The 72,089-nt window shown below is 30.9% G+C and overlaps 3 protein-coding genes across 7 annotated transcripts; 1 reads left to right on the top strand and 2 right to left on the bottom strand.

Moving 5' to 3' along the window:
• Positions 1–16,568: 16,568 nt before the first annotated feature.
• On the bottom strand, positions 16,569–52,020 carry LOC117206303 (zinc finger protein 260-like). 4 transcript variants are annotated; one of them, XM_033445521.1, is made up of 8 exons: positions 51,524–52,019; positions 50,801–51,320; positions 41,797–42,058; positions 41,515–41,712; positions 40,361–40,528; positions 40,097–40,289; positions 39,759–40,022; positions 16,569–17,112 (listed from the first exon to the last, which is right to left on the bottom strand). In XM_033445521.1, the coding sequence occupies exons 1-8, from the start codon at positions 51,644–51,646 to the stop codon at positions 16,882–16,884; spliced, it is 1,959 nt and encodes a 652-aa protein (XP_033301412.1). In that variant the 5' UTR covers positions 51,647–52,019; the 3' UTR covers positions 16,569–16,881. The 4 variants fall into 4 exon arrangements, with proteins under 4 accessions (XP_033301412.1, XP_033301413.1, XP_033301415.1 ...); XM_033445522.1 differs by lacking the exon at positions 16,569–17,112 and adding an exon at positions 30,116–30,220 and having other exon boundaries at positions 51,524–52,020; XM_033445524.1 differs by lacking the exon at positions 16,569–17,112 and adding an exon at positions 38,597–39,443.
• Positions 52,021–58,192: 6,172 nt separating this feature from the next.
• On the top strand, positions 58,193–64,191 carry LOC117206304. The gene is made up of 5 exons (XM_033445526.1): positions 58,193–58,338; positions 59,619–59,732; positions 62,258–62,437; positions 62,515–62,680; positions 63,930–64,191. The coding sequence occupies exons 1-5, from the start codon at positions 58,194–58,196 to the stop codon at positions 64,132–64,134; spliced, it is 810 nt and encodes a 269-aa protein (XP_033301417.1). The 5' UTR covers position 58,193; the 3' UTR covers positions 64,135–64,191.
• A 1,240-nt stretch (positions 64,192–65,431) lies between these two features.
• LOC117206305 (peptidyl-prolyl cis-trans isomerase NIMA-interacting 4) lies at positions 65,432–69,232 on the bottom strand. Of its 2 annotated transcripts, XM_033445527.1 has the most exons (4): positions 69,084–69,232; positions 68,592–68,748; positions 68,359–68,478; positions 65,432–65,722 (listed from the first exon to the last, which is right to left on the bottom strand). In XM_033445527.1, exons 2-4 carry the CDS (start codon positions 68,691–68,693, stop codon positions 65,564–65,566), a joined length of 381 nt encoding a protein of 126 aa, XP_033301418.1. In that variant the 5' UTR covers positions 68,694–68,748; positions 69,084–69,232; the 3' UTR covers positions 65,432–65,563. The 2 variants fall into 2 exon arrangements, with proteins under 2 accessions (XP_033301418.1, XP_033301419.1); XM_033445528.1 differs by lacking the exon at positions 69,084–69,232 and having other exon boundaries at positions 68,592–68,792.
• Positions 69,233–72,089: the final 2,857 nt, after the last annotated feature.

Here is a 72,089-nt window from a genome sequence, read left to right as displayed (position 1 = left end):
GAGACGCGCACAAGCCATTTTTCGTCCTTAGAGTTGGGCCCCTCTGGGGCGCTGGATGGTCGAAGCACACAAGGCAAAGCCTCCGGGTGAATATCAATAAGGAGAGACAGCGCTAGGGGCAATGCCCTCCCCCCTAACGCCAATTCAATAGTCAGGAAGTATTAGGACTGGCTAAAACAAAAGAACGCGGTAAGGGGGTGCAACTGAAGTTAATTCATAAGAGGTTCCTGGAGCACCCCCGTCATACGCGTAGGATGGTCATCGTGGAGTTTTAGTCGGTAAGAGCCCGACACTACTCTGCCGTTACGCAATTATTGCAACAGCGGGGTGTCCATGAGGATTTCTCCACGTACAAAAAAAAAGTTACAGTTGTACGATTTATGGAACATATATGTTCGAGATTTGGAGTGGACGTCAAGTTATGGCTCGGACAGTACATTTCGCTGTTTTGGGAATGAAAGCTGCCTCCCCAAACTGTAAACCCGATGACGTAGGGTTTAGGGAAAACCCTGACAATACCGGAGGATATGCTCCCTCGAGAGTACAAGTAAACCAGGGAAAACCCAGGAACGGATGTAAGGACGAGACTCAGCGGCCGGGGGTAGTATCCACATACTAGGACAGTCTTCATGAGAGTGTCACGTAAACTTAAGAGTTGGTTGATGAAATAAAATAGCTGAGTCGTAACACAACTATTAATTTTGTTTTAATTAAACTTTATTATGAATTCAGCAATCACAATGTAACACACACTGAATTATCATAAATCACAATTCACTCCAACCACGTTATGTAAGACTTAGTTACAACGATACGTTAAGTACGCGACTGTTATAAGGGTAGAACCGGTAAAGATATGTTGACTATTCTAAGGATACAGAATAAGTGAGTTTTTCTGGTGATACTATGTCTGAGGAAGGCTAGGGGTGGGTGTGTCTAAGGACACAGGACTATCGGATTTGTTGATACCAATTTTGGCTAAGGAAGTGAGGGCAGTAGACACCGTCTCCGATTGAATAATAAGACGGTTGGTGGACCAGAAAGAGTTTTAGCCGCCCTCGCGAGAAAGTTGCTAACGGAACATACCAGATGTGAAGAAAACCAACTTTCTAAGCTAACACGTGGTAGACAATAAACGTAAAGGGAAATCTAAAGCAGGAAATACTCGCTTGGTCCGAAGGACCTTAACTATGAAAATGTCAAGACCCCTGGTGGGTACTTAAGACTATTGAGGGTACGCACCAAGAATGTGCAGACATCTGGGTGCCACCCTGTCCGCGGTGTGTGGCCTGGTCTCTGATGTGAATCGACGTTACAAGAGTGTCGTACAATTCGGACGAAAAACTACATCTTTTTCAGTCTCAACGTTCGCGCGTCAAGCGTTTGCACTAGTTACATTGCATATACTATGTACGCTGTTTACAATATATGCACTACTTGTACTACAATATTTTACGTTATCTAATAATTATCATAATTTATAAATACGATAATTATTTAATTAACTTAATTAATCTTAACTATAAAAATATATGTTTTTAGATAAGACGCTCAAAACTATGAAAATGAAAGTTTTTACATGGAAACCAAGTAGTCAACATGCGTCGTTATTGGCTATCATTTGGTTCAATGAGATATTTGGCTTACGTGTATTTGAATCAGCAGGACGTCTACGATATAGTTGGAATATAATATACGTTGGCACATGCACCATTTTATATTTTATCTTATTGTATACGACAATAGCATCCAACCACGAAGATTGGCCTGCATACGAAGAGATCAGTTATAAATTTGCTTTGTACGTCAACGTTATAGTTGCTGGCAACTGTGTTCTTTTTGGATTTATCTACACAGGAGTACGTATTTTTATATGAATATATCGAAGAAAGCATAAAAATAATTTAACGAAGTAAGGAATTGTGCGAAGGAATGTTGTTTTACTCGCTACGTTTATAACCACAAAATCATCTTAAAGTTTATAATTTACATACAATCATATTAAAGTAGAAATTAACTAATATAACATTTTTGAACGCGTGGAAAAACAATTATCCCTCAAAGGAGATTTTGATATTATTTGGAAGGAGAAGACAGCAGAAAACCGATTTCTTTGTTCTTTCTGTATTAATTATATGTCGGGTTTACATTAAAATTAGGGTTAGGGGCGCGAAACAAATCTTCATTTGGATTACACATTGTCGTTATGCAATAGAACAGAACTAGTTACAGAACTTGACAAGTAACCGTGGTACTTAGATACTCGGGAAGCTAATGACAATGATCCTAGGTTCAATAACGAATCCGCGGTCAACGGGATAACAGGATGCGCTTTCTTCCAAGGCCCAAATCGTACTCGACTTGCTTGCCTACGATGGAAGTATAACTAAACTAACTCTTTGTTAAAACGTGGAATATCCACCGAGCGTAAAGACGCTAAGTAACTCGCTAATACGACCTCACGAGAGAATGATTTTCCGTCGCGATGACGCTGCAGAGGAAAACTATGAGGAGTGTGTCTAAGGACACGAGATCATTGGATTCGTTGAGGATAGCCTTCGTTCAGAAAGTGAGGGAAATTGACGTTGCTGTTAATTGGTCAATTTCTATGTTGGTGGTTAGACAAGGTACTAGCCGCCCTCGAGGGAAAGCTGCACGTGTACTGTGGAAACGCATCGACATCTGGCAATCATCTTACATGAAGAATGGGGTCTGCAAGTGGCGAGCTACGGGGCAGAGGCCGTTGGAATGTTTACTGTTGAGTGTTACAAATATTTCCTTTTTAAAGAGAGCTATAGAATTACTCCATGCCTCTGCCAGACAAAGCGTTCATCCCGTGACCGCGGCTACGTTTGGCGACTGGCTGTCGCCTGAGGCCCAAGCTCATTATCACAAATCTCAAACAAATACAATCGAATCGAAAGACAATTGTTTAATTACGCCTATGATAGAATCTAGATTACGGTGTTAGGGGATTATCCCGAAGTTCCAAAGGGGAGGCTTCGATGTCCTTTCATCTCCGACATATGCATATGCGTAACTAGCTCGCTTCGCTCGTTCGATAAAATTTAGTCCAAACCGAAACCCACACATGAAAAATTTTAAAAACAATGTTTTTCCTAAAAATCGGATCCAAAAAGAATTGGTTTGGACTATATTTCTATAGTCCGTCTCCCAATGTTGACAATTCCTTCGCTTGCTCCTATCCAACAAGCTAAAATACTTATTAATTAACAATGTAATAGACTGATAGTTGTAAAATCAGTAAGAATGATATTTCATTTGGGAAAATGCTAGTTAGAAACATAAATCAAAGCATGTCTTTGCTTGAACGTACACTTATAGGGTTATATAATAAAGGGCTATAAAATTGTATCGGTTAAATGATACAAACGCATATTTTCATTTGACGATTGCAAAGAAAATAAAGTGGGGGGGGGGGGGCGGTTTTATTGCAAGCACTAACTATCTTCGTTTTTCAAATATCGAGGCTTTTGTGCGTAATATTTACATCGAATCCTTGGCTTAAAATTTTGCGACCAATCATAATGTCATACTTTAAATAACTATCGGCAAGGACGTGAAAAGTTATTTCCAATGTAAAACCGTTAATACGTACAACGGACAAAATCTGAGACGTACTTTTAACGCAAGTATTTCCGATTCCTCGCATTACTACTATATCGTTCTTTTACCGGAAAATTTCGAGGCTACGGATTCTTTAATTAATGAGCATTCGGCTTCAGAATCAAAGTAAATTGGGAACGACTCACCCAGATGACTCATGAGGCGACAGCCAGGCGCCGAATGAGGCCGCGGTCAAGGGATGAACGCTTTGTCTAACAAAGGTTTTTTTTTATTTTTTTATTTATTTATTTATTTATTAAAATTACAATCAATTCTCGCGTTGAGAATTTTCAGTAATTATTCTGGCGTGGCGCAGTGACATGGCTGATTATTTATAACAAGTTAATACTTATTATAGATAAGTATAATTTATAAGTAAGTATTATGAATAAGCAAATATTACTTAATTTAGATAACTAATTGAATCTAGCGTTTAGGTCTAGCGGGTAGTGCCTCTTCAACCTGCGAATCTGGTCCGTCGTATCAAGTAGTCCAGTGATTAGGGGGTTTCGGTGTTTGTTGACTCTTTTGCTATATCTGTCGCTATATTTTGCTATTTCCTTTTTGACTGTGGGTATCTTGAGGTCGCGGTGTATTGTTTCATTGGTTACATACCAAGGTGCATCAATTAGGGATCTTAGCGTTTTCGATTGGAAGCGTTGAAGTATTTCAATGTTGGAGTTACTTGCTGTTCCCCATAGTTGGATTCCGTAGGTCCAGACAGGTTTTATTACGGTCTTGTAGAGGCTAATTTTGTTCTGTGTGCTTAGGTTGGAGCGTCGGCCAGTGAGCCAATAGAATTTCTTGAGTTTGTCCTTGAGTTGCTTTGTTTTGTCTGTGATGTGATTATTCCAAGTTAGCCTCCTGTCCAGGGTCATGCCCAGGTATTTGACTGAGTCCTTGCTAGGAATTATTGTATTGTTAATGGTGATCTGGGGGCAGGTTTGTTTCAGGAGCGTGAAGGTTACATGTGTGGATTTTTTTTCGTTGACTTTGAAGCCCCATTTATGAAACCACTTTTCCATGGAGTCGAGACATCGTTGGAGAGTGGATGAGGCTATTACCGGGTCTGCGTGGGTAGCTAATAGCGCTGTGTCCTCTGCAAATATTGCTATTGTTATCTCGTTTGATATAGGTAAGTCGGCAGTGAGAGTCGGCGGTAAGAGTACAGTAGGGGTCCGAGGACACTACCAAGCCCGTTCCCTTGGCAGTGGTTTCGCTAGAAAGTAGATGCGGACAGAGGGAATCTCGTTAATCCATTCATGCGCGTCACTAATTAGATGACCAGACATTTGGCTACAATCTATGTAGTATTTAAATAGTCTAGACTAAGGACAAGAAAGGATGTTCTATTTGAAGTGAATCCTCAATTAGCTTTTCCTCATTTAGCTTTGACGTGACCAAGGCATACACTCTTACACTCTCTCTCTCTCTCTTTCTCTCTTCCCCAGCACTCTTACGATTCTTAGTTTATACCTTAAATTTACAACTTATACTATCCCAAGAAAACTCGAACTTAAATATATGATAGAACAAATACCCCCCTTTTTTGATATTACATCTATGAAACACCAAATTATGGGAGATTTCATACTTCCGAGGTCCCCTCGTAGGATCTCTAAAGAAATTAAGTAAACTGAAATTGATAATTGCGTCAATAAATAAATAGATAAATAAATAAATACGTAAATAAATAAATGTGTAAATAAGTAAATAATTAATTAATTGAATAAATAAGTTATTGAATAAATAAGTCAATAAATAAATAAAAAAAATTAGTAATACAATTGAGTGTGATATATTTTAAAACACGGTACGACACATAGACGCACGTCACAATTTTCACGCTCATAGCGTGGTAGTGTCTGTCAAATTGCTCTTAGTTTCCTATTTTGATCCGACATTTTGAGATTAAAGACTAAAAAATTATAAGGATATGGATCGGTATGTTAAAAAGAGCATCTAATAATGGTATATTTATTTTAACAAAAAGCAACAATTGATACCTGACACTGGCGTATCAAAAATAAAAACTATATATTCTGTCAGTACATTGTTAACACAGTTATAAAATGTTGCAAGGACAAAAAAGGTGTGAAGCAAGACAAATGAAAAAGATCGTTTGGTTCAAACGGTGAGTGAATGAGTCAGTAGAGTGAGCCACTGTAGTGGCGCGTCATACCTAAGAGGTGAATCCACGTGTTGCCAATTTTATCTTTGATAAAGTCATTGACTCCTTGACCTTAACTTTTAAGTTCGGACCATAGTCTTATGTGGTGTCTTCTCAGTCTCATCTTGGCTTCTTCTATGTACGTGTATATTCTTTGTTTCTAGTACGGATGGTAATTTTACAGTTCTTATACATCTTATGGATCAGTTCTATCATTGGGATTGGAATATTGTTCCTTTCCAAACAAGGTTTTAGCGCAGTGCGGTATTGTGTCGACTTTTATATAATCCAACTCATAATCTACTTCATTTTCGATAATTGTTTCCACCTCACATAAGAATGAAATATCAATGAGTTAGATTTGAAGAATTATAACGCTAATGTCAAACAAATTAAGATATTAAATAATAAGGCAGACAGTCAATTCATACTAATCTTTATTAGTATAAACGACATAATTATTACCGTTATTTGAAATAGGAAACACCTCTACCATGATATTGAAAAAAACACTATTTGATTATCAAAATCATACTGCCGTCGAAACAATAGCTTTTGTAACATATATAGGTGAAAGTTGGCAATATATTTCGAGGTCATTGAAATTTTTCAGATTGTCCTCTTTGACAATAATCAGGAATACTTATAATAGATTTGGAATAATATGAGATATTCATTCTTGTTCCGCACTCACGTAGAATTTCTTATACTTACGCCACTTTTCTTATCAGTTATTTCAGCATTCCCCGTTTAATAAATCTGTATCTTTAGTGTCATCTTTGTCCTCACCTTGAGAGGATTGTAACGAAAGAAATAATTCGTCAGTGTTTCTCATAAACGGCCTTAATTTTTTATTTACCCTTTTCCACATACTGGAGATCAGTGGATTCGAAGTCAATAAAAGCCTACCTATTTGTAATTAAAATATATGTGTAATAATCAATTGTTTGAATCAGTTACAATGACCAACAGCTTTATATTTAATCCTACCGCTCTTGTTGCAAACCATCCATGTTGCAATATTTGAAGATTTTCCGGCGTGATGCAAACGAAACGAATGAATATGTTTATCTCGTGTTTCTGTTCCTTCCTGAGACAATTGCCTGACAATTAGTAACAATGCTTTTTGCACCACGAATAGCCCATGAAATAATATTTTATGCACTATTGACGTCATTGGATATTCGAATATAAGTGGATATACAGCTTTATTGTGTCTGTAGCATAATTTCCACATTTGTTGGAATCAATTTCGTAGCCGCTTCATATAGCGTTCAAGGTGATTTTCAACTTCTGAATAACAGAAAAAATTGTTTTAAAAATATGAAACAAGGGTAGAAATTCTTTAAAATTAATATATTGTTCAACTATTTGAAAAAGAATATTGGGAAAGGTCGTACCTTTGCCATTTAGTTAATATGTACCTAGTTAATAATCGCAAGTCTAAACCAGTTACCTTAGCCGATAGTTCTTGATCACTGAAAAATTTGCGGCTTGTGTTCCCACCATTAGTATTTCCTGAAACATTATATTATAAATAATGTTTTATGAATTTCTTTGTATAAAAATTTTCATTTTAATACTGATAAATAATCGTTTTCTGAAGTACTACCGTGTCATTGTTTCGATATATCAACTAACAATCCCACTTTTTTTTTCTAAATTGATCCTGAATTTCCTGTTTTTTGGTACTATCTATTTTTTTGTCGGCTTCAATTTTAATTTGCCATTTCTTTACAGGAAGTTTGTACGCCTGGAGTAATAAATTTTCGAACAGACATATGACGACATCGTTTTATCAATTTTATGGCATCTGGTATTTTTTCATTTTGATAATATATGAAAATCTTCACATGTCGCAGCGCAGATGTAACATGTGATTAGAATATTAACACTCTATACTGTGTCCGTGATAACATTACACACTTTTGTATCGACCATTACCAATATCATGGTGTGTTTTACCAATAATGAACTCTCGATAATTTGGAACAATTGAATTAAATTTTACTACCAATCAAGTATAATACAAAATTTATTTTATTTATATTTAAGTATATAAAAAATTAATTATACCAACAATTAAGTTAAATTCTGCGATATTTCAGAGTTATTCAAATTGGTTTTTGATCACCTTCAACTTCAGTATTCTTCAAATTATTTATTTGTCGTTATATGTAGTCGTTATATGTAGTGAGTCTGCTGATTCACTCTCAAATTGGAGGCGTATGGGACGATAATAACGAAGCTAGGACGGTGACGGGTTTTGTCATATAATGCATTTATCAAGCATTTCAAAAGTTGAAAAACATATTAGAACTGTGGAAATGCTATTACTTAACATCAACCGCAAGAAAAACATTGAACTTCGAAAACTCTTTACATCGCAATTTGCATCGTTTCCAAATGATTGCTTGCATTGCATTTGTTGTGATCCATCGCATCCCCATTTGCTTATAAATTCCGAAAAAGCACGTTTACTTCCATGTAAGCTTTCTACTGCTTTGCTTAATTATTGATAAAATATTCTAATAATATAAATACTTGACGTGTGGCGCAACATATCTTGTAAATTTATCTCTACACAAGTATCTGTTAAACGAAATGCTTCTGAAACTGAGTAATAGTCGTTCTTGCTGCTTAAATTATTAACTTCAGTTTTATGCGATTCTTAATTCTTTCGCTCTAGTCAGGGATGCTTTTATATCATAATCAATTTAGAGGCACCTAATTGCCCTGCTTCTCATAACTTAGATTCAGTAGCAAATCTCTTTCACCTTCAGAGTTTTCCTGATTTCTTGTGTTTTCTTTCTGCATTCGGTTAATTTAGTAAAAGATTTTTTGGGCCACCACTCTTTACGTACTACTTTTGACAGATCCATAATTTGCGTAAGCCAGTATTGATTTTGGCTTACGAATAATTTGTTTTGCCGTTTTGCTCACTGTCATTTTATTACAAATTAACTGCTCAAACATTTTTATTTGTATCCTAAAATCTTCTCTTCTACAACCAAATAATCTTCATGACTTGTTAATACATGTTCCAAGAAATCTAGCTTCTCATCGAAAGTCTCATTCTCATGCTTGTGGATGATTTTATATAACTGTATTACTGTCGTTCTTCTGATTCCCGATAGACCTACTAGAATTTACAAATCCGTGAAATAAGATTTTGAAACAAAAATTGAAATATATCCAATAAAGTATAACATCAAATAGTTCAATGTTGCCGCAGTACGATTTTACTTACTTATTAAAATTTGTTACGTATTAAAATACGTACTTGGTTCGTTTAAATCCACCATTCTAATCACTTAATGTCACAAATAATATAATAATAAAGAATATTGTATAACAAAAAACCAAGTCTCGATATTTCTAATAAAAAGTGGACTTCAATAATTTGTTGCATCATCTGCTCCAACTCTCTTCACTTGTATATTTTACAAGACTAAACTCGAACTAATGCATGACTTCCGAAATGATCTATGACAATCAAGGAACCCCGCTTATTGTTTTTCCCCCAAAATTCTAATTTTTCAATCAGCGTTGCAATTGGCCTTCTTCGCGTTAAATTGGAGAGGTTAGCAAGAATGTGTACGCGCTTGAATTGCAGCACTTTGAGGAGGCAGAGATATTTGTGCGGTTTTTAATTTACCCTTTGGAGATCCTAATTTACAGCCTGTGCTCAGTTATTTAGTGCAAACAAAATGTGAATTTTAAAAATCATTATTCGAAGAAATTTAATTACGGCAACCAGTATTGTATTGGAAATATTACTACAGAAGAACGTTGCAAATGTGTTGTAAACCAACGAACAAAGATCTAAACACATCCTGCTTCAGTAAAACATTTACAGGTATTATTATCTTTTGCTATATTGACTTTATGGCTACATATCTTCGAAAAAATAAAATAATGGTTTTGTATATATAGAGATATATGAACATATATTTAAATATCGTCAATTTCATATATACAGATTCCCAATAATATGGGAATAACTATTCATGGAAATAATTTCCCTCTCTTTCACATGTAAAGGTATTTCATTCATGTTCAACATGACAAGAAAATCGAATTTTGTGAAAAAGAGGCGTCTTATGTCCCTTTTCCCTTGTAATTACCTGAGTAGCTGTTAGTAGTAGCTAGTTACAGCAAATCTTTTTCATCAAAAGTGAGGCTTTTCCCTGTGCAACGCAATAGGGAAGAACACCGCACCTAGCTGCACAAATTTTAAAATAAACATTGAAAATGGAAAATTTAAAATGTTCGATCAGGCACAATCCCAAAAGTAAAAAAAATATTAAATATCTAATTCCATCACAAATAATTCACATTAAGCAAACAATAAAAGTTATAAACAGTTTTAAAGAATTTCGAGATTGACCTCTTCAAATCCGTGTACATAGATCCTATAGAAGTTAACGAATGTGGAAAGAAATACTACATTACGCCCCCCCCCAATGTAAACCTATTTTTTTTTCACATAAAGAAATCCTCATGAACACTCCGCTGCTGCTAATAATCGGTAACAGCAGAGTAGTGTCGGACTCTTACCGACTAAATCTTCAAGATGACCATCCTACGCGTATGACAGGAGTGCTCCAGGAACTTCTTATGAATTACCTTTTCGTTACACTCTCCTCTCGCGTCCTCATGTTTGAGCCAGTCCTAAAAATTCCCTGACAGTTGAATTTGGCGCTAGGGGGGACCATTGCCCCTAGCGCCATCTCCTCTTCTAGTCGCAGTCCGTTGGGACGGCAATGAAGCGGATCTAGGCCGCCTGATCGCCATCTCCCTCCATGAGTCGCTCAGGCGGGCGGCTCTCTCGAGGGGCTTGCCAACCTCGTCCAGCAGGCATATCGGCCAGTACGCCGACGGCGAAGTTGTCACGTAAAATTAAACAGTTCCGCCCGAGCAGTCGAGCTAGACGGACGCAAATATAGTGCCTCCGACATTGTGCGACAAAAGTAGAGCAACAGAACCAATCAAGGATGGAAAAAATACCATCAATAAGAATACTAAACAAAAGAGAAACATACACTATAAACAGGGCAGTAGACCAACAGAGCCCAATTAAAACAACAAGTGAAGTACAGGACTGCTCAAATACAAAAGAAATAGAAATGGAAATAATACAAGAAGACGACGTAAAGAGCAATATCAACAAGGATCTACCACAACATAACGAAAGCTAGAAGACTGTAACTCTCAGCAAAAAAAGAAAAATAAACTCAAACACAAAAGATAGGAGGACCACGGAAACAGAAAGACAACAATGGCTACAAGAAATTCCTACACAAAACTCCTTCAGCTCACTGACAGAAGAGATGGACACAGACCCTACAGAAAAACTAAGAACACACACTCCTAAGCCACCGCCAATCCACATAGACGCAAAAATAATAGACCCCCTCATTGATCTGCTAAACAGCACGGCAGGAAAAGAAAACTACACTATCAAACAGCTCAAACTGGACCAGGTAAAAGTACAAACTAATACCCCCGAAACCTACAGAAAAGTAACTAAAGCGCTAAAGGAAAAAGACTCTGGGCATCACACTTACCAACCCAAATCCGAGCTACAAAGCAGTAATCAGAGGTCTACACCATAAAACAAATACAAACAAAATATGCGCGGAATTGGCCAAGATCGGACACCAGGTAAGGACGATCAACAATATAACCAGATTTGACACTAAGCAACCACTACCGCTATTCCTAATAGAGCTAGCACCGAAAAGCAACAACAAAGAAATATTTGAAATTAAAAAAATCTCAAACACAATAATCACAGTCGAGCCACCCAGACATAAAAAAGACATACCACAATGCATGCGGTGTCAACAATACGGACACACAAAAAACTACTGCAACAGAAACCCGGCGTGTATCAAATGCGCAGAAAGGCACCTAACAGCGAATTGCCTACACACGGAAAAAATAAACGACGTAAAATGCTACAATTGCGGTGGAAATCACCCAGCGAGTTACAAAGGCTGTCTAGTAAGAAAGCAACTTCAAGGCAAACGTTTTCCGCCGCTTCGTAACAGGACACATAACAATCTTCACACGCCACAGGACAACACAGAACCTACGTCAACACCAAAAACACAGCACGCAAGGAACAATAACCACACTAACACCAACACCGCTAGAAACCGAAGCTACGCGCAAGTAGTCAACCGGTCGTCACCCTTAGACAATCAAGAACAGAACAACCACAGCAACGACGCTACAGAAATCAAAGAGTTAATAAAACACTCCATAAAGACACCGAAATACTCACAAAAATGATAAGCGACCAAAACGAACTCCTCAGACAGCAAACACAGCACATAACAGTCATGTTACAATTACTTACTAACATGATGAGCAAAAAATAAAAATAGACACGTTGATATAGCAGCCTGGAACTCTAACGGCCTACAACAAAGGGCCCTAGAAACTAAAATATTCCTGTATAGCAATAACATCGATATACTACTCGTCTCAGAAACACACCTCACAATAAAAAGCTACATAAAAATACCGCACTACACCATATACGACACCAAGCATCCCTCAGGGAAAGCACACGGAGGGACGGCAGTAGTAATAAAAAACGACATTAAACATCACCTACACAGCCAGGTCAGTAAAGAACATATAGAAGCAACCACCGTTACCGTACAGACTAACAGCAACGAACTGCAGTTCTCAGCAGTATACGTACCGCCGCGACACAAAATCACAACGCAAATGTGGCAAGACTACTTCCGACACTTAGGTGACAAGTATATTGCAGCGGCAGACTATAACTCAAAGCCCACACTATGGGGATCAGGAATCACCACACCTCGAGGCAGAACCTTGGAAAAATACATCAGAAATAATAACCTCAATATATTATCCACAGGAAGACCGACATACTGGCCGACAGACCCGAGCAAAATACCTGACCTGCTAGACTTTGCAGTTACAAAGGGACTAAACGCAAATAAACTAAACATAGCACCCAGCCTCGAGCTTACCTCCGACCATACGCCCATAATAATTATATACAGAAACAAACCAATACTTTACAGCAGCACAGAGAAGCTATGCAATAAAACCACCAAATGGTAAATATTCAAAGAAATAATAGAGAGCAAAATCAGCTGCAACATCCCACTGAAAACACCTGAACACATCGATCAAGCAGTAACAACACTCACAGAAACTATCCACGAAGCAGCAAGGGCAACCACTATACCTGAAACAACCAACAGACAAACAAAAACAGTTCCACTAGATATCCTCGAAAAAATTAGGGAAAAAAGAAAAGCGAAAGCAAAATGGCAAAAACACAAAACAAAAGAAAACAAAAAACACCTAAACAAACTCACAAAAGAAATAAAAAACAAAATAAAAGAGCACAACAAAAACGAGTTCACAAAGTTCATCGAGTCACTATCTGCTCGCGAGAACTACAACTACTCCTTATGGAAAGCCACAAAAAAAATAAAGAAGACAACAAAAATGGTACCAGCAATCAGAAGAGCAGATAACACATGGGCAAGAAGCAACGAAGAGCAAGCTGAAGAATTCTCCAACCATCTATGCAACACATTCACCCCAGATAACATCAACAACAGCAACCACAATAGTCATACGGACGAGGATGCGCTAACTACTAGTACACCAACTGACAATCGCTACACCATACCCAAAGCAACAGCACAAGAAATCAGAAACATAATTGAGAAAATAAAAAATAATAAAGCACCAGGAATCGACCTAATTAACGGCAAAATCTTGAGAAACCTTCCGCCAAAGGCGATAAGACAAATCTCAATAATAGTTAACACAATACTAAGAATACAATACTTTCCAAAAACTTGGAAACTGGCACAAATCATAATGATACGCAAACCAGGCAAGGACTCACACGAAACCAAATATTACCAACCAATCTACTACTTCCGGTGTTCTCTAAGATACTAGAGAAAATAATTTACGACCGAATAAAATCCATAATAGAGAAGAATCAACTAATACCGGATCACCAATTCGGATTCAGAAACAAACACTCCACAATAGAACAAACGCACAGACTCGCCAATGAAATCTTACAGGCGCTGGAAACAAAACAATACTGCACTCTTCATGGACATCGAAAAAGCATTCGACAATATAAACCACACTAGCCTACTTCAATCAATTGGGAAACAGTTCCCGGGGCAGATATACCAATTAATCAAACCATACTTAAGCAGCAGAACCTTCATAGTAAAAATCAAAGACACATACTCTGAAGCTAAAGAAATCAAGGCAGGAGTTCCGCAAGGAAACGTCCTAAGACCAATTTTATACACATTATACACGGCCAACATACCAACAACTAACAATAGCAAAATACTGACATTCGCGGATGACACACCTGTACTAGTCAGGCACACTAACCCTGCAACAGCAGTTACATTACTATAAGAACATATCACAAAAATAGAAAAGTGGCTTCAAGCAAAACAAATTGAAGCAAACCCCGATAAATGCAAACACATTACATTCACACTGCGAAAACAGAAACCACCAAACATTATACTAAACGGCACACACATAATACAAACAAGGCAACTCAAATACCTAGGACTCCACTTAGATACACGACTCACGTGGAAACAGCATATTAAAGCAACAATAGACAAAATACAGATGGCAAGAAGACAAATGTACTGGCTAACAAGTCGAAAATCCAAACTAAGCATAGAAAACAAACTAAAAATATATAAAATGGTCATAAAACCAATCTGGACGTACGGAATAGCACTATGGGGAAACAGCAGTAATGAGCCATATAACCAAAATAGAGGCAACGCAATCTAAAATACTCAGAGCAATAGTAAACGCGCCATGGTACGTTAGAAACGAGGACATTCGGAAAGACCTGGGAATACCAACGGTCAAGGAGGAGATTAACAGAAGTGCAAGAAGGTACGGAGAAAGAATAGCAACGCACCCAAACCGGCTGGCAGCGGAAACGGTCGACACGTCAACCATAAAAAGAAGATTAAAAAGGAAACACCCAACAGATCTCACAAAGGACATAACCTAACAAACACAATGATGGTACCCCGCTGGGGGTAGCCACCCACATGCTATACTAGGATACCGCTATAATATTTTACCAAATGTCCTACTGGACAAATTGTAAAATTTAAATAAATAAATAATTTTAAAAAAAAACGTAAAATTAAGGCTTAGGTTTTAAATACAAGAAGGTTGACCCGTAACTCCACTTTATGTTTCTTTATTAAATAACACAAGTACAGTTTACGCGACTGATCGGAGAGATGTTGATTGATGAGAGTTTGTAGTTTTCATTATCGAGGTGCTCTCGTATTATTACAGAGGAAAACTCGGTGCGGGCGTATCCCTTTTAACTAACAACGCGGATTCATTTTTCACACTTTTCGTTAGGAAAAGTGAGGGTAACGATCCGCCATGCCAATTGGTTATAACGTTAATAAATGAAAATAGGAGGAGGTAGCCTCCTACTAACGTGGCTCATAGGTGACATTGTTTATGAGAAAAATCAGCATTTCCGTTAGCCAAATATTCGGTTTTCCCATTAGGTAACTACCTGCTTTCTTCGTAATTGGTAGGAACGTACAATAAATGTAAGGACTGTTCAAGGACCATCCATAAACCGATAAAACTTACAGAAATAAACTAAAAGTTTAAGTTTATAGTGGGTCCTTGAGGTTATTGAGGGTATGCGGTGAGGGCCCGCACACATCTGGCCTCTAATGTCACAGTGGCTTGAGGTCTGTTGTGAATTGACGTTACAAAGTCGTCGGTCGGCCCTCTTTACGGAGCAAGACCAGCCTCGCCGTCCGCCATGCTCAGGGGTAGACTCCCTCTCTCAGACATCTCGTGTAGAGGCGTCGATGTTTGGGGGCTCTGACCCTATCACTTCTCTCCAGATCCGGCCCGGGATTCCGTCCGGGCCCGGAAGTGTACAAAAGCTACTCAATGCCTTTGTCGAAAATTGTAAATTTTATCTACTGTCCGATTTTATAATCGCACTATTAATATGTATCATGTATTAGACACTAATTTTGATTTCTCGAAGAAAAATTAATGAAACATAGCATATTAATCGTATAGAAAATTATATACTGTTACTTTTCGATCATACACGATCATATATGCCTAACAACTTCATTTATATAAAATAACAAAGACGAAAATAACAAAGACAATAATTTTTATTATAATACCGAAAATAAAAATTCCAATTTATTCACATTTTGTACAATTGTTTAAACTTTATAGATGTAAATTTTAAAGAAAATGGACCAACATTTTACAACAAAAATGAACAAAACTATGCTAACTTTTACTATATTTTTTATAAAAATAAATATATTTCCAATCTACAAGTTGGAAAGATGTTTTCACCTGTCCAACATGAACGTCAATATGTAGAAGAAAACATATCAAATAGTTTTTCGAGAACTACATCATACATAACCATTATTAAAATCGGCGATTCACACTTAGCATGTTCCTTTATAAGTGATATGGAATTGTAAGACGAAAAAATTCAGGCAGAAAAAAATCCAGATTCAGAGATGTGTCGTAATGACATTTACAATAATGCATAAAATGAACCTTCTCGCTAAAATTCAAACCTGATGAACTTATTTCTCGTATGCCGAAATTAAAGTTTGTTTGTGCTGTTTATAAATCATATACATTTGCATAATACATATAAAGAAAAGGATAAGCAATTCAAATCAGACTTATTATTATTTCATTCGCAGTATTAAAGGCGTTATAAGTAGTTAATTTCTCTCGCCAGTATGTACTTTGCCACACACTAACAATATGAATAAATTCTGAATTCAAAATCTGTTCTTTGTGATTGTATTAACCATATCAATAAAAATACAATTTTTACAGAAATTATCTTTTAATACTACTTACAATGAATAAATATTTTACATAATTTAAACACCAGAAAAGAACCTCTTTTACTTATTGTTTAAACAAACTTGTATACGTATATATATGTTTAAACTAATTTGAGTATATAATTTTTATATTATATTAAATCATTCTTTATATGTAATATTAGAAATATTATAAAAGTTATATGATAAATTAGGCGGTAAAAAGTTTTGCAGGGTTGCTGGTACTGCATTAAAGTATGTCCCACTCCTTTCTCGAAAAACTGTCTCTTGTACGGTGCTGGATACATCAGATTGAAAATTTTGGACAGTGCTAGATGGAACAGTTTGTACAACTATTGGTTGAGTTGCTGTATGTGAAACAGTTTGTATTACCTAAAGATGTTAAAAATAAATAAATACTCTGTGATTTTTACATGATTACTTTTTTAAGGAATAACTAAATTATAATTTAATTTAAGTATAAAATAACAATTATGTATGCTTAACCTTAATCAATGCAGTTAAATAATACTATACTATTCCAGTACTATTTATGATATTAAATAATATTATTTTCGTCAGAAATTCTTCTTTTAATTATGGTTTATATATAAGACATAATTTTATTTGTAGCATTTTTAATTAAGTGATTCCTCTAATTTTTTAAAACTCTACAATGGAATTTTATATATATGTACATGGAATTAATGAGATATAATATGTATTGTTAGTAAAATAACATTTATATATCAGTTTGATATTTTAATATCATTTGTGACTGATATTTTCATTCGAAACAATTTCTTGAACAAAGACATCTTTCTGATATGTTACCATTAGAAGTATTTAACTGCATTGAAGAGAATCACGTAGTGTAACATATGTGTAACATATTTCAAAGCTACAATCAATATTTAAAGATAAATTCATAATTTCGATTTTGTCTTCTTTCAGTTTCAGTAAATATGTTTCAATATATTTCAATATATTTTAATATTTCTTCTAAAAATTTTAATTTTATTTAATTTTATAAGTAATATCTGTTACAGTAATATCGTAACTGACATTTGTTGAGAATTCTCAATATCTTCCAATATTATTCTTAAACGTTTTGTAGGTCAAACACGATAAAAGCATAGCACATTAACTCTACTATATTACATCTATTATTACAAAATTAACTAATATTCAAACATGCACACATACATATGTAGGGTAACATTTGAAGTTTCACACGCAATTAGCTGCTAAACTATTCCTTACTCAAAAAAGTTTACCAAGCGGAATTTACTTTGTTTCGACGAAGATTTTTGTAATGGTTACAAAACTCGTCTACGTGAACGTTGCTCTTACATTTCAAGATGACCCTTGTCTTTAGAAACGAAACCATATATTTTTACTTAGGTAGACGTATAGTCCTTTTCAAGTTGAATTTATCATCCTATAATATGAAAGCCTTTCAAAGTCATTCAAGATCATTTATTGCCGTTCAAAATTTACCTTTGTTGAATATGGCCAACATTTTGTTTGCTGAAATATATCGTCGATTCGACCCTAAACATAAATCACAATCGCACTAATAATGTAGTTTGTTGCTCTCAATGCCCTCAAAATAAAGTAAGTTCTGGTAGAAGCTTTTTTTTTCAATAATTCGACAGATAATTGCATATAAATCTTCAAATGCAACACCCTATATATATGTGGGAAGCATCTGAATGTCCGACATCGCCAAAAAGCAGAAGGTTTTAAGTCATAGTCTCAATAAACCAGGAAATACAAGATGGAATGTATTGTTTAATTATCTAAAACACATATGAAAAACAAAAGCCAAAATGATGTTAAAATGATGTCTTTCATTAATTCTATATATAATATATAAAATTAATTATTTTTACAATATATCTCACAGTCACATAGAGTTTACATAACGATCTATAGATGAAGCAGATGGGAATTATCTTTTAGCGCGTAAAATATATCGATAATCGACCAGAAATAATAAAAGACCGCCTGCATTCTGTGGAAATATCAGATCGCAGAGATTTCTAACGATTCGATAAATTCAATCAATCATTTCAGTTCGGATGAACGGATCCGTTAAATAATAAAAATATCATGTTGAACATGCTTTCTATCACTTAAAAAACGATGCGTAATATTTAGGAAAACTTGGCCGGAATATAGAGATGTGAGTTCGGAGCTGCTTAAACAAGAATGTTGGCGTAGCCCTATAAAAACTGACGCGTAGCCATAGCTATATCGGAGGTATCTACGTGCTACAATTATAAATAAGATGAGTTCAAGAATTAATAGAAATTAGTTATTAATAGAAAGCAGTTAAATTACGACACTTTGGGAATCCTTTGGGATTTTTTACCTCTATGATGAGTAGAATATGATTCAATGAAAAAAAATTTGGCCTTGAAATTCAAGGTATCAATTCAATTTTGTGGCTATTCTTTACATATTTCCACCTATCCAGAAGTGTAAAATGGTACTGTCATGGTCAGGATAAATAATTTATTTATGCCGTGTACATTGACCACGGTATTCTTTAGAAAATATTTTTCTCGTACTTGTTAGCGGTATCATCTGACGAATGTATACAAAAATTATAAGCAGATCTGAAGAGACATAAATTGACACATATTGATTGAGATATGACACTTCGTAGAAAGATGACCTACATATATAGTAGAAGAATCTTGATACAAATATTCCGAAGAAATCAACGATTCCTCTTCTCGGGATTACTCTAGCAGAACAATCGAATCGAACGACAGAAGAAGATTAATCTAATTATAACGTGTGAGAGGAGAGTATTAATGAAATTGTGTTCTAATTGTATCGAGTTTTTCTATTACGCTTCTTGCACTATAGTTCGTAACAATACTTGCATTATATTATGAAAATATACAATGTTTTGAAACGATTATTACAAAGTAGTTTAGTATATTTATGCATATATTAAATTAATACGATTTCGCTTATTGAATCTCTGGTTTATAGATTCTGATCAAGGTAATCTTCCAAACTAAAGCGGAAATCCCTGTAATCAAGGAGAAGTATAGAATGATTCGCAATGCTCGTGCGAATATGAAATTGCATGATATAAGAAAAATCGATTTCATCAATGCTTGGGCCCCTAGATGTTTGTAAACTATTGATTTTATTGAAATTGGGTATATTGATCGAAGGTAAAATCTGGAAAGACTACAGAGTGAGAGCTATAGACAGAACCAAAGAAAGATGCAAATAGATTCGTGGCCGATTCGACATCGGTTGAACCTACATTATCCATAGTAGTTTGAGAAACTTCAGTCGATTATTTATAACACTACAGAAAAATGAATATTATTCTTATCCAGCATTAATTTTTTAGGACAGTTTACATACTGGCTGTAGCACCTCTTTGATAATATTCGCGTTTGGTGCGAAATTTAAAGAAAAGGAGGTATAATCCGAATACTGCCTGGTGCGTTCGTTTATAAGCGTAGTGCGCACTTTTCTTCCGGCAAATAAGATCAATAAGAGAAGATAAACACTTCTTGGAAAAAGTAGTACTAATTATGCAGTATTTCGGCATAAAGAGATGTATCCCATAATAAAGGTGATCATATAGTATACAAACTGCATTATCAGGATTAGTGTTTTCAAAATATCGTCCGGAGATCGTACATTTAAGTAATATTATTTACTGACGTTGCGTAAACTGAAAAATTTACGTGAAATAGCATGGTCAAGGCAGGATGTTATAAATCGCATTGGAGTAAGGAATCTTTTGATGAGGATATCACAATATTATTACTGTTAAAAAAAATCCAAGTCGTGGCAAGAACCAATAAAGTTATATATGTGGTTCATCTGGACTAAATCGCATAGACAGATTGTCAACCAAATATTCCCCACGGATAATGCTTCATATAATCAGTTGATATTCAATGTAATATATTACTTAAGAATAAACAAATAAAAATAAATAATTAATGGGTTACTGAATGTTACAACTTCCTTAATTTAGATATTTAAATGCGAAAATACGTTTTTATAGATAATATATATATGGATAATATATAATTATATGTATATATATAATTATATATATATTATTATATATGATAATATATAAATATAAAATTTATATGGATAATATATAAATAGTAGGGCAAAATTTTACAATTACTTGTATAGTTTATAGATAAGAATCGGCATGTACTTCAATTTAATATTATTATCACTATTACAATATTTTAACTGTTTCAAAAAGTTCTATGTGCTAGGAAATTTGAAAAATTTGATTGATGGGTTTTGATATTTTCTTGAAGCACACGGACTACTATCTCAAGAATATGTCCTGAAAGATTCAAGATGACTCTGTGTAAATTAAACAAAAAGTTTTTAAAAAGTTGGAATTTGGAACTTACACATTTTTGTCAAAATACGCATTTCCAAAGTCGGTACCTACGACTAATTGAAAACTAATCCGTTCCGAAACTTAAAGGCTTACGTTAGGTATAAAAATTTAATCTTTAGTCGATGAATTTCATTCTTAAATATTTAGTTTTTATTTTATGATCGAAAAATGAATATTTTTTAAAATGAAAATCAGTCATTTGACTTTCAACATCCGTCACTTTGTCCCAAATAAACTTCATGTAAAATGTTTCAATTAAAGATTAAATAAACTAATATATCAGCTATATCTTTCCGAAATTTTAATATCAGATGATTCAGTTTCCAGCAAGAGTGTTCACCGCAAACTACCTTTTTAAAAAGGCCTTCCAGGACATAATTCTTAAATAAACAAATACTTTTACATGCGAATTTAACAAGATTTCTTTAAATGTATCTTTATTAACCAAACCCTTCATGGAAATAAATATATACGCGTTTTCTTGAAAAATACCCCAAAAATCACTTTTTCTTCTCACAACCGCAGAAGGGCCCTTAAATATCAGATAAATATAAACGTTTCAGTAAAATATTAGACGAGTATTAAAAGTACTAGAAGATATGAAACATATACATGTGTGTGTCTGTGCGCGCGCCCATGTGTATGTATGCAGATGACAGTACACATTTTCATGGTAGCCAGAGGAGGCAATTGCTCACCATCAAAATCATTTTTTCTTAGTGTTAAGCCCACCTCTAGAGTTGGGAACCCAAATATTGAGAAAACTGAAACACATCTATGCATCAAACTAATTGTACACCAGCAAACAACAGAATTAAAAGGCGAGTATCTAGGCGTCATTCTTGACACTAAAGATAATTGGAAATCAGCCATACACGACCGCATAAAAAACTATTTGTAACAATTAGAACTCTTCCTAATAGATAGAGTCCATTGTCAATCAAACACAAAATACTCCTATACAAAATCCTGACATATGGAACACAGGTCTGGTGTCCAGCGGCTAAAATACATACGCAAAATGCTCAACAAACCCGAAACACAAAATACTCCTATACAAAATACGTACAAGATCCGTCGTGGCATACGAAACATAGGTCTGTAGTTCAGTAAAAAATCCAGGATAGATTCCTAAGGATAATCCTGAACAAACCAAGAGACTATAGCTCACGCAAACTACATGAAAAATCTGGCGTACCCAATCTCACTATGCACATCAAAGATCTTACACAAAGGACACTAAACTGACCACATGAAAACTCACTAATAAACTGAATTACCAATATACACGAAATCCCCATCAAATATAAGAGCAACACCTCATGGTTTCCAAAAACCCTAATCCAGTCTACGTAACTCATGCAAACAGGTTTTTGAGATCTTCTCCTGCGTGACAATAACTGTTACGACCGTTCGCGGAGAGACGCGGTCGCGAGGAAAACGCGTCAGCGAGAGGCGTAAATTCTCGCTACGATTCGGTGAATCGACGCCGCGAAGTAGTCGTTCCCCTGTTTCGGTTAAGATAACAGAGGTGGTTAAATGAATATGACACAGTAGAGTAAGTTATATTTCACCGTTTATTCCAACAACTTATAACGAAGGCAGTTACGCTGGTGCGTATGTACGAGATGAGTGAGTGACTGATCTACGGGTGTGTATACCCGGTCGAAGAATGTTGACCGTTCGAAGGATGTAAAATCAGTACTGTCTTGGGAGACGATGCTGTGTCGGAAGAAAGCTAAGGATGGGTGTGTCAAGCGCACGGGACCATCGGATTTGTTGGTGACGATTTTAGTTAAGAGAGTGAGGGAAATAGGCTTCGTTGTTAATTGGTTAAACGAAGGGTCTTAACCGCCCTCAAGAGAAAGTGGTTAGTGGGAGGAAAGTTGCATCATACGTGAGAAAAACTAACTTTCCCTTGTCAAGCCGTGGTAGACAATAGTCTTTAGAAATTCTTCGGAAACAGACGTTTGTTTGGTTTGAAGGACCTTTACTAGGAAATTCCTGAGATTTATGGAAGATACTTGAGACTATTGAGGGTACGCAGTGAGTATCCGAAGACATCTGGTTGCCATCTTGCCCGCGGTGTGTGGCCTGGGCTAGGTAGAGTGTTACGCGACGTAACAATAACCAAAACGAATCAATAATGTTAGTTCTACTTACACAGGCATTAGGGATTCTAAATTGCCTCAGGCATCGCATTAAACGGACTTAACGGAAGAACCTCGGGAAAGAAACTAAAAACGGTAGTTTTTCTTTTCGTGTGCCTATGGGGTCGTGAATAGCACCTATGACATAAATTCTTAAAATTATGTTTAAAAGACTGTAACGTAATACTATAAATTTTCAATAAACTTTAGTCCATCTTGACCTATCTGAAGTGATTGCACGGCACGTGCAAGACTTGCCCGTTCATATTCATATGCATTGATATGATAATATTATATGATAATACGTACCAAGTATATAAGCACTTATACATATCATTTCTAAATTACATCTCGAAAATATCAAATGCATAACACGTCTTTGATTAGTAGGCGTGAAAGAAATTAAGGATTCTATAAAGTACTAGTGATTATTGTTAATATTGTTCTTTTATGAACCTTCGAATAAAAAAACAACCACTTTTTATAATCAAGAAAAGGGATGAAGGAGATTGTCAGTTTATTTTGATGTCTAAGGACCCCATATCTTTTTAGCCGCTAAACTACATTCGACGTGACCCTCATCATCATCATTCATTTATTCTTTATACATATAATAATAATGGTATTGTAACAAGGACCCTCCGATATAACGATACGGAATTAAATCCGTTTAGTCTTTCACCTTAGCTACAAAACAAATACTACATATTTATAATAGTAATGATAATAGTATATATGTAATAATAGTATTTGTAACAGAAAAAAAACATTTGTTACTAATAGACACACTGTTTAGATATCAGAATATTCGCATAACAGAACGTTCAAATGTTAGGATATTCAAATGCGCAAAGTTTCACTGTACGTGACATTTACACAAGACATTTTGTTGAAACATTAAGAGAACTTTCTTTTAAATATCCATTAAGTGATGTAATGTCAGTAGTCATACTGACTGTCAAAACTGTCAAGTTTTCCAACATATTTCTGGCAGACAGGACAGGATTTCTGAAGGAAAAATTTCTAAACCGTTATATTAAGTACAATAAACCGAAATAGCAATTAGCTCATTGGTTCAATTTTGCTCGATTACTTCCTTTTTGTTATCAATAATTGATTTCTTTGCATTGCTACAAAAACTCACAATCTTGAAGATGTAACCGAATCTAAATTCATGAATCCAAGGTGTATCATTTCACAAGGTCGTAACATATATGGTTCAACTCATCTTGACATCAGCTATAACACTGCGATAAAAATTATATGTAATTTAAAAGAAACATGCATTAAAAAAGTTTATTTATACCACCCTATTTACCAGCGTGAACAGTTCAACTTTTGTTTTGGACATTTCTTTTTACCTTTAATCCCAATAGAGATATTTACTATTTAATCGAACAGAAATAAAGTCTATGGAAGCAGTTATAATAAAAAAGTAGGAAAGAGAGATTAGTAAAGTATCTTTAACTGTTGATCGGTCAATTGTAATATGAGATTCCTATGATCACAGATAATAGAGAATTTTGAAACCAATAGATTAGAGGTGTTCGAGAATTAGAAAATGACGAATTAGGTCGGATCGAAGAATTTTTAGGGATCGAGAGTCTGGTTCCTGAAAGTATCTCGAAAGTCGAGAAATTTCCAAGAATTTCAAAAACCTGAGTCACTTTTCGAGACTAATTTAGGATACGTATTCATCCTTGTTGTATTAGTACACTATTTTACTACAATATTACTACAATAGTCGAAACTCCTTTGGTAAAATAACTTTTTTTTACGTTGATATTAAAATAACATGAAAAGATTACTTTTAATTTATCACACAAGTGCTTATAATAGTTTTAGGCAGTATGGGATTTGCGTAAACGAATCAAATTAAACATACAATGTCGCATGTGAAAGTCTTTTGTCATCTAGTAAATTGTAAGTGATAAATGACTGCTCATGAGAAGTGAAATCATTGATTGCAAATGTCAATATAGTATTTGTCCATTCCATAACATGGACATATTCAACGAAACTAATTTCGAAACGTTGTTCGCATTCTTGAAATTTTTGGGAATCCCGATAGTAGGAGTCATGAGATAAAGAGGAGTGATAAACAATGCATACTCGCCTGTATCTCAAGAACGAAAACAGCTATAACGGTACGGGTGCACCTAGCTCGTAGCTACATCGCTCCATTATAATAATCCCAATTGTCAATAAATTTACTTGACACAATGGCAAGGAGTATAAAACGAAGTTGAATATGAATGTAATATCAACGACATTCAAGCGATGTGCAACAATCGAATTTTTAACAGCGTAAAACACTGCGCTACCGAAAATTCATCGAATTTCCAACTTTTCCCTAAATTAAAGAAGGCCTTGAAAGGTATTTATTTTAATATGGAGGATGAAGTCAAGATAGCTGCGAAGCATTTTATCAGTAGAGTTCTTCGCTGACGGAGTGAAAAAACTTGTCACACATTGACGAAATGTAGTGGTTTATTGCCAATACATTATCGTTAACCCGACTTGATCTAATTCGTTCCAAGCAATGGGTTCCTGATATTTTCCTTTACAAAAAAACAATTCCTTCTAGATATACTGCTATACTGCAATAAACTGGTTCTGAACTAACATCAAATTATTGCTATCATCGAAAGTTGTAAATTTAATACCAATTCTATGATCTTCCATTCCCATTTCCAGTATATATTTCATTGCCGAATTTCTATCTTCTGGGAATCAATGGCTGAGCACTATCTAACGACCGTAACTAAATCTCGTCGATGTTGAAATAATAAAACCGCAAAATGAACAACCTAACCAAATTAATGTTAACATTGAACAAATTCTATGAACTTTTTACCTTCTACGCTGCACTAAAATAAGGATCGAAAATTGTTACGTGCAAAGAAACAAAATGGGACAAGGAAAAGACGTAACGGCGAAATGGCTGGAAGAAAATGTAACTAAACAGGAAATTCAATAAATTGCATAAAGAAAAGCGAAACGGAATGAAATGCAAAATACATGAGCCTTTTTACCCTATTCAAAGTTCTAACAAATGTCTATAAAATTATAGGAAAAGATGATAAATTACAAACGGTCTGGAGACTTTATTGTTAGTTACAGAGCAATAAATAATTGGATTATAAATAACTTGTAATTTTTTTACTTCGTTAGTTTATAATTTTTGTCACTTCCCATTATTTTGTTCGGTTCAGACTCATCTTTTTGCTTTTAATAATTGTCATATGAAATATGCCAAATAGAAGTCAAAACAATAGTCAAAGAAGGATATGTACATATATCACATAAGTCTGATGTATAAACATGTCCTCATAATTGTGTCTTAATCTTTTCTTCTTTCCTTTGTATTAAACTTCTTTGAATGTAAATTTGAAAAGTTATGTTTAGTTTTTACAGTGAAGCTACTAGATTTACGTTTACAGCATGGGCGCATGATATACTACTTTTGAGATGCTTTAGAAACTTTATGATTTAATCTTTTGCTCATCGAAATCAGGAACAAGAAGCAAGAAATTATTTTATTGCTGCCGAATCCTATATCTACGGGCCAGATGAATTCCTACATGCCCGTTTCTGAACATTGAATAGCAGTATCATAAACCCACAGCTCAGCACTTCGATGCATCGACAATCACGAAATTCCTCCTTGAGCCTGACCCGCATCCCCACCTTGTTAACTATTGCGACAACTTGGTGGACGAGTGCTTGTGGTCTAAGCGAACCATCCAAGGAACTAAAACCACGGTTGATTCGCCAATTGGGTCAACGTACACGTTTACCATATATTATCAAAATAAGAATACCTTAGAATATTCAAGTTTTTATACATGTGACTCATGAAATTATTCCTACTAAAACTACTCCTAGAAACATTTTATGACACTACCGTGCATGAATATTAAAACATTTCCAAATTATGTATTGCAAATATATAGGATATACTGTAAATAAAGGCCTTTAATCTAATTTTTGCCTCTGATCTTATTGATAAAAACTATAGTTAATATTTATTAATGTAAATAAAATGAAACATTAACAATGACTAGAGATTGAATTATGGCAAAATTAATTGAGATGTATTTTCAACCATATTCTAGAAGTTTATATAGATTTTCCGAGGTATTAGTTATTTGTTAGAAATAAATATGGATTTTCAATCAATTCAACAAAACTTCAATGTAACAAAACATTTGATCCGAGTTATGACAAGAAGTAAAAAATTAGCAAGTAGAGAAGCAATCTTCCATCATAATGTTGAAAATATAATAAAAATTTCAATGTTTTGGTTGAATTGCACCAAATATTCAAATATTTTTATATGGTAGCGTATAGAGGGTGCCCCAAGTTTCAATAATCAAATTTCCGCAGCGTTCTATGAGCAGAAATAAGAAAAAATGTTATATAGACAGATTCGCAAACACTTTATTATTACGTTTTATTACAGTGAAAAAATTAATTTATGTTTTCATCTCAAAATGCCGTCTCCCGTTTCGAATACCAGCTTGATATCGTAAGGAAATTGAATTTTATTACTCTCCGATTTCATGTTTATCTTGCTTTAGTTCAGTAAATGCATCATTAATCCTTTCTACTTTTAGTTCTTGTCTTTTCTTCTGCGATTTGACTTTTATACTATACACAATCACTTTCACTATTTCTCACTGATAAAAGTCTATTAATTTAAGATCTGGCGATCCCAACAACCTGGCGGTCCAAATGTGTCTTCCCCGACCAATCAATATTTTTGTTATAACTTTTTCCGAAAGCATTTGCCGTCCTATGTTTATATGACGTTTTTTCTTATTTACATTCACAGAACATACTGATCAAGTTCAATTGTTTAAATTTGGGACACCTTGTATGTTATACAAAGTATTTTAAAATTTTATTAACACTATAACGCAACGCGATTATGGTGATTACATTGGTATTTGAAACGAATCTGAAAATGTATATAGAAGTTACAAGATATTTATTAGGAGTAAATTATATATTTCGCAAAGATCACCAAAATATTTGAACAGTCAATTATTTGTTATATCAATAAGCCACATGTAATGAGACCATCTTTATCACTAATTTTATGTTTAAGACGACTACTCACACTATATACTAATTTTACATAAAATATATGTTCGCAATGAATGTCTAATAACTTCTATAAACTTTTTCGAACCAATTCCTCTTATTATTATAATCATGATGTGTGTTGTTGGTTCAAAAAATTTCGTATAATGCACATAATATATTCATTAAAAAATTCTATGGCGAGTATTCGAATACTTTTGGGAGTTACTGTAAATAAAATATCAAAAGGTTTTTTTTAAATATAATTTTCAAATAGTTCTCATTTCAATCTGTCTACGTTGCGACACACCGACTTTACGGTGAACTAATGTATTGCTTTTGTATCTTGTTAGTAAGATTGATCTTTCGAGAAAGTGTCATTCGTTATTCAGCACGTGCGTGCAAATATTATATAAGATCCCAACGATTATCAAATCGACCGTTTTCGGAGATTTTTAAAACCTAAAATTACATGATGACCACAAACTGATGTTTGAATGTAAGCAAGAAAGTGCAAGAAAATTAAGGCAAACGTATAGAAATAAGTACAATGGCTAATGAATTTAGTAATGCTGAGATAACGTTAATCGAAATCAGAAACGCGATAAAATCGAGAAAAAAGTGAATATTTAAGAGATTGAAAAAATAATTGTTATAGTCAAAGGATTTATATATGTTTATATACCTTATATTGCCTTTAATTGAATGTATAAGATGCAAGGAAAATAAGTGTCGGAACCATCGCAATGTGATCCTGCACTCTTGGTTTGGTGGAGATTAATGTAAAAAAACTGCCGCAAAATTGATTTTGATCTTGACCTAGAATTTCAAGATCAAAAAGTTACATTTTCTGTTTGCATCGTATTACCAACTTTGCAAAAGGAACCATGAGTCATAAATTAATCGTACTCTTGAAAAATTATATTAAAGTTCTATTGGTTTTTGCGGTGACGTTATTTACAATATATTTACATTTCGCAGTCAGATAAGAAATAAATAACGTGATATTAATGCAGAAACAGGGAATTCCTTAGCGCATGAAGTAGCCAACCATAAATAGAATGAAGCAACTAGCTTCATAATTTTACATTATTATAAAAGATATACGATATTATAAAACAAGAGTTGCATGGCCTCGAAAAGGACACGACATGAAGTTATTAGTTTCTTTGCGTGTGGACACGTAGAGTTTTTTAATTCCAAGTTTTTTTAAAATAATCACATTTCTCTATGCGTTGGTTAATGCATCTCGTTTGGCATAAGCAACTTAGTACTTTTTTATATGAAATAATGTGATACAAGGACCAATCCATAGAGAAATGTGATTAACTATTATGATTGTTACAACTATCATGATTATATTGATAAAATTTTAAACGATTCTAAAAATGCAAAAGTTGGAAGATATTTTAGTATAAGTGTATATTTTGCAAAGGTCACAAAAGTATTTAAAAATACAATCATCCACAGTATTACTAAATCTCAGTATTCAATGGGACCATCCTTAACACTCATATGGTTATGGCGAACTATTCATACACATGGTATACTAATTTTTTACTAAGTATTAATTTGCAGCCAACTTACAGATTAGATATGCTAAGTAAATCGAAATTGCATTGACTTAGAAGATTGGGCCATTAGAATATTGTATACCCCATTACTTAGATTTGTAAATGGATATTGGATACATATCCAACAATCCAGCATCTGCATCAGTTCATAAAATGATCAATTTGTAAGAAAGGTGTCTCATCACTGATTTTGATGGGACTTCTTTTTAATTTCCTCGTTTATACGTATAATCAGTGAGAAAAATAGAAGATATAGACGGTCGGATCTCAGTGACCTTGAAAAAAAATAAAAACGTCTTAAAAATGGGAATAAAGAAAAATAATTTTAGGTATAGTACTTAATATTGTTTATAAAAACATACTATACTTTTAATTGAATTGCTTATTAAAGCATACGTATTTGGGTTTGAAGATATTATTTCAATTAGGACAACAAATAGATCAATGATATTTAAAAACACTTTAGCACTCAATAAATGATATTAACACATTGTTACTACTCCGAACTACTTACTACTTCTACACATTGTTAACTACATTGTACTTCTCCATATTTGTATCATAATTTCTCCCCTTTCTCTTTCGCGGTATGTCTCTCCACGCTGCAGTTTCATATTTTTTTAAAGAATCCGGCATTTTCTGATTTCCTCCTATTATTCCCCAAAATCTAACCTTTTTCGATAATAATTTAGAAGTCAAAGTTACACTGTTGTAAAAACTATCTGCATACACATGATGCCATTCTTTCCGATATTGATCCATTTGATTTATACCATAATAGTATTCTCCAAAATAATACTCTTTTCACAATAAAGGAAAGAATGTAAATATATCGTGTCTTCGATTCGCCAATTATTCTATTGAAAATGCCATATTTTATACTTTTGCTCGGATTGTAAACTCGGAGTCGAAGTCTTCCTCTCTATGGAATTATGCCTTCATTAAGTGATAGATATGATTTTAAATTTATTACAAAATAATCTATAGTTTCCTGTACTTTTATTAGCCTGTTGTCATTTGGACGGATAACTGTGTTATTAAAGAAACGGAGGAAAATACAAATTTGCAAAAACCGACGTCTACTCATAATATTGCCAAAAACTGGAATTTCTATAAGTGAATTTGTGGACCAATCTTATTTTTCCTAATTTCCATAATTATTATGAGGGCAAATACTTTCTTCATTTCCGGAACTGTGACCATCGATTCATTTAGATCTATGTGCAAAATTTTTATATCTGTGGCTATTTACATTATGATAACGATTTATTTCGAGGACAATTTTTTCAAATAAATTATGTCCAACGAATAAAGACGTGACATCTGTAACAATTTGAGGATTATCTGGAAAGATTTTCACTCCAGCGACACCTTCGAATTGTTCGTTATGTTTTTCTGGATCAAGTTCGGATCAATCCAATCAATTATTCTCTCCTATTTCTGTTTCTTCTTTATTTGATAGTAACGATGAAAACACGTGTAACAGATGCACTTCTCGTCGTACCGGTCCAATATCAGAGTCTTCACTGTTATATTCATCATCAGCGAATTCTGATAAAATCTTCATATCATTTCCATCGAAAGTAATTCTTCCTCCATTTAAGGATTTTTAATAAAACATAAGAAATAAAATTTTTACTATTCAAACACAGGAAACCACAGGCTGTTGAGAAACACATGCAATAGTTGCGGAGTCCAAAGAAAGACTAACAAATTTTACTCTCGTCCTATCGATGCATAGTCATTTCATCAACCATAAAAAAATATCTTTTATCGTGTTATAAACATAGTTATTACGGCCTGAAGTCCAACCGTCGAATCCGTACTTTATCTCTCTACCGTATACATAAGTCTTAGTATCAATCATCGCGACACATAACAGAAAGTTAAATCCATAAACAATTTTTTCAATTCGTGAGACATCTAACATAGCCTCTTCTAAAGGAAATTGGACCATTTATAATATCTTATAAATTTATTTTGAGACAAATATACGAAGATATTTGATGACATGTTTTCGCATCATCCGTACCCAAGTATAGAACTTGAATAATGCATTTATACTATGATGTATCATTCGTCGCCAATGTGTTAACAAATTAAATTATAATTTAAGGATTTTACAATTCTATAATCCATGATGTTACCCTGCTATGTATTTCTGTCCCTCTTGTTTTTCCTCCTTTTAGCAATAAACTATTTTCTTTCTTCCTTGATGATGACATTAAACCATTTGAATTTGATAGCAAAAATGGCTTTAATTTACTACAAATTGAATGTCGACATGAGTATATAGTTTCACTGAAATGTTGATTTCAAAAAGAAAGGTACAAATTCTACAACCTCTGCCTCAAGTCCATTTTAAAGAAGGGTATAAATGTTAATCTAGATTTGATAAAATTGCAATCAGCAACTCCATCGTATAATGAAGAACCGCAGGTATCAAGAAATACATGGAAAGGTACAAATTACCTTATTCCCATCTTTATCTTGAGTTATATAGGTTTTACTCTTTTAGCAACAACATGCACACGTAATGTGTAAGTTCCGATCAACAATCTCCTTGTGACACACATCAGTTAATATAATACTATTGTCGGGGGCACACATACACGCAACATGACTCACAATATATGTTAATATATATAAAAATATATTAGTAATAAATAATAACTATACTAATATAATTTAACTATACTATATCTTGCAATAACGTTGCCGGTTGCGGATTTATTTACTTCTAACTAACGCTTTCTATATTACTCTTTTAATCCAGCTGGAGATGAGACTTGCACAATCTGTGGCGTCTTCTTCAAGACCGATATTTCCATAAGAATGACATATTTGCATTCACCATAATTTACATCAAAAATACAATAGGTTTCTATAAGCCACTAACTTCTTAAAGTTTTCCTACCTCCTTCCATTTTTAAAAAGGTTTCCTATTTTTGTCAAGATTACCACTAGTCTTTTTATATTTCCCATTGTTTATATATCTACAAGGTAATTAAAAAATCCCATTAAAATCAGTGATAAGTCACTTTTCCTGTAAATTGCGACTGTTATTGATGTGAACTTTATTTTTTGTTACCTCCTTTCAAATCGCTCTACTTAAAAAAAATGTTTTACATAAAGAGATTTAAAGAATTAAAGGACAGTTTTTTTCAAATCAATCCAAAAGTGAGCTTTAGCCTTTTCATGTGGATTAAAATGACGATATGTTGTATTAACTATGTTGTAAAATTTGAAAAAAGGATTGTTTTACCATTTTAGTAAATTTTTGATATAACTTTTAGTTAATTAATATTTACATCTCGTATGGTACATGTATCATTGTAGCAATTATAAATCTTAACAATTTTTAGTTTTCGGCCCGTACGAGATCCACAATGAAAGAGTTGATATTAGAGGTGTACAGATCGTCCCAAGTATCGGGATCCGAAACTTCGAGGCGGGCCGATAGAAATTCGAACAGAATCAGCCCCGATCTATGTAAATTCATGTTGCTCCAACTCCCAAAAGTTTTGGGATCCCAAGTCATGACTCGGGTACAAGCTTGAACGAACAGTCAAACTTTGGATCGGCTCGATAAGAGTCCAACTATTAAGAAGAGATAGATAGGAATGCTTCTTGCATGCTAATTTAACACTATAAAACATTGAATTTTTTGGTGAATCTGTGAAACAGCTACGTCCTTTACGGTTTCCATAATGTTTTAATATATTGAAAAGCTCAAAATTTTAGACAATTTTTTCCTGTACATATAACTCATAGTTTCGAAATATTCGCAAAAAATTATCAATGCCACTAGAGTAAATTGTGCTTATAATTGTACGTCCATAACAGCGTACGTGTTAGTATTGATTGCTGACCGCCCCTCTTTTTTTTATATAGTTTATATAAGCAAAGATTAAGCCATAAAGTGCTGTGCACAACTGCATATGTGAGACTGTAAGAAATATCTGCTATTATTTAATTAAAAATGAATATCATCAATCTATTGTGTGTTGGACTTGGGTTACTTTTTTCAATCCAACCGCCATGAGGCGTTCAGTAACGCTAGCGCAAACAATAACAATTTTTCTAGTTCGTAAAATAATATCAGTTATTTACCCCCTATTACTTTTATAATTAGTTTATTATCATTTTATGCAAGCGTTCCCGGTAGCCACACAGCGGGCGGATTGAAAAACCTACCCTAAAACCAAACCTAATATAGTGATGATATTCACTTTTATTTGAGGTATAACAAACTTTTCTTTCAGTCTCACATATGGAGTTGTGCAGAAGACGTTAAACTAAAAAAAACAGAAGAGGTTCAATCAGTGTATCTTTAGTTGTTTATATTTTTCTCTTTTTTATTTTAACTTTGTCGTCTATGTAAAGTTATTAAAGAATTTTACAATTAATTTAAAAATATTATCAAAATAAAAATAATCCTTCTTTCAAATTTTGAATCTGGTGTTTATTCATCTAAGGCTTATCATCACCATTTTTTATATATATTCTCTTAATAGTTTTATTTGGGGCTTTCAAACCAATTCCATCTGACCTTTGTCGAGTAGATGTAAATTTTGATCGGTTTCCACACCCCTCGAAAATGAGAATGAGAAACATTGAACGAGTATGAAATAGTCAAGGAATGTACTTTAAATTCGTTCAGATATAATCATGTTTAGTGTCACATTCATCAAAAAACATAAGCAATTTCATTGATGTATATGATGTCATAATTCTAAATTTAAAAGCATAAAAATTTTATTTTTTATAATCTGATGATTCAGTAGTACCTAGTAATGACTAGCAGTTAGAGATAACACGCTTGCTCTCTCCCAAGGAGCAGTTCTAAGAATTCATAGGGCAACTATAACCCTATGCCTACTAAGATAAAAATACATCTATTAATCGAGAATTATTACATATTATATACAGGGTGGTTGGTAACTGGTGGTACAAGCGGAAAGGGGGTGATCCTACGCGAAAAAAGAAGTCGAAAATATAGAATAAAAGTTTTTCGTTTGAGGCTTTGTTTTCGAGAAAATCGACTTTGAATTTTCGCTCGGTACGCGTGCACTTTATCACGTCTCGTTATAACGGATCTCACTGTAGATCGTTGTCTCGATGGATATTATCGCAGTTTAAGTTTGTTTTTGCCGTAACGGAAAATTAGGAATACATAATGAAATAATATGAAGTAATCATAAAGTTTATTATTACAAAAATTGCTGAAAATATTGCCCATTCTGCCGAACACATACTTCTGCTCTTCTAATTAAATTTGTATGAACACTTTCTAACGTATTCGATTGTTTTAAAGTATGAAAGGCTACAATAATCTTTTCTTTCAATTGCTCGCAACTTGCGATTTCTTTAGAATAGACAATTGATTTAATATGGCTCCATAAATAAAAGTCAAGCGGAGTTAAGTTAGGAGAGCGTGGTAGCCAAGCTATTGTTTCAGCACTACCAATCCAGCCTTGGTAATGTTGGTTTAAAAAATCTCTCACATGACGACTAAAATGTAGCGGTGCACCGTCTTGTTGAGAAATTAAACTTAATTCCGGTAATAATTCCGGTGTTTTGTAAGAAATCGAAATATGCTGCTGACGTTACATTTCCTTCGAAAAAATATAGCCCAATAATTAGATGTCCCATTATGCCAGCCCAGATGTTTACGTTCCATCTTACTTGAAAATGTGTTTCAAGAATAGAGTGAGGATTCTCATTTTGTCAATTATGCATGTTATGGACATTAAACATGCCGTCCCTTGTAAATTTCGCTTCATCGGTCCATAAAATTTTTAACAGAAATTCTGCATCGTTGGCATGCTGTTAAAGCAACCAGTGACAAAATGCCTTTCGCGAAATCTTATCATGAGGTATGAGTCCTTGTACTCTGGTGATATGATAAGCATGTAAGTTGTTTTTGTGTAGAATTCGAAGAATCGTGAAGCAACTAAGATTATACCGCAAAGAAAGGTTTCTTGCACTTATGTCAGGATGTCCCAAAACATCCTTTAGTATTTGCCCTTCAACATTTACACTAACGCGTCGTCAACGACCACCATGTCGTCTAAGTTTTTCAAAAGAACCATATTCGCCGAGCTGCTCTTTGAATAACACGTCTGTCAGGATGTCAACGATTGGGATACCGGTGTCTGTAATGATCAGCTGCGGTTGATGCGTTACCACCACACGCACCTAACGAAAGTATCATGTCCGTATATTCCCGATTGCTGTATGTAGACATGATGGTAGACTAATAGGTGCTGATAGTGGATAGCGATAAAAGTCGGATAGTAAGTTAATAGGTAGGAAAACACTTCGGTCACATTGGAAGTGTTCATCAACATAACGTCAATCGAGACAACGATCTACAGTGAGATCCGTTCTAACGAGACGTGATAAAGTGCACGCGTACCGAGCGAAAATTCAAAGTCGATTTTCTCGAAAACAAAGCCTCAAACGAAAAATTTTTATTCTATATTTTCGACTTCTTTTTTCGCGTAGAATCACCCCCTTTCCGCTTGTACCACCAGTTACCAACCACCCTATATATATATATTACGTATATTATTACAAATATATATGTAATATATAATACATATGCATATGTTACATATACATATTATATGCTATGGGTTACATATATATATATATCATATTACATACTATATATTACATATATATTACATATTATATTAGGTTAAGTAAAAAGTTCTGAGCGTTTTTCGCTAGATGTCTTTAGTGAGCCATATCTCACGATGTGCACATCGCATCGAGTCATAGTATACACCGATTTCAAGGTGATATTACGCATCAAAAAGGTTCTTTGTCAGTTTTGTGTTCGGTGAAGCCAGTTGTGTGTTACAGCGTTCGAAAATGGAGATAAAAAAAGAGAAAATTCGATACATTCTTCAGTACCACTACGACCAAGGTGAAAAGGCGGAGCAGGCGGCCAAAAAAATTTGTGCTGTTTATGGACCCAGTACAGTATCGAATGCAACAGCAAAGCGGTGGTTCCAACGATTCCGTTCTGGTAATATGGACGTCGAAGATGAGGCACGCTCTGGTAGGCCAATCGTCGAAAATGTGGATAAAATCATGGAAATCGTCGAGTCGGACCGGCATGTGAGCACTTATTCCATTGCCCAGGAACTGAAGATTAGCCAGAAAACCGTTTGGAACCATTTGCATAAGGCTGGTCTCAAGAAGAAGCTCGACGTATGGGTGCCACATGAATTGACGCAAAAGAACCTTTTGGACCGAATTGATGCCTGCGATTCTTTGTTGAGACGTAACGAAATCGACCCATTTTTGAAGCGGATGGTGACTGGCGATGAAAAATGGGTCACATACGAGAACAACAGCCGAAAAAGATCGTGGTCCAATCGCGGTGGGCCGGCCCAAACGATCGCCAAGCGTGGATTAACGGCCAAGAAGGTTTTATTGTGTGTTTGGTGGGATTGGAAGGGAATCATCCATTATGAGCTGCTCCCATCGGGGCAAACACTTAATTCGGACCTCTATTGTCAACAACTGACCAGACTGAAGCAGGCGATCGACCAGAAGCGGCCAGAATTGGCCAATAGGAAAGGTGTTGTGTTCCATCAAGACAACGCCAGGCCGCACACATCTTTAACGACGCGTCAGAAGCTCCGAGAGCTTGGCTGGGAGGTTCTATCGCATCCGCCGTACAGTCCAGACCTGGCACCAAGCGATTATCACCTTTTTAAGTTTTTGCAAAATTTTCTTGATGGTACAAAACTGGCCTCAAGAGAGGCTTGTGAAAATGAGCTGGTCAAGTTTTTTACCAATAGGGACGAGGACTTCTTCAACCGCGGAATTATGAAATTGCCTTCAAAATGGACAAAAGTAATCGAACAAAACGGCGCATATTTAATCTAAATCGAATAATCTTGACTATGTTAATTTCATCGTCGAAATAAAGCGAAAAAGCGCTCAGAACTTTTTACTTCACCTAATATAATATGTATATACATATTATATACTAAATATTACATATATATGTATGTGCGTGTATATATTTATATACCATCTATATCCTACATAGGAACAATATCTACTTCAAATGACAAATCACATAATTGATATGAGATTATTCATATCAGGGATGCAGCGGCATCCGCTTTCGAGTTAACTAGCAAAAGAATTAATCTGTATTTAGGAATAATATCCCTTTATCTTTATAATGATGTTCAGAAAAAGTGTTATTTTCAAATAGAGTTTAAATATGATAGTGAAAAGATGACATGTTGCTTCACTTTAATACATTTTCTAAAGCTTTAACACTAAAATATCTTTGGAAACTATCCAAAAGATAGAAATTAAATTAAATTTTTATTTGTTTAGTTTTTCAATTCAATTTTTAATTCTTGTATGATTTGTCAGTAAGTGGATATGTCTAAAATTTAGAATAAGTAGCGGATTTAAATTATTATCATTTAAATAAACTCATACTTTAACCCTTTGCACTCGAAGCCATCTTGGACGTTACCTACCAGCAATTCGACGCCACTTTATTGCGAAAACGTGAACCTAAGAATCAATATATTATATAGTATAACTTTGGAACCAAGTATTGTAATGATATTTGATTTACATGAATTTGTAGACGTTGAGGATCATATTTTTTGCCACAAAATGAAAATTTTATTTCTTATAATTTTCTACAGTATGATAAATTTTGAAGCAATTCGCAGTATGCACTGCAGATTGGTTTATACATGTTTCACAATAATAAGTTGTTTGACGTCTTCCACCCGGTGTTTTCCTATCAGAACAAACAATACAGTTCAGTTTTTTTTCTCCTACATTGGGAATATGTAATTTGTTGTTCAGTCTATTATCCGACAAAGATGTGAGTGGATATGTTTTTAATTCCCGAAAATTACCTCTCAACTGATTTATAAGACTTTTGACAAACTTGTAATGTCTCATTGATTTTTTATTTTTTCTTCCTTCTGAGGTAAATTAAGAAACCACAAAATTAAATTTATCAAAAGAATATTACTTTTTCGAATTCCTGACTTATTAATACAGGGATCTATCCGTAACGCTCGACGCTTCAATATGAACTGAGTTCAACTTTGAAAATCTTTTTGCCCAGTTTTAGACTTGTTTACTTATATCCTCAAATTTCACTATACAGTGCCAGGTATACTTGTATACCAACCTTTCTTCTACAACTCATCCTTAACGCTCTTTTTAAGTGGAGTAGAGACGCGCTCGAACCGTCGTGAATGCACTTCTCACGTTCTCTTCTGACGTAAAACCTACTGATATTTTCTTCATATATCTTGACAATTATACCATATTTTGATTTGCTTCCTTGTGCCATTTCAACAGAAAACTTCAGGGAAACATGCATTTCTCAGAAAGTTGCGGTGGAATGAGTTCATCCTTCGTAATCACTAATAAGCTTTGATATCCTCTCAGATAAGACATCCGAGTGGTATGTGAGACTTACGATGTCCCCTTTGAAAAGACATCCGAGTGCAAAGGGTTAAGAATTGAATTTCAAAATTTATAATGCTTATATCATAAAAACGAAACTTCAGACTACAAAATGGAATAAAAATCAAGGCTTAGTTTTTTTTTCTCATAATCCTTAATGTTTATAAATTGTTCAGGATACTCCATTAAAAATGTAATGAAATGTGTTGCACATTTATATCAATTTGTAATATCATTTTAAATTCATCTTTGAAATAAGTTTCATATGTTACATAATGCCACATATATTTTTATACTATGAACTATAATACTAGATCAAATACAATAATTCCTTACATGTACAGCTGATGATTCCATAGGGGATATAGAAAGTGAATGTTCTGAAGCATTTGAGTGATCTGCTTGTGACTGTTCTGATTGCTGCTCTGGTAATTGCTGCTGTGATTGTATCTGTTGAGATTGTGACAAATGCTTTGCATGAGATGTATTAATTCCATGCCTACGTTTCATATGCTTATTATAATTTGGCCAATTTGTAAAATGATGTTGACATTCTAAACAACTATATGGACGTTCGCCAGTATGTTGTCTTCTGTGTGTCTGAAAATAAATTTTAAAATGATATTACTTTTTGCTTTTTAAATAATACTGTATTAGTCATTTAATTAACTTACAGTTAATATTCCTTTAAATCGAAAACATTTACCGCAAAATTCACATGTAAATGGCATTGCACCAGTATGTATTCTGTGATGTTCCCTTAAGGTACCTTTTTCTCTAAAAGTTCTTCCACATACAGCACATTGATGTGGTTTAGCACCTGTATGAACTGTCTCATGTTTTTTCAACTGTAGTGGTGTTTTGAAACTGCAAATAACATTAAATATGTAAACATAGTTACAAGTAAGTTATAAATTACATTTTTTTAATAAACATACGCTTTTGAGCATTGACTGCAATTATATGGCTTATCTGCAGAGTGAGTTAAAAAATGAGCTTCTAGATTTCCTTTTTGAATAAAGCTCTTGCCACACTGATCACATGTAAAATTTCTAACACCAGAATGGATACGTTTATGTGTGACTAAATTTGGTTTTGTTGAAAATCTGAAAAACTTCTTTTATTACTCGCATACTACTTAAACTTTACTTATATATCACCCAAGTATAATGCTAAAATTCATGAGGTACTAAAATTATAATCTTGAAGTTTAAGGCCATACTTTTTTTTATTGTATTCTCACAAAAAGGATAATATGTATTACAATAAAAAATAATTTGGTATTTTCAGCTTAATTAACTCTTGGACTGACAATATTTACAATATTATTATTCATATTTTGTCAGCTTACTTTTATTAAAGCAATTCGGAAGATGAAAATTTAGACAAGTTTATGTACATTCAAGAATTAAAATATAGAATAAAGCAACTCCTTTCAAATGTAAGCTTCAATCAACATCAAAACTTTGTGAAAAATTTCATTATGGTTATAAAAATCAGATTATAAGAATATTTACAGCATAATGGTTGCAACATAAAAGCATTTATATGGACAAGTTCATAAAGAAATATTCCTAAGAATAATTATTTTATACATTTGAAAGAGATATAAAAGCTGAAGAAATTAAATATATTGTAAATATAATATTGAATTTCTAAAATAGTCACATCAGAAAAACTTGTGTAATGCTAAAATAATATTTAAGATAATATCAGATTATGACACATGGCTTTTTTGATATTTCTTCTTAAAATTTAGACTTGAATTCTAAAATTAAAGTCAATTTTACAATGTACTTCTTTAGCAAATCTTCATTAATTTAGAGATGTTGATTGAGTCAATCATAATCTGTGTAATATTTTAGTATAGTACATAGGAGATATTTTTAACAAAATAAAATATGAAATTATCAAATGACATATTTTAATCAGTACTTATAAATATTCACAATATAAACTATAAACGTGTGCGTGCGCGCATACACATACAAAGAATATACATTATAAAGTGATATACAAATAAATAAATTTATATCAATAAACAAAAACAAAATTAATATATATATACATATGTATATATATAAAGTTATACCTTTTGTCACACTGATCACATGGAAATCTATTTTTCATAGTATCTGGTAAATGACACCGACTATGAATATATAATGCACTTTGTTGTTTAAATGCTTTCCCACAGGTTTGGCATACATGAGATCGTTCCTTACTATGAATTGCTTTATGAGAATCTAACACCTTTTTATGTACAAATGATTTTCCACAATCTTCACAACTTTATAACATATATTAAATAGTTTCATTAGAAGATTATGTATATTAAACAGTTTATACATAACTTAATAAACCTGAATTTTACCTGAATTTTGTCTTGTTTTTGTGTCGTTTGACATGAGTAAGAAAACCATAATATTTATCATAAACTTTACAACATAAAACACACATATATTTTGCTTGTTGATTGTGAATAGTTTCATGATGTTCTTCTAACTTTTCTAAACTAGGCAATTTATCATTACAATCAGTGCAAAGCCATGGATACCTATTTAAACTTTCTTCTCTTTTGCGTTTTAATATTTCTACTGTATGTGCTTCTATAATTTCTAAGTCTGTATCAGTACCTATATTTAAAAATTACAGTATAAATATAATTTTTCCAATATACTGTCTGATATAATTAACATAACTTTTCAGTATAGACATACACAATTAGAACTTCACTTAAGCATATATTAAAATATACATGATACGAATTACTATTTAGTAAAAATAATATATAAAAAATTCGGGACTTAAATATTAGTACATATTAAAGTAACAAAAAAACATCAGAGACTGACACCATATCTTCAATTATTCATTAGACCAATTTAAGAATTTTGCTGTATTTTCTTCGTGTAATTTTTTTACTATATACAGGAAATTAGCCTTTTCATCCAAATCACGCCTTCTATTTAACTGCTCATATAATACACAAGGTATCAAAAAATTATACCGTTTCTAAAGACTTATAAATCTGTGTGAAAAACGGCATTTAATTTCGTTCAAATGAAAAGGACTTTTATTGATAGATGTAATTATTGTAAATATTGTGTCTAATATTGTCGTTTTAGTTTTGTGTATTTCATGGGTTGGTTGTTATTTCTGCCATTAATTACAAGGTTTATAAAAATTGTAATAACATTAGTTTCATCTATACATTGTACACAATATTTTTTTATAAAATAAAACACATCAGTTCATTACAATCATATGATAGATAGAGTATTTACTGTTATCTATTATTCTTTTATACTATATTTACCACTTATAGGTCCAGTATTGACACTGTGAGTGAGAAGATGCTAGAAATACAGAAATAGCAATTGGAAATGATATAAGTATAAAATCGAAGGCAGTTATATGTTATAATACTCTCTATTCTATAATACTCAACTCTATTTATCTGAAGCATATAACTGTACTTCATATAATAGGAGCTGACCAATTTTCCTCATTTATTGTTTTTTGTTGATATGACAGAAGCTTGTGTTCAGATACGTGAATTCGACTAACAAGAGTTAATTAAGCATTATTAGGCAAATAATTAGGCATTAACTAAAATTTCGTTCCAATAAATGAAGATTATATAAATGGAGATTTCTGTACTAATATTTCAATAGAGTAGAAAAAAGACTGTTTTCATCTCTTTATTTTATTTTAGAAAAATCAAGTAATATAGGCAATTCGAACCTAAAGTAAAGAAAGATTTATTCAAATTCTAATGTTCATTAGCGACATTTTTTGCTTCGAAATCTGGCAAATTAATGATCAACTGCTCTAAAACTTCATTTATAGAAGTATTCTTGACAAATATAAGATCTTGAACATTGCTACTAGATTCATGAAATGAATGCTGTCCAAGATTCTTACACCTTTTCCTACAAGAAAAAGAGATATTTTTTCTCATGATATTAAAGAAACAATGATAGAAAAAGTACCGCCTCCAGACTCTGGCCTTACATGTTCTCAGTTTTGGAAATATTCCATATGGAAATATTGTGTGAGAACTTTGTCCGTTCAAGTCATTTTACTGAATTATAATATTATAAAACTATAATCTCTTATATGTAATCAGCTTTTCTCTTCTAGATTTTAGAATTCATTTAAACATTCGTGGCATAAAAGTGGATATCTAGAGAAAGGAACCTTTCATTCCCAAAATCTGATAGATTGTTGTTTTACAATGCAGGATGATAAAACTCATTGGTGAAATGTATGAGGAGGATTTTTACTTCGATATGCTTGGCATATAAAGAGTATTTATATTTCAAGCATGTTTTCTCAGAACATCGCTATTGTAACAATTACATTGAATAAACTTACTGTTATCGTTTTATATATAATTATACTATATATATATAATATAAATAAATAAATAAATAAATAAATATATTTATAAACACTGGAGTACTAATTATATATAAATAAATAAATAAATATATTTATTTATAATTAGTACTCCAGTGTTTCGAAATATATATATATTTCTTTTTGAAATAACTAAATTAATTGAAACGACAGGCAGTATACGAAATGCACAAAATAAGAGTAACCATATTATGGATGGAATAGTTACGATAATTACATATTGTTGGACATCGCTGAACTGAGGATAAATAAAAGCCCTTACTCATCTGAAAAAGATTAAAATATCTCAAAAAAAAGGAGAGGTGGAATTTAATTTTCTTAAACAACTGATTTATTTCGAAACATTTTCACACAGATCAATAGATCTTTAGAAAGGTCTCTTGTCCTCTTTTTAAAAATGCAGCAAAATTTTTAAGTTCGGCTAATGACAATTATGCACAGTTTTAGCAAAATCTGCATGCGTTAGTTACCGATGTTTCATTTTAAATAAATAAAGCTTTAATAGAACCCTATAATTCAATAATTCTTTAATTAAATATAAGAAAGTTACGGAAGTACAGGGACCAGCTGAATAACATGTACAAGCGAGCATGAAATGATCTCTTATGAAAAAATAAGGAAAAAATATAGAACGAAAATTTTTCATATGACGTTTACGAAAAAAAGGAGTCTAAAAATTGAATAATATTTGAAGATTAATTCCGTTAATTCCAGACTGGACAGGAGTAAATAGTCAACAGGAAATTATTCAACATGTGAGAGTAAGTTGGAAATGTATAATAAAATTTATTCACAAAATGCGTTGTTTTTCAGAAAAATAAATTTGAAAATTGATCATACGCGTATATTCTTAACTAAACATATCCAAACTCTATTTTCTCGAAAATAAAGCCTTAAATGAAAAAATTTTATTGCGCATTTTTTACTTACTTTCGCATGTAGAATTATTTTTTTGTAATCAGTCGATAATTAATCAAATTCAAGCATACCTGACAAATTTTTAAACTCGATTTTCTCGAAAACTAACCGCAGACGGAAAAATTTTATTCTATACTTTCTTTTTACTGTTTTATAACTAGTCACCTTATATTCGCTTGTACATGTTATTTGACCGATGACATGTATGATAGATTCTGGATATCTGCGACATTTGCAATATTTGCAATTCTGTAAGAAGATATTAAGCACAGATGCTAGTAAAAGAAAACTGTGGCAAAAATTTTTAGGTAATCCTCTGTTTTCATATTTCATGCGATACGTTAAAACCGAAATGTCAGTTACATTATTATAGTAGTGTTTTATAAAATTATTTTAACTTAAAAACTATGTTTATTGATGATTCTTTAGTCTATTTAAATACTATTTATCATATAAATTCTCAACTCTTTTTGCAATCCTTGTTCAATAATGTGAAGACACGCGATAAATTGAAATAAATAATATAGATATACATATAAGTATTATATAACAAATAATAGAAATGCTATTATAAAATGTTGTAAAACGCAATGTGGTAAATAATGTATGACATATATGTTTTCAGTATATTCCTGATTATTCTGTTCCATTCAATCGGCCACAACTTTATCGAGATGAAAACAATTAGCTACCATTCTTTTATATTCTTAATTCGTAATGAAATATTCCAGTAAGTTCAGTTAAAGCGGACACACTACATATGTAAATGATGTAAACATTATAGATATATATGCACACTTTTTTTAATTAATGCTGGATAATTGATAATTGTTTCGTTGTGACTACTAATATTATGAAAAAATATTTGAACAAAAGTTATTCAATACTCAATTGGAAATAAATTACGGTAATAAAGGTTACCAAGAAAAGGTTATTCAATAAAAATTCAAATTTGACTAAGTAAGATCGAAACGAATACACAATATCATACACAGTTGCCTTCCTCCAATTAAAAAAATCAGCTTGAAGTGTGATAAATTTTTTGTTGCATCGAACCGTATATCAGTTTCTATATGTTTCCAATTCACCGTCTTGCGTGATTTCTTTTATAATCACCATATAACATATCAACTTCATGGAATTAAAAAAATATTTCATTCCTGTAGTAGATAGACATATTAAGATTCGTTTATATATATTTCCTTATTTTTTTATATTATTATATTTATCTATATTTCGTTTATATCAAACTGACAAGTTCAAAACGCACTTACTGTAACAATACAAATATATACCATGAGTACGAGACTCAATTTATGACAAGTATTATCATTTATGTTCAGAAAGCTTACTGAATATTTTCATATTTATATGATTATATTTGATTTACACATTAATAAGGAAATTTATTATACAGGGTAATAAGGTAATTTATTATACAACAGTTTGATTTAACAAGAAAAAATAAGATGAAAATATAGAATAGAACTTTTTCATATAACGCTCCGTTTCCGAGAAGATTTAGTATAAATATTTGACAAGTATAACTAAATTAGACTGAACAAGAGTAAGAATTAAACTATAAATAAACCAAAAATGTACAAAAGACTCTTTCTAACATGCGTTGTTTTCGAGAAAAATGGATTTGAAAATGTATCATGCGCGTGTATCAAACCAGTATTTAATTGAACATATTCAAACTTTATTTGCTTGAAAATAAGGCCTTAAACGTTTTTGACTTATCTTCATACGTATAATAACCACCTGCTGATGTTGATAAATTTTCAAAAAAATTTTCTCTATTCTCAACTTATCTTTTTGGGGCGAACTACCCTGTATCCACTAGAACTACTCACCAGTTGCTGATCACCATGTATTTTAAGTTGATTTTTATTAAGAAATTATTGGGAAACAGCAACTGTTTATGGCATCGCTGAATTTGTATAAGTGTCAATTTTGACACTGCATAAAAAGCAATATATGGTGTCATTTAAGAATGTCATGATGATCTTGATTTTTTATTCAATACAACATTTTTTTGATATTATTATTGCAATTTTTTGCCAAATGAATACTAATTACTTTATTATTCTTTTCGTCACATTAGCGGAAATGCTTGAAAAATCGTACCAACCATTACAGAGAACAGACTGTATACTTTCGGATGAACCGACCATTTATTTATTTGATCATAAATCATAAGTCTGACACATAGGAGTCGGTTAGACAGAAGTCCACTACAAAACAAAAAAGTAGGGACTTTTAACATTTTTAAATCATTCTTTTCTAAGAATATTATTTGAAAATCTTATTTCAAGAAATTCTTATTTAATGAATATTATTTGAAATTACTTGAAAATCTCTATATATGACTTCTATGTAAAATATTTTTCTCATCATTATATTAAATACATTAAATAATATTTGCGATTATTTGTGTAGTTATGACTGAGCACAGATATTCATAATAAGAATAAATTGTCTTTATATATTCATTTAATTTCAAAATAAATTATAAAAATTAAATTAATATTTCTAACGTTTTTTTAACAGTACATTTATTAAAAATTATACTGTTTTATATATCAAGAAACAATACATGCAGGCCAATCAGATTATATATATAAAATTCGCAAAATGATTTTCGTTGTGTACTTTGTACTAATGCTTTTCTAATATTCATCTCTTTAAGTTATTTGCATCTATCAACAAAATAACATAAACGATAGATTTAAGGTGGTTTCATAAGAAATCTAAAGATCGCATGTTGCCCAAACACCCTTTAATAATTGCAAAATTACGAGCTGGAGCTCGGTCTTAATGAAAATACATATCCGTGGTGACGAATAACGTTTCCCAATAATCTTAAAAATGTATATGTAAAGTTCAGGTTATTTTCATTTAAAGTATTGTTGTAAAGATGAACGCCTAATAATATGTTAGTCTTGACCTTGAATTTTAAGGTCAATTTTTTTACTTGCATCGTATTCTATTCATTACGGGGACTAAACTTATTAAAAGAACCATGGGTTACAACTCAGCTGTTCTCCTAAAAAAATGATGTTAAAGTTGTACTTACACTTATATTGACAGTATTTACAATGTTTACATTTCGTCCCTTTGGTTCACTGTTTTATCTGCAGTTTGTAAATCGAAAAAATTGAGTTGGAAGTTTATGAAGTTTAAATTGTTTTATGAAGTTAGGATTAAAAAAACTTAAAAGAATATTTGTTGCTTTCTAAGTAGAATTTTCATCATATAATCATAGATTTATATTCTTTATACGAATGAGACATATATACATGAACTGATTAAGTACATTTTTTTGAAAAATGGAGTTACAACAATTAAAATTTAGGATGACAGTAAGATGACATTAGGATGAAAGTAAATAGCATTGTATTAATGAGGAAACAGGAAATATTCTTTAACACATGAAATACCTCGCTTTCAATAAAGTGAAATACCTAACTTCATGATTTCAAATTATTACAAAATTACTTGCTGCATAAAGACTTCCAACAAGAGCTCAATGGTGCCAAAGAAGCGATTTGATATTATTAGACTTTTGCAGCTGAGGGCGTGAAAGACTACTAAGACACTAAGTGGGCTTTACCAAAAATGTTTATACACCCTGCACATTATTCTACAACGTTATAGTTCACTTTCGTTTAATAATTGCGCAATTAAAGACTTAAAACATATGTATCTATGTAATTCCAAAATTTTATATACAGAATCTATTGAAATATTACATAACGTAGTTACTTTCTGCATTAAAATAAACGGATTTTCTTCAAAATGCAAAAAAAAAATTGTTTATTTTAGTATCTATGTTGCTTTTTCGAATGTATGGTTTCTTCCTACAAATACTTCCATCTTAGTATGGTTTTCGATTGAAATTGCTTATCATTAAGATAGAATCTATGTGAATGTTTTTTTGTATATAGTAATGAATTAGTTGTTCTATTCTTATTTGATTTATAATAAATACACAATATATCCATTTTATCTTCAGTTACATAATGATACACTGTGTGCAACAATGATTTAATTAATAAGTAAGACAAATACAAATAATACTTTTAATAATAAACAGAAAATGAATTCAACACAATTGTTACACATTACTTTTTTTTATATGGGTTTTAACTATGAATATTTGCAATATATCAACAATCATATATATAGGTATATATAGGTTGTATTTGTCTAATTTCCATGAATATATAAACAACAATGAAATAATCTGATTATTGATTGGACTACATGTGCAATTAAAAGTGCTTTTTAATACAAAGAATTTCATTCTTAAAATACAATTTTATAACTTTATCTAATAAATGTAGCACTACAAAATATTTTATTAATTTTCGTATTTTAATAAACTTGAACTCAATTATGTTGCAGACTATCGGTTTGTTTCAATAATCACCTTCATATAACATAATAATATTATACATACATTAATAATCATTTTATTATTATGTGGAGACCATAAACAATTTAAAAATATATTCCAGCTATCATATTGTAAAATAGTAAAAGTTTATCTTTCTTCATCTTAATCGTAAATGTCTCTCTTTTAACCAACTATGAGAAAGATGCTGGGAGTTAAAATAGTGTGAATATCCTGTGTATATATGTATATATTCAAAACTTTTTGGTAAACAATAAATAATTTAGAGATATTATATGTGTCAAATAGAAATTACACTTCTTTGGTGTCGTTTTCAAACATGTATAGTATTATGAACTGTTTTCTTAGAGACTACTGTAAAGAGAGATATTGACTTTACTTGTTTTTACTTCAGTGGATTGCATGGGTTAATCGTTAATATGCAAATAAACTTTTCCAGAGTAACTATTAGAGTGACTAGTATGGTAGAAGAGGTAGAAGACCTCTAATAAAATGTAACTACTCTGTAATGAAACACACCTAAAATGAGAAGTATTTATCTTAAATGAAATGTGATATTAATTTTTATTTAACAGAATAATTATTATCCTAATGGATAGTATTTATTTGAAGCATTCTTTTACATTCTCTATAAACAAAGTCGTATAGTGAAAAACAAAATTGGATTCTAAGTACAATTATAAGCAATTATTTTAATTATTTTGATTCCATTTACAAGCATGTTCTTCTATTTGCTTTGTAACTGAGAGGTCTTTGAAAAATTGAATATGAATCAATCATCCTCCTTCATCATCATTCTTTGAAAATGAATAAGGTTAGTCTTGTTTAAATCTTCCAGACAAGTAAACAAACAGTTCTGTTCAATTAATAGGATTATGTAAAGCACAAAACTTTGTATAAACAATGAAGAAAATATGAAGTATGTATGAATGGAAACAAAATAATAACGAAGGAAATATAAAAGTAGGAATACATATAGTATATCTATCAATTACTTCATTAACTGTTCTTAAATGTTTAAACCAGTATTTATGAAAAACCTACTAATTGTTTACAAGACCAAAGGCATCATTTTGGATATTTAATAGAATGATTCTCAATGTAAAATGTGTTTTGTTTTCCTTTCCTCTTTTCACATAAAGTTTCTCTTTAGATAAGCATCTTTTGTCAAAACTTTTTAATTATTAGAATTTATCAGTATGAAAGAAAATGTTTCAAGTAAATGTTATTCAGTCTAATAAAAACTATCCATAAATGGCAAGAAATTAACGCCTTATTCTGCTTAATATAAATAAGGGGATTCATTTTGTTTCACCAGTAGACATCCTAGAAAAATGTATTACCATTATACCATTATCTACCACAATCTATTTAATTAAAAAAAATAATGTTTATATCTATAAGTTTTTGTAAGCAGACGATGGTTTTTGAGTATATGTTTTAGATCCTTGTAACTTTGGTTATACTTGTATTAATATTAATATTTTTATTAAAATCATTAATATCTACTTTCATTCATCTTACTATAAGGTAATAAATTTTTAAGATATTTTAAAGTCTTTATAGATAGTTTTTATACGTGTATATTACTTGCTATTATAATGATTATATTTACCTGTCATATAATTATCTGGAATTTTAATATTTGTTTTCATATCTATATTTTTATGTTCTTTTTTTAAATCAGCACTTATGTATACGTCTGGGTCCTCCATTTTTTGACTTTTTCGTTTTAATTTTTTTCTAGTTTGTTTAAGCGGCGTTTTTTTAAATTGAATTTTACATTTTTTTTGTTTCACATTATCTTGAGGTTCTTCATTTTCATATTTTTGATGGCTATCATTTTTATTTTCTTCAATAAAGTAATTACGTGAAGCATTAGATGTATCATGTATATAATTTGATAAATGACATTCAACAATTCCTTCGCCAATTTCTTCTTTTGGAAATGCAATAGTTTTATCAATATAATTTATATTTGATTCTAATGATTGTGGCTCAACTTTAGGATCTAGAAGTAATTGTCTTAAAGACACTTGCGCTTGATTGGTTTTCTCAAAAAATTCACTACACTGATTCAATAAAATACAACAATCTATACAAACTGTAAGTGGTAATCCATCATTAGTTAATACCTGTAAGCAGTATTTTAGTTTAAATATTACTACAATATACATATATATTCGTAAATATAGACATTAATCCAATAATACTAAAACGTAATATCAGATTAAAAGTCGAAAGAAATTATATTTCATTAGGATAAACAAAAAAATAGAAAGAATTATTAAATTTATTGCATTAAAAAGAATTATAAAAAAAAGGGAGCTATTTTTACCTGAATTTGTAAACATTTAGCAATTTTAGCTTCTATGGCTAATTTTTGTCCTTCTGCTTCGTAAATTCCAATAAAATTCTCTTTGGTTTCGGCGCAGAGCCGGCAAAGTTCTGACTCTGTCATGATTCACAAACAAAATTCGAGAACAAGTTCCGCAATACAGTACATTGTCAAACAAACAATTAATGCAATCACATCATCTCACATTTATATTGTAATATGTGATAAATAGAAAATTGTGAACGCCAAAAAGGATAGTGGACATATTGTTTCTTTGCACAAGAAAAACAAGTTATTTTGTAATACACGTACAGAGTTTGTTAGTTAATTACATTTATGGAGAATCATAACAAATTTTTATGAAATAATTTAATCGGTGTGTGTAATAGATTGTTCATTACATTATATATGAATGAAGTACACAGTTGTTTCATTACATTCCTTGAAAAAAAGTACATTTGTATATATAAGCGTGTTTATAGCATTGCTAGGGATTTTAAGGTCGTACCACACGTCAATATATAAAATTTCGATCACTGGTCAATCCTAATATTTTATCTTATAGATTTCTTTCTGAGGGCTGTGAATGATACATATTTGTAACAATATTCTAAGCTTATACTATGTATTTTTATATATTAATAAAATATATAACGTTTTTTTCATACTATGTGGGCAATACATATATATATAAATACATATAGGTACATATTAACCTTATTTTCTCCATGTAAAAAATATTTTTAATTCTTTTTATGCACCTATAATATATTCTATGTCTATTAAGGATGTGCGAAATCACCAACAATGATTTATCACATCGATCGCGATTTTTATATTTTGAGTGAATTTACTCATTGTGATCGTAATTCACGACCTTGAGTGAATTATTTTTTATGAAATACTGCAATATAGTTTTGCATAAAAATATCTATATATACTGTAAATTTAAAATGACGTCACGTCTTCCTCATATAACGTAAATTTACTTTATTGAATATTAAAAATAGAAAATAATTAAATTTTCTTTCCTTTATCTTATTTCATTATTTTAATAAGTATTAATTCTTTGGTAAATGTACAGATAGAACAGAACTTCTCCGATTCTGATGCATTTTTATACATTATATTTATATATTATACATTACTTATATTTTTAATATGTAGTGGGAAGCATGATTCTGAACAACTTTTTTTCTAAATATGTTACTGGCGATTGGTCTTAATTTTTAAGATATTTGCAAAAAAACTTGCTGCTACTACAGAAAATTGGGCGTCTGTGGTAGCATATGTATCTACATTAGTTGCCAGCAACCGGATAAAATAACCCGATCGAAATCTTCTGTTTATATTCTTCTGTTTAATATTCGAGATGAAGGTTTGTGCACGCCTATATACGAAGCTGTAAAAATCTCTGTATAACTCAATTAAAAATGATTGTCATCAGTGTACATATTAAGTTTGGATTTGGATAAATATGTTCAATCCAGCCACCGCGGGGCAGTCGGCAACGCTTACATAAAATGTATATGTAAATGTAATAAGTATTCTATTTCGAAAAATAACATCGATTACATATTTACTCATTAATTATGTCTATAATTAATTTCTTATTATTTTGTACAAGCGGTGACCGGACTGAAAAATCTAGTTCAAAAACAAACCAATACAGTGATGATATTTATTTTTAATTGAGTTATAAAATATTTTCTGTTGCCTTGTATATGCAATTATGTATGGAACATTTAAACTCGCCCAACTCTCGTTTATAAACAGAAGATAAGCAACTGGTGGCCGGCAACTAAATTGACGTATGCGCTGCTACAGATGCACAACTATAAACAAAATTCACTGTAGTGATACTGACTGTTTCTGTGACTATCTCGGAGAAAAATTTATCTTGAAGGCAATTAATCTCAGGAAAACTTTTTTTTAATGTACATGAAATGATCTCAGAAATCGATAGAAACAAATTCTACTACAGCAGAATGAGAAAGCGAAAGGTATTGCATTTTACAACTAAGCAAAACTGATTATGTCTATACTTTAGTCAAGCGCCTGAATGAAAAATAAGCTTTTCATTTGGACATCAAAATATAAATCTTTCAGAAAGCGTACAAGCTTGGAAGATAAACTGAGATAAGCTCATACATTTATATTATACAAATTATACAAATTTAAGATTTCCCGTTTCGTAAGTTAACAAATTGATTGTGCGGAAGCTAACAGACGGATCAATTCGAAATCTGGCATATTATTCTGGTATGACTAGTACTGACTTATCACAGAGTCTTGATATTCTAATTATAGAATTCTAACTAAAGTTGTAAACGATTTAAAAAAAAACGGACTTATTAGCAATGACTTTCTATTGATACGTTTTATGTATGATTAATAGGTTGTAAAACAAAGCGAAATGTAAAAAGAAGTCGTATGTTGTACGTTTACTTGATATTTTGTTTATGACAAGGTGGAGGCAATTTATTTTAACGTCGCTCGTACCGTTCCGAATCAGATTGTGCGAAAACATTTCTACAATTTGTCCCCGAAATCACTTTTTTTTAGACTTAATTCGATTGGATTAAAAGAATTTTGTGTCATTCAAGTATAGATACAGATAAAAAAATTGTCATTTTTTATATATCTGTTCTATTCTATGACGTCTCCTCTCTCGCGTTTTTAGATAATATATACTTCAGGTAACTTTTTTAAGGAAAAGAAACAACGCCAGCTTCGACAGAGACATCTTGAAAACTGACGATTCGATAGTCGGGCTACAACTCAACAGTGTCGCTTTCGAACGACTGATCGGCCTCGGTTAACTGTATGGATGAACACTGTCGCATTGTGAACCGATGTTTGTCATACGATGTTATACGAATATTATTTGCGATAATCAGATTTTTTACATGTCTCTGTCAAAGTCGGCACTGTTTTTTTTTTTTAATGAATATAGTTTTATGAAGTATATATATATTATTAATCGACTGCGGATATTTATGCAAATTCATATTTCATGTTTATCAAGACTTATTTCACCTACTAAATATTACAACACGTGTGCTTTATTTCGTATGTCTGATACATATTTTAATATTACACACATTCTGCCAATTTTTTCACTTCCAAATTTTGCATTAATGTATAAACATTCACAATTTAATTATTAAGAAATACACGGAAAAGAATATCATATAGTAGAACAGATATACGACAGAATAAAATTCTACGAATTTCATCACTTTTATTGTCAGCTACGAGACAATGACAATTTTATGATATTTTAATGAAATGAAACTGTGCAATAACCGACTTTTAACAAATAGAGTTTTTTAAAGTGCCACATGTGTGGGCTGCAGAACAGTCTATTAAAGAAATTGCTGAATGAAGAATTAATGGATTAAGAATACATGACGTTTGACCGTATCATGAAGTCAATCCATCGGCCTCCCTAATATTTATCAGGGATGGTTAAGAGTAACCAATCCCAACGAACACTCAATAAAGCACAAACGCAGTATGAAGTTAATTTATAAAAGTATCCTATAATTAAAAAAATTTTTTAACAAATAATTGAACATAATTAGAACTTAGTACATTAGTTTATATAAATAGATATGAAATAGTAAAAGTTACAATAAGTTCATAAGATAAACTGAAATAAGAAATAGAACAATGGATTTTTAAATCATTAAAATAGGTTTGTTAGGTAGTTCTGAAATAACATAAACAAAAATTTTTATAATTGTATTGTATTAAATTTGATGTGATTTCAAACAGGTATTCGGTTTTATCGATGACTTACCCTGTATATTCCTATGAATGTATATTCCTATGTATATACATAAATATGTGTATCCTGAATGAAAAATAAAAATAAGGGATAAATGTATGATTTCAGTCAGAAAATGTTTTTTACTGTGTTTGGGACGCAGTGCGATGTTCTTGAGTACCCGGGATCAGGTCAATGTTTTTAGAATCAGTCATAAAACAGTCATTAAGCCCGTACGTCCTGTGTGCGATACAGCAAAATAAACTAGTTTTAGTTCCATCAGACTCATATCTGTCGGTACAACAATGCTGTTGTTAACAAGATATTGAATAGTAATAGCTACTGGCTAGTTTTCAAGATATCTTTGTTTATAGCATTTACTAATTAATTAGATTCAAGTATATTAAATTTGGTATTATTTTGTAGTTTCTCTTTCATATACAAGGAAGACTTTAAAAAGAGATCTACAAATCTCTACAAAAATTGTATACTATAAAAATGAAACGTACCTTATAAATACGCTTCATTGAAAAATAAGAGTATGTGCAAATAGTTTTTGTAGCCGCTATCGTCCTTTTTGTACTTAAGAAATTAATAAAATATGACTTCTACTACGGAAGTATACATTCTAGATATTGTGCGTGTGATGCGATAAAGGTTCGAAATTCAAACAATGTGATCGACAAATACGACAGCGTCGCATATTGCACGCATTGTAAATTTGAACGCGCTCATAGAACGTGCTTCGTTTGTTGATGTCGTGTTGGTCGGCGGAACCACTTATACTATACAACATTCAGTTAAGACATATATAGGTTAAAAGTATGTACTTACATTGCAGTCTAATCAGTTCGTCCGTACAATCTTACCGTGGTGTATCTTGGATCATTCTAATGTCTACAACGTACTTTTCATCTAAAGAGCAATAGAATTACAATGGGGAATTATATATCAACTTTTAAGCGATCCTCGCACAGAAAACATTTTTATCTTCGTATTTACCATATGATAATTTGAGTCGTCAACAAAATTTCTAAATTCCGCAGAAATGTTCAATTTTGTAAAATTTTAAGGAAGAAAACCACCTTCACTTTTCCTTTCCGCTTGCTAGCATCTAAGAGTAAGCCTAGCAAGGTGAAAGTAGAGATTTCGCCCTCCAAAATGATCCCAGACATGTTATTGTACGATTTTTTTTAATAAAATTGTAATAGTTCAAAAATTTATAATTTATCGATGGAAATTTATGATTCACTGATTCGTTTTAATTTTGTTGCTGAGTGTAATATTACTTGACTTTCCAAAACGTTTTTTGTTCTTTTTAACGAATTATTAGAAAGAATAAATAATTCAAACAGTTTTCATCAATAACATTATCTATTTGTGTATATATATGCATGCATATGTTATGTATGTATTGTAAGTATTATATGTATATGTATTATATATATATGCATATATAATACATATATATATATATATATATATATATATGCATATATAATATATATTATATATATAATGTATTACTTATATATCTTTCATTATAATTTTTGTAAGACGACTTAAATGATTTTTAATATTTATGGCAATTCTTCAAATTTCAATCGTATTATTAACACGTTGCGATTTTTCCCGACGTTTCGTAAACATTCTGGTTTACATCATGACAATTTAAAATTAAAAATTTTTACGTTTATATTTAATATTTTTTTACTTGTGTATATCTTTATAATATAACACAATGATTTTCTCATTTAATGATTTTATCTTTAAATGTGGTAGTATATATAATAGATAATATATAGCATAGATCTGTTAAACTTACTGAATCAAAATTATTTCATGAATAACAACTTTATTTCTACAATTTAAAGAAATATTTAAATAATGCATTAAATAATACATTTTACTTTATTTTTAAATAATTCTTCATATTCACAATCAAAGTCGCATTCGGTCAATCGGTATAGCATGCTTTTTGGGTTTTCAGGTCACCTACATTACCTCTTAAAATTATTTTCTAACGGTACCTGTAATGTTCGTTATTATGAAGATAAAGGTATTTTGAAAATTGTAACTAAAAAGAAATGGAAGTCTTCCTTATTGATATTCGACCAAATATTTTGAAACTTAATTATACATAATTATTAACTAATCTATCAACATTTGCAATAATAAATTTTTTATCGAAATTTATTTATTGGGAAAGAAAGAATCATTAAGAAAAAAATATATCATTAATTTACAAAGGAAAATTCTACAAGTATGTTACCTAATAACAATTATATTGTTTCATTGTCAAACATTGAATATAAGAAGAATATTTAGGAAATGTTTGTGTTCAAAATATTCTTATGTAACTTAATATTATACACACATATTTAATTCATCATGATTAAAAACTAATAAATAATATATATTTACAATTCGTTTTTGTTTGCATACCAAAAGATACACAATAAATGAAGTGTTTATCAGCATGATTTTAATTATAAATCTTATGTCAAAGCATGTTTGATTTGGTTATTACCAAAGATATGTATAATTTTATCCGTATTATATTTTGCATTATTAATATTTATATTCGTAATTCTTATACAGTATGTGTGTGAGTGTGCGTGATGTGCTAGGAGGGGGGACAAGAATATTTATTCATTGCTCCAAATTAATTAATAGTTTACAATAATATTATTAATAAATAATAAATAGTATTATTTGGTAATAAAATATCGAATCATCTTATTGATAGATTGTTACATATTATATTTTATATTAAAGTACTTCATATTTTGAATTAATACTTCAATATAATACTTCAATTAATAGATTTATAATATTAATAGATAATATAATCTATTGTTTTGGAATATGTACTTTATATACAGAAGAAAGTATAATATGTTCCAAATCGTGTTAGCACTTCTCCAAAAATACTTGTGCAATCGCAAAAGTATTGACGCCATGTCCCCATTATATATATGTATATATATATATAGGGGTGCTTCTGAAGAAAGCATCGCAGTTCTTCGGAGAACGTCTATAGGTAAGCATCGTTGACTTTTCATGGAAAGAAATCTTCAAAAAATATTTAGCTGATTAACTGATTGTAAATACTTTTATTTAAATACTTTACATAAAATACATAAATTTTTACTTATAAATAGTTTGCAGTCTTTATTATTGACAGTGTTTTTGATTATATGATTCAGTACATTAATAATGATTTCCATATTTTTATTTTTATTCAGAGATACCGAGGTATATATGTAGAAAATATGTATGACTATAAGAATAATCTGATTTTAACAAAGCAATTCACATTAATAATAAAAATAATTAATTAATTAATTAAGTTTGATTAAATTTGTGCTGGTTTTATACTTTTGGTTTTATACTGTAAAATAAAAATGTTTATGAATATGAATTATGTGATAATATTAATTTATCAAATTTATCATTAAATTATTATTTAATTAACATTAATTAACATTTAGATAGAACTGACCTGTTTAAAGTAACATAATATTTTATTTTATCAAACTTAACTAAACATTAAATATTCTTGCTAATACTAATATTTCTAAAGAATATTTTTGCATCTAATGATACTGATTTAAAGAGACCAATATTATCCTCATCTGTACCCTTGTCTAACATCATTAGTATTTTTATTGAAAAAGATTGGATATATTTTGTAACATCACTGATGTTTTATAAAGCGGATTGTGTCTTTATTAATGTTTTTATAGTTAGTAACAAATAAAGGAAATTATATACATAGGTTTATATTAAAGTAATCAATCAAAATAATTTGTCATAATGGAAATTATAGAATTACGTTAAAATAATATATACTATGATAGTGGTTCTAAGCATCTCATATCATTATATGAACGTAACATGAATGCATTATAAAATTCTATAAATTTTTCATAGTTAATTAAAAAATTAAAATATATTTTCTTTCCAACAAATTTTTGTAATGTTCATATGTCGATAAATTTATTTATTGGAAGATACAAAATTATGATATAGTAATTAAATTATGATTATTATATTATAATATTAAAACTATCATTGAAAACTATTTATAATTTTGGTATCATCGGGAAAAATTCTTAAATTAGTTTAATCTTTTAATATGATATCCAAATTAATTTAATGTACCGTATATATAATGTATACGTAGCATAAAAGTACTTACGAAATTTATTAAAAATGCAAATGAATGTAATATATTAAGTAAGATGTTAAAATAAATTATATGATTTTGATACTTATGTTCTCATTTATAAAACTGATATTTATATCTTAAAATTTCAGCTATAAAAATGATGCGATTTGTTATACTTGGAACATTGATTGTTTTATCTACGGCTCAGTTTCAATCTACTAGAAGAATTTTAGAAGCACCAATCGCTGCGCTTTGTTCACAAAGTAAGTAATAGATTGATTTTTTATAAATGCTTTTTATTATATTTATTTTTCCTGTCAATATTAACAATACTGAGTCTTACATTTTGTGTTTTTTCTGAATTCGTATTATTATAGATATCGTATTAATAATAAAATGATAAAAATCCAATTTTCGATAGTTAATACATCTATAAAATGACAGGAAGCAATTACTTTTTTATATTGCAAAATATATATATATATACATGTCTACTTTTGATTAAAATTTATGTTTAAAGTTAACAATAAAAGAATGTTTATTTGTAATTATTTATCTCGTTTTTATGTTTTATAAAATTAATTATAATTTTATAGATGTAATTCTTTTGATAAATATTTTTTCATATTTGAAGATTTCGAATTTACGCAATTTTAGAAATTTATTACTTCTCATTTTCCACTTTTGATCTTTTCATATTATCATATCTTTTGTTTAATATATTGACACAGCAAATCATGTGCTAATCGAATTAAAAACACTAAATATTTATATAGATATATATTATATATATTCTTTAAGATTTTTAGTAAAAGAAGAATGAAATTACACAAATTACAAAGACTTTATCAACCAGTACTATAATTTACACTTTTCAATATAGACATTCGTATTTATTTATTTGTAAATACAAAATATCATTTTACGATATATTTGGAAAATATATATTAAGAAACAAATTATACCAATTAATACTAAATAAAAACATGTCTTGCAATATAAGAATTTGTTCATAAAAATTGCTTATCTACAAAATATACATGTATTTTTAAATCTTTTAAATATAAAAACTAAGATGACTTTTCCATGCGCATAGAAGAAATTCTAATAGCATTATAAATTTTTACTTGCAGAATTATACATATGATTTGTATATCTTTATTTCCTATTGAATGTTATCTAATTAATTTTATTTTTTATTGTCTTAGACTTTTCTGTCTATTGTATTGTCTCTGGAATGCATTCTCATTATACTACGTACAACCGAACTTTCCTTCTGTCATTTGAGAAAGTAGCTTGTATAATTAACATACCAATCCAACATTTAAGTCGTGACTGAAATACATATTTAAAATCGTGAGTGTCACTGGTGTAACTTTCTCTTCAAAGGAAACAATGAACAAGAATGGAACTTATGAATTTCAAAGTATTTGATTAGTTTGGTAAACATATTTCATACATTATTAAAAGTCAATCATTTGGTATTATACATTTTATTTCAATTATAAAAGGTACGCGAAGTGTCTCACATAACTGGGACAAACTATATCCTGGAAACGGTAAAAGATAGAAAAGAATTTCATTAAGGGAAATTAAGCGGTTTCGGATGATGTATGATCTGAAATAGGTGCCCACTTTGAAAGTGGCCTCTATTTTTAATTAATTATTAAAATTAGTTAAATAATTAACTATTTAATAATATCACCTTCATTTTTAATTATTTAATTTAAAAAATCACCTTCATTTTTAATTAATTAGTTAAAAAAATCACCTTTACTTCTAATTAATTAGTTTAAAAATATGTTAACTTTAATTGCAATGCAATGGATATATTTATGTTTATGTTTTCCTTGTCCTTCATTCGTTCAATTTGATAAAGTTAAAATATTTACAAATATTTTTTAAAGTTAAGCATTTTCAGATTATTATATTATAGAACTATTTTAATACATTTGTGCAAAGAGTTAAAAACACATTAATTAATATATGAAATTTATAAATAAATCTACAAAAATACGGGTGGTGTAAAAATTTTTGAAATGTCATCACTTCCAGAATGAATATACACACCAGTAGATAATGTATTATTTGGATTTATTTAATTTTACTCAATAATGTTTTATATCTTCTACTGTCACTGAAGTAGGTATAGCCTGTCCCAGTTACGTGGGATAATCATATATGTATGTACAGTAGATATGTTAATTTAGATGTATGTACAAACACAATTATCTTTTTACTTTCTTGAAAATCAAAAATATTTTCGATATTTATTACGAAAACTATATAATATAACCAAGAAACAATTATCAAATTTTTATTTGCAAAAATTGCAATATTAATGTTATTCTTTTGAAATAAAACTATATATTCTTACTATACTTAGATTTTTACGTATTTCAACAAGTATTTAGCAATGTACAAAATTTGTATGAAAGTAGTTTAATTACTATTTTATACTTATGGTATATAAGCATGTGTACAAGTTTTAAAGTAAAATACCAATTAACAATTGATTTTAGATACCTGTTCGATATTTCAATCAACTGAATTCAAAAATCATTTTTCTTAAAATGATAATTATTTTAAAAAATATAAAATATTATAAAGTAAATATTTAATAGTAAATGTATTTACGTGAATTTTCCAAAAACTGCAAATTGTTTTGACTGTATAAAAGCTGACGTGTAATATTCTAAATTAGATTGTAATATTTTGATCACAAAAATGTAATATTAGTAATTTTACATCAATGCATATAAGAAATCCATTACATTATATGTTTTAGGGGTTATTCATGAACGTTTCAATGGCAAAGGTTATTACTATTCATGGGCTGATCCAAGAACAAATGGACAAGAACTTGATTGGTTAGCAGGTAGAAATTTCTGTAGGCAACGATGTATGGACCTTGTTTCCCTGGAGACTTCTGCCGAAAATGAGTTTATTAAAAGTCGCATTGTGCAAAGTACTGAAATACTTAATATTTAATATATTTTTCGGTAAAAGCAATAAAGTATGAGTAAAAAAAAATATGATTTCTAGACAATGTGAAATATATTTGGACATCTGGTCGGCTTTGTGATTTCAAAGGATGCGATAGACCTGATCTTCAACCTCTTCATATTAATGGTTGGTTCTGGACTGCAGAATTACAAAAGCTTGCGCCTGCTAATGATCGCGCTAATAATGATTGGTCCGAAAGTGGAGGGTAAATATAATTATTTATTTTCTTTAAAAGTTCATCAAATATTAATGGTTATATTAATAATACCGCTTAGTGGTTAGTAATAGGTAAAAATCAGGAACATCAAAAGATTAAGGATATTCACTTCAAAAGATATTAAAAATAAAAATACGTAATCTTCATATGTATGTATTATTTAAGATATGCATTATTTATGCTTCGGTTTAAGGGATATGAAAATTATTGATTTTTCTCTGCCATTTAATAGTTTTTGACGCGTAGAATCCATAAATGTAAGTCTTAACTTTAGGAATCTAGTAGTTCAAAAGGTAGGTAAAGTTGAATGTTTTTGACGTATTTTACACGTTACTTTGACGCCGCGTTGATTTCTATCCATGATTCGTCCAATAGAATCAATAGCTGTACGCAAATGCACATAAATGGCGACCATTTTGCGAAGGGATTTTAAATCGTGAGTATTGGTTACCCTTACGTTACCATTATTTTTAGGATATTCTTTAGGTTATTCGACCGACGTGAGGCTAGGTTAAGCTAATATAACTAAATTTAACAAAGTTCAGTTTAATACTCATCTGTGCGGAGTGCGGAGTATGATCAACCATGGAGTACAGAAAACCAATCAGATGATAGGTAGAAGCAATATGGTGTTATACTACATATGAAAGCAAAAAATGTTTTACATATGCATAATTCTTGAACCGATAAATTTCAAAAGTTAAGGCTTGCATTTTTTGATTCTATGCGTCGAAAGCTATTAAATGATAAGAAAAAATCAATAATTTCCATGCCCCTTAAACCAAAGTTGAACCCGTTTTATATCTTACCGGTACGACAGTGACTAATATAAAGGGAGACAGCAAAAAAGAAAGCAAAATAGAACTTTAAAATATTTAAGCAAAATAAATAGAATAGTTTTATAATAATATCGTGTTTTATTCTAATCAGAAAAATTTCATCACTGCATCACTCTTGTCTCATTGATGTAAAAGCAAGATGGATTTTGAAAGAAAAGCTGGAATTTATAATGTGGTCTTCTCCAAGGAAATTTTATATAGAAAACCTTTAATGCATTTTATTTTAATTCATTTTTCTTAGAGAAATACACTTGCTTTGAACCATATTACGAATTATTTTGTATTTTCTATATTGAATATAGTGAAAAATAAATTTATTGGTCTTGTAAAAGAACAATTTAAATAAATTATCATAATATATCAAATTAGTAATTAATAAATAGTATGATTTATTTTAGTATTGGAAAACCACAACCTGATAATCGTGAAGCTATACAACAAGGAGGTGCACCAGAAAATTGTTTAGCAGTATTAAATCAGTTTTATAATGATGGAGTAAATTGGCACGATGTTGCTTGTCATCATAAGAAACCATGGGTGTGTGAAGATAATGATTCTTTACTGAGATATGTTCACTTCACCAATCCTAATATTCGTACTTAAAATATGTAAGGTATAATTTATAGTTTTATAATAAATTATATAATTATAATTATTCAATACTTTTTATATGAATTTCTACCTTTTATATCTGTTTCTCATATATCTCAAGGAAAGTATATATTATAATATAATTTAAAATAAGAAGTACAATATACAGGATGTTAATTTTAAATTAATTATTTAAACTATTTCTGTTATTAATAATGATAAAAAAAAATAACTAAACAGAATTTAAATGGTTTCAAGGCACACATTTAGTGGTGATAAAAAAGTCTTATGAAATCATCTTGGCAGTTTTTCTAAAGTCATTGACATTTTTTTAAGTAAGACAACATGTTTTGTTGTGCATTGATCCATGTGCTTTTTTATTCTGTACAAAAAAATACTGAGATAATTGTATCTAAAAGTTATTAGTTTAAAGGATATTTTAACTTTAATTCTGTTAAGCTTATAATATGGAAGATAAAGGAAGATGCAAAACATTATTCCTGTGTTCATATCTTCCTTATCTATTATATGTAAACTCAACAAAATTGAAGTTAAAATATCTTCGAAATTAATCAGTTTCAGACATAATTATCTTAATACTTTTTTGTAAAAAATAAAAAAGCACATTGACAAAGCATTGGTGTATAAAAAAATATGTAGATCTACTTTAGAAAGTATCTATCTGGAAAAAGCTATCAAGATGATTTCTACAAGTCGTTTTTCTAGCAGCACTGGATGCATACCTTGAAACCATTTAAATCCCTACAATTAGTTATTTTTTCTCATTTTTATTAATAATGGAAATAATTAGATGTTCAATTTAAAATTAATATCCTATATGAATAACATTTTGCTTAATATACAGAATAATGTAAAAAATGTATGGCATTTCAATCTTGTTTGTTGCACTATTTTTTAAAACTATTAAATATATTTATAAATATAAAATTTATATACATATACATATTACCTATTTATTAAAATAAAGAAATACAGTTGCCTTTTTTGTTCCATATATAAAGTGTTATGTATTTTATTGTTGTAGTATGACACTACTAAACTGCGGATTTTTATGTATTGACGGGAAATTTGAAACTCCAAATTTGTACAGAATGCACACAATATGACAGAATATATAAAATATTCAAAGCACAGTGCTTTTCATATTATTTGGTACATAAAAGAATTGTCAACCACGGTTTTATTTTCTTCATAATATTCTCAAAAATTATTTCCAGGTAATTTGCATAAAAATCTGTAGCCTATATATTATTATAAGTTAGAAAGAATAATATATAGTATATTGCACAAACATTAAACATTTATTTCACAAACACGCACTCATGAACTTTTTTATGAAAATACAAATTATTTGTAATTGCTTAAGTTGAATGTATATTTATACATTAAATATATAGTATTATGCATATTAATAAATTATTCATTTTTTACCTTCTACCATTATAATATGATAACCAAATTTTGATTTGACTGGTGGATCTGTGTAGATTGGAGAACTAATAGAAGAGATTGGTAATGCAAATGCAGCTTCTTGAAAGGGCCCAACCATTGATCCTCTAGGCATCCACCCAAGGTCACCCTTTTTTAAAAATTTATTTTCAAAATTATAAATTGAAAATGCCTTTTTTTATTTTCAGAAATAATATAAATATATATAAAGAATGTTCACACAATTGTTAGTAGAATTTTTCTCATAAATGCTAAGTATATGAAAAACATTTCTTTCATTGAAAGAACACAAATTTTTTACATGCATATAAATTTTAGGTACACATATTTTTATACAATTTAAAAGCACATATCAAGACAAATCCACACATATGATAAAATGATTTTCTAGTTTACACAAGATTAGAAATCAGAAAACTACATTTTGTATTGTTTGTATTTGCTAATGTTTTTTATTGATAATATATAGTACATTGAATGTGCTGCTATTGTGTATTGTCTAAAATATATATTTTTAGCAGAAAAAGCACATAATTACAGAATAGTTCTTTAAAGAAATTTTCTGAACAGTATGCTTAAAGACAAATAAATTGGAATGTGTGGACTTGTGAAGTGATTTTCCCAAATTCATTATTTCTGGATTTCATTTTGAAGAAAATTCTAAAAAAAAATGTATAATGCCAAGGATAGAACGATTTATACAGAAAATTTGTGGTAATGTATGCATCGATATTTTGAACAACACTGCTAACAGTCCCTAAATATAGTTCCACCACAGCGTGATTCTATATCTCTGGGCCAGACAAATTTTTTTTTTAAATCTACTTTTTTGTTTGTGATGTATATCGAAAAGTATAGGTAATGATAGAAGTACGAGTATAATACTCATAATATTAATATAATGGATAATTTGCAGAGCAGGGGCTTTATCATTGATGAGATTTATTTTAATTATTTTATTTACATATATACATGTTATGGGAAAAATAAAAGAATGAGTGATCCAACCTGGATGATCACACAAAAAATAAAAAAATTCAAAAGGAGGAAAATGGAGAGAAAGCTTAAGAATTTAATAATGTTTTTAAAAACACATTGTACTTAAGGCTTGTATTAAAGGGCAATATGTGTAATGGTATAGAGCAACCATTAGTACTAAGAAATCAATAAAAGAATCTTCTATTTTATTTGGATTTCCAATGTGATTTATATAGTCTTCTCTTCTAGTAGCAATGCATGGTAAAAGTAATAATATGAGTGGTTTTCACTTCATATCAAGGCTGTCTTTCATTTCTTCTCTTTTTTAAGCATCTTTTTATTTTATCACTGATTTTTTTTTATTTTTCCCATTGTTACTACATATAAGTGAAGTGATTAAAATGAATCCCATCAAAATCGGAGGTCTCTTTTCCACAAGTACATTACTATAATACCTCTAAAGTTTATAATTTTTGTCATAAATAATGTTTAATAATGTTAAAGTAATTACTTCAAGAAAAACTGTACACTTTTCCTTTTGTACATCTGTGATCTGGAGACTGCTGTACGAAGAGAATAGAGTTTAGTGAAAAAATTCAAAATAAGTAGAGGTCCATATTATTGTGCCCTTGAATATAAATTTTGTTTTGGGTTACAAGGTCTAGAAACAAACGAGCTATAAATAGATTTCTATTGCTGTTTCTTGTAGCTTTCAGCTAGAGCTACACAGTAAGGTTAACTTTTTGATAATATCCTTTGCTATAAATATGTGAACGTGCTCCCTATCATACTTCCTATTGTATTGCAACACTATAAGAGTGAGGATCTGGATCAGCATACACTATACCTATACTTATCTCAATATATTTTTCTATTACAAATTCATCCACTCGTTCCTCTATCAGTCAACCTCAACAAATAATCTTCCAGCAAATGACTAGAATGCATTATATTTATTGCAAGGATCAAAAGTCTCAAAGAAAATATGATTCGTAATTCAATCATTTCCATGGAAAAAAATGTTATAGATGCTCTCAGTTTTTAAACTGACATTTTTGGTATGTTTACATTTTGCAATCAAATGCAGGAAAAATAGCATTTATTGTCACACGTATATAATTCGACAAATTCATCAGCATTTGATAGTCAAATATCAAAGTATGAAAGTGAAATAAATTCCCTCATATACCCATGAAATTGACATTCATATTAAAAAGATTTGAATAAAAAATTAAGTGTTTTCAGAAATAAGTCATTTAACCAAGTTTTTTTGTAGATAGAGTATATTATATAATATTATAATATACAATAAAATTGTATAATATTATAACAAACCCTATATATAATTATTATAATAGAATATATAATGGCCAATTTTGTTTTTTTAATACAATGCAATGAAAAAAATGTTAATTTTGGGATTTAAGGTCAAAGTTAATTTTACAGCTACTTCTTTCGCTAATTTTTACAGATTCAGATACAGATGATACTCATAACAAATCATTTTCAAACACCTTGCACATGAACATTTTCCAATATTTTAATATCTAGAATTGAGTGTATATCAAACATATTTTATGACATCCTGTTTATTCTAGTAACATAATAAATGCAAGAAAAAGTAAGAAAGTAAGGAATTTCTTGCCTCTAAAATTGCAACTACTCAAAAATAGCTACAAATGAAGTATCCTATATGTAAGATGCAATACATTATAATTATACATTATATGAACATATAATGAATTAAAGTTTATCATTTAATACAATAAAGGTAGCAAATTACATTACCCCAGATCTTGCTTTATCTTCACTATATGTAGCAGCAATTTCATTAAATTTTCCCCCTGCTTTCAACTTTTCCAATACTTCCAGAATTTTTGATTGTTTTTCACAGAGTATGTGTCTAACCTGTAAAATCAAATAATTAAAAAAGAAGTAAAATTAAACAATGCATTTTATATATCTTTAATATGTATATTCAAAAATGGTTTTATAATTTGACACGAATATAAAACGCATACCTTCACAGCATTTCCTCCTTTCTTTTCTTCTTTGCCGCTATTACCATCTACAGCTTTAATTTTATTTGTTTTTGTAGTATTTCCACCTTTTTTTGGAGGCATAGTTAAATTTCTTATTCGGGTCAAGGTATGAAATATAATTTAACCTAATCACACACTATTAAACATTAGTTAAACTGTAGTATCTAATTATGTAGTTTGTATAATGAAAATCAAATGTAAATGAAAAAAAATAAATTCATAAATGTAATTATAAAACTAATTTGCGCTTCTTTCATTAAATCTGAAATATGTTTTATAATACCGTTATTCTGTTTTTTACAAAAAGTATTCCACAGGAAGTAATAAATTTTTACATTATATTTGGCAAGTTATTTTAATTTATAAAAATCATTCATAAAACATATATTATATTATTAAGCACATACATCTAATGAATTGTTATTATTAACCGAACTTAATGCAAGTATCGTGACGTACATGTATACTTACATACGTGGTTGAAGTTTAGCTTCGTTATTATCATTGCTTATATTTAGAGTGCCTGTAGAGAGTGGTTGTAGCTACGATCACCAGTATATAATCCTATAATAACATAAACTCAGATATGAACAGGTCTCAACTCGAGGGTCGCTAGGAAAAATCGTCTAAAAATTTGGTCACAAGAAATCAACATGGAAGACAACAAGGTTCTCGCTCTCGCGGAACAGACAGAAATGAGGAGAATGTTTCTGTCTCTGTCTGAGACATTTAGGGCATATCACATATACACAGATTGTGAATCTTCTCATTTTCTATGTTAATTTTTCATATTTTCTATGCTTTCGCTGTATGGGCGTTAAGACCTGTTTATATGATTGTGTTTTTAGCAGAGATGTATGGGAATATTTTCAGATCAGTGTTAAAAATGCTGAAAGATAGACATTGCGAATAAGGGCCTCTGGTGATCAATGTCTGCATTGTTCGCTAATTTCGTCTCCGGTACTCTTAATGAGAGAAACAACTATACAACGAAAGGAGAAATGTGCAGTCTCGCGATTCTAGTTCATACTGGTGAATAGTGCAGGAGAAATATGCACATGGCACGCAGCACTGGTAGAGCAAACTTACATATGTACATCTTTGTGTAAAACATATATATATATTAAATTCTCGTAAAAGTTTTCAATTTGCTTCTGAAATGAAATTTTCCAAATATTGGCATAATTTTCTATATTTTTAAAAATAACTTTTTGGTAGGGAGTTCTAATTGACTACTTTTCAAATTTTCGTTAAGAGATTTCGTATTTTTGTTTCATCTTTCACAATTTTTCTCTTGGTTTTTTTTCATTCTTTCGCTGGATACGAAATGAGGAATGTCACTTTTTGCAATACAATGTGAAATGTTCATCTTAATATAATTCTTCCAATTTTAACAAGATCAAAATTCATAGAATTAACAAATTTGTATCATTAATGAAAGTACGATGGATAAAAAACGTGGCTCGTTACGTGGTTATACAAATTAGTCGTTACATCTTCATGTTCTTACACCTTACCTATAGTTAGTTTTTCTATTTTTATGGTTTTTGTAAATGAACATGTAAATCAGATACCAGAGATCCATACATTTCGTCAGAAATATTATTCATTGATCACCGATTTACTATTTAACAATTGATATTTAGATTTTACTACACGAAAACATTAACGTGACGAAAGTAAGTGTAATGTTAAATCTAAAATATTATCGTGTATAAAAAATATATTGAAATTATGGCATCATTTCATTGACCCATTATCGTTTGAGAGGTAATATTCTCTTTTATGTGTAAAAAAAGTATAGTAAACAATTAATTTCGCTTTTTTAGACAACATATAACTAGTTTCATTATTGTGTGATTTTGTTATTCTCATACTCGTCTATCTCTGATAGAGAAGTAAATATGAATTTTTCTGCAGAACCGTACAATTAAATAAATTCTTGTAGTATGGAACTCTAGGTTCTTGTCTATGCTAGTGTGCAACCAAACATGGCAGATCTCTAACTTCGAATTTAAATGCGTAGGTTTTTGTATATGCTAACGTGTAATCAATAAAACAGATCCCTAATTTTATAGGTTGTTGTACATGCTAACATGTATTCCTTTTACCTCTAGGGTGTATGGTGCAGCACTTGTAATGTGAAACAACTAAAACTGCGAACGTGACACTCTCATTTCTTTTCTGCTTCTAGCAACAGTTCATAGATGGCGAATAACATTTGATCTTTCCTTCCCTACAAAAAATATAGTAAAAAATTAATTTTTTTCTTAATCAACTTACAATTAGTTTCATAATTGCACGATTTTGTCATTCTCACACTTGTCTATCTCGGAAAATTAATTAATTAATTATAAATAGATATTAATTAATTATAAATTAATATCTACAAAAGTAAATATTAATTTATCTATAGAACCGTACAATTAAATAGATTCTTGTAGAACTCAATAGGTTCTTGCTTAAGCTACTGAGCAACCAAACAGGGCAGATACCTAACTTTAAGCTTAAATACATAGCTTCTATGTTCTAAATTGTAACCGAACAATTTTATAAGTTCTTATATATGTTAACGTTCATTCCCTCATTTGGTTGCATGGTGCAGCGCTTGTACTGTGAAATAATTAGAACTACCGGCGTGAATATTTTCATTTCCTCTCTGCTATGGCGTGATATGGATATGTTTATATAAACAGATTTCGACACTCATATATTGAAGCCTAGGGGAAGCCGTCTGAAAATTAAGTCATGACTAGTTATGAAAAATCAATATGGGAGAAAAGGTTCTCGTCCTGTGCATGTGTAACATGCTATAAATATTTCAATAGAGATAATGATACTCTATTCATCTTTCATTTCATTATTTCATTATTTCTCGTTCGTTAAAATCTCTAGGAAGAAAATTAAGAAGATTCGTTATTCTCGGTTCGTTAGTTTCACGAAGAAGACTTTGCCGTTAGTTCTGAAATACACTTCTGCGTTTAAATGTCTCGGAAATCTTTTCAATTCTCACGCACTCCGGCGATCAGAGCGGGTTTTCAATAGTTCCTACAAAATGTCAAATTTCCACGAATAAGCAAGTTTAATGATCAACTACCAGTTCTTGTGCAAAACGTCGCGCGGGGTTGTTTACTTCTACGAATACCATGGTTATTTTCTCTACGGCTTGTACGATTTAAGCTGCCGCTCATACGTCGTTCGGATTGAGGATCACTGTGCGCTCTGTTGCTTAGGCAGCCTCGCGTAAGAATGTTTGCTCGCGCACAGGGATATATCGGTTAATTTTTAATTGTCAATAACTAAAAGATAAAGCCGAAAACGTAATTTTTTATTCTTGATTTTTATCTTAATTTCGCTTCAAGATTTACTCCTTAAATTTTTTTTACATTTTTAGCCGAACACTCTGTATATTCTATATCTAATTGTTATCGATAACGAAATATTTACAAAAATATTGTTCCAAGTTCAACTACATAT

This window comes from Bombus bifarius, unplaced genomic scaffold (genome assembly GCF_011952205.1).
Source record: "Bombus bifarius isolate JDL3187 unplaced genomic scaffold, Bbif_JDL3187 scf7180000008004, whole genome shotgun sequence".
NCBI lineage: Eukaryota > Metazoa > Arthropoda > Insecta > Hymenoptera > Apidae > Bombus > Bombus bifarius.
Note: the sequence above shows the minus strand (reverse complement) of the source record. Positions and strands in the feature narration are given on the sequence as shown.

What these genes read in the sequence shown, in the direction of transcription:
- LOC117206303 (XM_033445521.1), bottom strand. Translation starts at nt 51,646, where the DNA reads ATGACAGAGTCAGAACTTTGCCGGCTCTGCGCCGAAACCAAAGAGAAT. An exon ending in CTAAATGTTTACAAATTCAG is followed by an intron (nt 51,321 to 51,523) that starts GTAAAAATAGCT and finishes TACTGCTTACAG; the next exon opens with GTATTAACTAATGATGGATT. An exon ending in TCCAGATAATTATATGACAG is followed by an intron (nt 42,059 to 50,800) that starts GTAAATATAATC and finishes TTTTAAATATAG; the next exon opens with GTACTGATACAGACTTAGAA.
- LOC117206304 (XM_033445526.1), top strand. Translation starts at nt 58,194, where the DNA reads ATGTTCCAAATCGTGTTAGCACTTCTCCAAAAATACTTGTGCAATCGC. An exon ending in TCTTCGGAGAACGTCTATAG is followed by an intron (nt 58,339 to 59,618) that starts GTAAGCATCGTT and finishes TTAAAATTTCAG; the next exon opens with CTATAAAAATGATGCGATTT. An exon ending in CGCTGCGCTTTGTTCACAAA is followed by an intron (nt 59,733 to 62,257) that starts GTAAGTAATAGA and finishes TATATGTTTTAG; the next exon opens with GGGTTATTCATGAACGTTTC.
- LOC117206305 (XM_033445527.1), bottom strand. Translation starts at nt 68,693, where the DNA reads ATGCCTCCAAAAAAAGGTGGAAATACTACAAAAACAAATAAAATTAAA. An exon ending in AAGGAGGAAATGCTGTGAAG is followed by an intron (nt 68,479 to 68,591) that starts GTATGCGTTTTA and finishes TTGATTTTACAG; the next exon opens with GTTAGACACATACTCTGTGA. An exon ending in AAGATAAAGCAAGATCTGGG is followed by an intron (nt 65,723 to 68,358) that starts GTAATGTAATTT and finishes TTTTTAAAAAAG; the next exon opens with GGTGACCTTGGGTGGATGCC.